The following is a 72089-nucleotide window of genomic DNA, read 5'->3' as shown; positions in this document are numbered from 1 at the left end:
AGATATAGAGTACAATTTATCAAAGCTTTTAGGTCAGAATGGTGGTATAAAAAGTTTTAAATTCTGTGCTTAAATTTAGCGACTTTTTAGAGTTCTCACTTTGTTGGGGATGGGTTGGGAAAGGGGCGAGGCATCCCCAGCTCATCAAAAGCACAACGACCGGCAGTGCTCGCTGCTCCACAAATACTATCCACGTTTGTGACTCAGTAAAAGATGAGGCACAAAATAGTATGCCACTATTCAGATGCCCTTGATTCAATTTCAATAAGAGGTGTGTGCCTCTTAATAATTCAGGAGCGCCGGACTCCAGCATACCTCCTTCTCTAGACTCACAAAACCTCTAGTCTTGATAAATGTATGCCATAGACTTTCCATCCAGTCTATATTACACTTCTACAAAAGAAAAATCTAAAACTTGTATCAGGCTAGAAACTACATATCAGAGGGTCTGGAAATGAAAGAAAGAAATGAAGATTGCTGGCTGAAACATAGTTCAGTTTTATTAATGAAAAGTAACCATTAATGTGTAAAAACAGGGGTGTTTTTTTTTACTACTTGTCAATGGTGCTCATAGCCTTTATAGCCTTGTGTGTATGGCAACCTATTAGACTGCACAATTGAGCCATAGACACTCTGCGTGATTTGGTTTGAAGCCTTTGAATTTCTACAGAAAAGAATACTTCCATAATATGGCATCTGGATGAATGTCGTATATTAGTTTAAAAACATATAGGGGTATTATATTAGGGCCATGTAGATTTTTGACTGTCATATTATGGCACTGTAGAACTCTTTTTTTGCATGAGCCTTAAGGCCGCTTTACACGTATCAATTTATCGTGCGTTCGCATGTGCGATCGCACCCGCCCCCATCGTTTGTGCGATATGGGCATTTTGTTGCCCGTGTCGCACAAACTCGGTAACCCCCGTCACACGCACTTACTTCCCGAATGACCTCGCTGTGGGCGGCGAACATCCTCTTCCTGAAGGGGAAGGGACATTCGGCGTCACAGCGACGTCACACAGCGGCCGCCCAATAGAAGTGGAGGGGCGGAGATGAGCGGGACGTAAACATCACGCCCACCTCCTTCCTTCCGCATTGCCGGCGGCCGCAGGTAAGCTGCAGTTCATCGTTCCCGGGGTGTCACACGGAGCGATGTGTGCTGCATCGGGAACGATGAACAACCGGAGCACAGAAGGACGTTCGATTTTTTTGAAAATGAGCGACGTGTCAACGAGCAACGATAAGGTGAGTATTTTTGCTCGTTCACAGTCGCTCAGTTGTGTTACACGCTACGATATGTCAAACGAGGCTGGATGTGCGTCACAAATGACATGACCCCGACGACATATCGTTAGATATATCGTAGCGTGTAAAGCAGCCTTTACATTACATTTTTATTGCTGTCAGTAAATAATTGACAATATGCTCACACAGTCAGAGAGCACAAAGTCAAACACTTACGTATTATGCAGTCATTATTATTATCATTTATTACAACTATTATTATTATTATTATTAATATTATTACTTCCAATTTCTTAAAATATGTCATAAGTAAATGTCTATTTTCACTTCATCTTCATATACAAAAATCCTCTAAATCATGTAGTAATATACTGTGAGCGTAAAAAGAAAAAAAAAATGTTTAGGTCTGACCAAGAAGTCAAGTGGTGTCATATGGAGAAAATCATATTTCCTCGATTGCAAGTCCAAAGAGGGTTCTTGATATTGCTATCTACTCTTGAAGATTCAATTGCCAACTTTTCTGACATGCTGAGATTAATTTTCACATCATCAGAAGTTTCTCTAGGGAATTCACTATAATTTCATTTTTAGATTTTATATCCTCTGGCATTTTCATGCCACTTGTTCACCTTCAGAACATGGAAATATTTTGTGTGGGAAAAAGCTGTCAATGGCAAACATTTCTTTTTGCAAATAAACAGATTTTACATAATATCCTAATAGGTTTTTGTTAAATATGTCTCATCTGCAGAAATGCCAATGTAAATCTCTGTTATAGTCAAACCTTATCTAGCCTGGCAAACCTTTATTGTCTGTGAAACGTCATCCACCATGATAATTTATTACATTTTACACATTGGTCGATTGGGACTTCCTAGCATTCATTAGTCACACTATATAGACTGATCAAATGTTTGTTGGATTTAACAGAAGATCCATTTAAGTTGGTAAAATTAAATGAACATGTGTATGAATGAGATGGGAATGGACTCTAAATATATAGACAGTGTGAATACATTTCTCCAATGCATATGTCAAAGTAAAGAATAATTAATTAAAGGCTAATTACTGATTTGCAGTGACAAACCGCTCTGACAACATGATTAAGATGTGTCAAGTCAAGTGTCAAATTAAAAAGTGAACATTTTCAGCATTGATTAGACTGTATCTTCTGCATCAGAAATCCTGAACACAAAATTGTTTAGAACTAACATTCAAGCTGAGACTATTATACTCTTTTAAGGATATGCCAGGAAAGTTTTTTGTGAAACCCATGGAAAAACACCTGATTCGATGAAAGCTTGGTGTTTTTGCAAATGTTCAACCTTTATGCAACTTTTCCTGTACTTGTATATTGATTACTTAGTTGCACACATTTTCTACAACACTGTAAAATTGATATGCACTGTCATTCTTGAAAGGGAAAAGTATGTATATTTGATTATTTAATGTGGATTGTTAGTGCTGTATCTGCCATAAACACAAAGAAGATAAGTACCATAGTGTTAAGGTGGATTGAGGCCCAGCACTCAATAGCAGCCACTTAGATTAACATTAGCTGTACAATCCGTGTGTTGTTATCTCCCCCTAGTGGTTGCTTTATACAACCAGAATTAAATCATTTATTAAATAAAAAATGCAGAATTTCCCTGCACTGACACATATTATTAAGTTATTCAACATGTAATTCTGAAACTCAAAACAAATGCACAAACAGCACAATTATTAGGATGTAATCAGTTTGCTGGAGCTTACTGTGTACAGTACAGCTTATTCTGAGATTTGAGTCGCTATTTATTTCTATGCATGCCCCAAGCCATGGCAATATGATGCTGCCTCACAGTAATGCAGCATAGAGATCATTTCATGTCACCAAGACTTGGTAGCGGCTGCCATTTTGCTGAATCTGAATGGAAACAAATTACAAAAAAATCTGTATTTTGGTGATTGTGGATTTGTGTCAAATTCAAGTAGAATTCAATTCTATTCTATTGTAGTTGCTCATCTCTAATGGCAGGGGCAATCTAAATATTGTAAATGGAATTTTTTAATGTGATAACACCATTGTATGGTGCACTAAAATATAATTGTGCACATGTGCCAAAAATTAAAAAGAATTTGAGTGTAATGCTACAGTCAACCATACCCTCTAAGTCTAAAGGCCCCTTTACACACTACGACATCGCTAAAGCGATGTCGTTGGGGTCACGGAATTTGTGACGCACATCCAGACGCATTAGCGATGTTGTTGCATGTGACACCTATGAGCGATTTTGAATCGTCGCAAAAACAGGCAAAATCGCTAATTGGTGACATGCCCCCCTATTCCCAATTATCGTTGCTGCTGCAGGAACGATGTTGTTCGTCGTTCCTGCGGCAGCACACATCGCTATGTGTGACACTGCAGGAACGAGGAACCTCACCTTACCTGCGGCCGCCGGTAATGAGGAAGGAAGGAGGTGGGAGGGATGTTCGTCCCGCTCATCTCCGCACCTCCGCTTTGATTGGGTGGCCACTTAGTGACGTTGCTGTGACGCCGAACGAACCGCTCCTTAGAAAGGAGGCGGTTCGCCGGTTACAGTAACATTACTAGTAAGTAGTGTGATGGGTCTGCGTGATTTTGTGCGCCACAGGCAGCGATTTGTCCGTGTCGCACAAACAATGAGGGCTGGTACGCACACTAGCAATCTCGCTAGTGAGATCGCAGCGTTAAAGCGGCCTTAAGACACGTGTGCATTATATGTAACACAATGTCAATGTGAATTGTGTCACTTTTATATGGTAAGTGTATTGTCCTTTTTATACACAGATAGCATTTTAAAGGTGCATATACACTGCATGGATATCATAAGCAATTATTCCTTTGTAATTATTGAGAGGTCAAAACAGGCTGCCAATCACAGAATGAGGGATCAAAACACTGTTCCACTGGCAGCTATTCCTGGTATGGTGAATGTGTTTTGACCAATAAGATGTGTCCCTTCTGCTGTTTCCCTTCCAATCTTATTGTGTTGAAGCATAGCATTTCTACCAACATCCTCTTCTACGTCTATTTTGCATCCTTTCGTAAGTGAGAGCCGTTATCTCGGGATAGACAGAAGTGCAGTTTGCTGGAAGGAATAGAAAATGAAGCTTTTCCTTTATAAAAGTGTGCCTATAACAGGTATGTTTAAAAGATCATCTTTATCCAAATGTATCAAATATTAATAATTCAGAAATTAGAGTGATAGCTAGAAGATACAAATTACAAATGTTTCCACCCTGAAGCAAAATTTGTTAAGCACTGCAGCTTCTCATGTTAAAATGTCAATATATTATTGTAACAGACTAGAAAAACTATTTATACATATAATTGCCTTATTCTGTCTGTCTGTCTGTCTGTCTTGCTCCAAAATTGTGTCCTTACCGTGACATGTCCTTACGGTGACAAACAGCGGATTGGCCGCTGGCCTCGCCATGGCCCCGCCCCCCTGCAGGGATTGGCCGCTCGCCTCGCCTCGGGTCCGCCCCCCGCACGGATTGGCCGCTCTTCTCGCCTTGGCTCCGCCCCCCACATGGATTGGCCGCTCGCCCAGGTTCTGCCCCCCACACGGAATGGCTTCTCGCCCTGAGGTGAGCGCATCAAGGTCCTGCAGCGGCGGAACACACACACACGCACACACATAAGAACAGACACACACACACACACACACATCAGATCACACTCACTCTCACACACACCTCACACACACATCAGATCACATCCACGTCCTGCAGCGGCGGAACACACACACACACGCACACACATAAAAACAGACACACACACACACACACATCAGATCACACTCACTCTCACACACACCTCACACACATCAGATCGCATCCACGTCCTGCAGCGGCGGAACACACACACACACGCACACACATAAGAACAGACACACACACACACACATCAGATCACACTCACTCTCACACACACCTCACACACACATCAGATAGCATCCACATACTCACAACATCCCGTGATATCGCTTGCTTCTCGGCGGCGATACTGTGCAGTGATCTTCCAGAACCTGCCGGAGGATCACATGGCCGGAAGCATGTGGTATCTCCGGATGTTGTGATTGTGTCAGCGCGTATGTGCGATATCGTCAGTGTGTGTGTAAGTGTATGCGATCGGATGTGTGTGTGTGCGTGTGTGAGTGTATGCGATCGGATGTGTGTGTGTGTGTGTGAGTGTATGCAATCGGATGTGTGTGAGTGTGTGTGTGTGAGTGTATGCGATCGGATGTGTGTGAGTGTGTGTGTGAGTGTATGCGATCGGATGTGTGTGAGTGTGTGTGTGTGAGTGTATGTGATCGGATCTGTGAGTGTCGGCAGAGGAGCATGGCGTGCAGCACAGCTGCTGGGACCGCCCACCAGTGGGCACAGGAAGAAGTGGGGTGTGTGTGTGAGTGTATGCGATCAGACTGTGACTGTGGAGCACGATGGGGAGTGCGCAGCATGGGGGATGGAGCACGATTGGGTGTGTGCAGCATGGGGGATGGAGCACGATGGGGGGTGCGCAGCATGGGGGATGGAGCACGATGGGGAGTGTGCAGCATGGGTGATGGAGCACGTTTGGGAGTGCGCAGCATGGGGGATGGAGCACGATGGGGAGTGTGCAGCATGGGCGATGGAGCATGATGGGGGATGGAGCACGATGGTGGGTGCGCAGCATGGGGGATAGAGCACGATGGTGGGTGCGCAGCATGGGGGATAGAGCACGATGGGGAGTGCGCAGCATGGGGGATGGAGCATGATGGGGAGTGCGCAGCATGGGGGATGGAGCATGATGGGGGGTGCACACCTCCCCCCAAAACACACACACACACACTGCCACACACGCACTGCACAACACACCACACACACACTGGGAACCACAAACACTGCCCTACACAGACACCCACACACACAACGCCGCACACACACAACACCCAACACACAAACATTGCGGCACACACAAATATACGCACATACCGCGCAACACACACACTTCACAAAACATACCTCCCCCCAAAACAAACACACACACACCCACACAAACCGCGCAACACACATACACAACGATACAGACACACAGCGCTCCAAAAATAACGACACACAACGCAACACACAAACAACACCGCTCTCACCCCCCGCCACACCCAGACAACACCCAGAACATGTACAGCCCCTACACAAACACTTGGTAACTACACACAACAACATCTATATATATATATATATATATATATATATATATATATATATATATATATATAACAAAAATCATACATTAACTACACAATACGTAAATTCTAGAATACCCGATGCATAGAATCGGGCCACCTTCTAGTGTGATATAATCTCTTACTGCTAAACTGAGTTGCATGGTGTCCCGCTGGTAATCATTTGTTATTAGCTATATTTTTTTGTTGTGAGTTTAGCAGTTGCAGAGGATTATGATTTACTGGACTTCATTTGGATAAATAAATAAAATATGTTTGATATTTTTCATCTGGAGGGCAAGTAAAAAAGAGCAGACCTTTACCATAATATCATTTTCTGAGCCTGGCTACTCAATGAATGATGAGCGGTGAGTCAGTATGTACATGAGAGGACTGATACAGCTCACCAGTCCAACATAATGAGAGTGCAGTGCACGGAGAACCCGGGCCGGTGATCAGGTGAATAATCAAGACAGAGAATTAAAAAATTCCAGCATCCACAAAAATAAAATTAAAAACATAGCTTTAATAGTGTCCATTAAAAACAGCAATACATATGAATTAAAGCATATGTAGACAAAAGGGATCCATTTACGCATTTCAGGCAACAGAAACCTTGCCTTTAATCATGATTAAGGGCAAAGTTTTTATTGCCTGAAACGCATAGAAAGATCCCTTTTGTCTATAGATGCTTTAATCCATATGTATTGGTGACTCAGTATATCATTACATTTTGTTCTAAGAACGGGTTTTGGACATTTTTATTCATGCCTGCTCCTTCTGAATTAATTTTGAATAGTCCTTAGAATTGTTGTTATGTTTGACTAAAGTCAGTAAACCCTCAACAGATTGCAATTCACATTGTAACCATTAGGTGACCACATAGATAACTATAGCATAAATATCTAATGATAAAGTGTAGTAAAATTGTGTTTTTTTAAGCTGTTCAATTTACCCCACACATCTCAGAAGACGTTAAGCAAAGAGGAAGAGTAGGAAGGACATATCTGTTTTATTCTCCTAAACTTATCTCGGCTTTTTTTTGTGGTTAAATTTTATAAAAAATTACAAACGATAATGTTTGATAGTTAAACTGGGAGATAAAATGGACAATATAGCAATACCTAAGCAGACTACTTACAGGTCACTATGTTTGCCTACTGAGTTACAGAACTAGATACAATACTATACATCCAAGAAGATTGTAAGGAAGAAATTATAACTTACAACTAACAGTTAAAAATATTAGGCTCCATACTACTTTTAATATACATACAACCCCTTTTATTCCACTTTTTTCAGATTACAGTATGTTGTTTAGGGCTAGTTGGAAATATCTGCCAAAGAGAGTATGATCTAGGCTTATACAAGTAAAACTAGTTGTTAATCTTAGCCTATTGATGTAAATTAAAACATATTCAAATGTGTCCAATATGGGTTTAATATTTTTAATTGTTATTGCAATTTTAGGCCTTAGTATCTATCTGGAAAATAGCATAGTAATAGCACAAAAAATGATTAGTCTCTCACCTAAATCTGCCAAAAACATCTGTGGTTGGAATTTTCATAAACAAAAATGATCCAAATGCAAGAAACATGACAAATGTTTTTTTTTTTTTTTTTTTTTTTTTATTTTTACATTTGAGAGTCTCATTAATCTAAATGAAAAGAAAAACAAGATTGCATGCATAGGCCACTAGTTAGCATAAGGTTACATTACTCCTTGCTGAATCCTACATAATTTGTTTAGTAGGAAAGCTGCATTCTACACAATAAAGTCCCATTATTTCAAAACTTGGAACACTGAGATTTAAAGCTCTCAACTATTACAGGGTAAACAGGGTTAAGGCCGGAGTGACACCAACTGGAGAAGTTCCTTTGCTCAGTGGGTTCATCCAACAATAAACTCTAATATAAGAAATAGACAGTTACAGCTGTTGGCAATTCAAAGCTGTTATTTCAGATTATGAGTGTATTTTAAGCATAACAAACCAGCCAGATTCTGAGACTATGTTCCTCTTATGTCATAGGGCATTTAAGCTGAAAACTGCTTTAAGGAAGACAAATCAACAAAGTGCTATCTAGACAATAAAATGGTTACTTGTGTAAAATAAATGAAAATAAGCCTGTGCTTAATTTTTCACATGCTTCTTCTGTATACTGGTCTAGTTTTTGCTAAATAAATACTGTGAATAGTGACATGATCAAATTATGTACCATAATTTTCGGACCATAGGACACACCCTGGTTTTAGAGGAGGAAAATAAAATTTTAAGCAAAAAATGTGGTCATGACACACTGTTATGGGGCGAGGATCTGCTCCTGACACTGTTATGGGGTAATGTCCCCAAATTCTCTACTAAGGTACCCTATCCTGGTAGTGATCCTCCTGCCTTGTATATGATCCCCATCCTTGTATATATGTACCCCATCCTGGTAATGATCCTCCTGCCTTGTATATGATCCCCATCCTTGTATATATGTCCCCCATCCTGGTAATGATCCTCCTGCCTTGTATATGATCCCCGTCCTTGTATATATGTCCCCCATCCTGGTAATGATCCTCCTGCCTTGTATATGATCCCCATCATTGTATATATGTCCCTAATCCTGGTATAGCCCCCATCTTTATAAATGCCCACATCATGCTATATACCCTCATCCTGCTATATACCCCCATCCTGCTAAATACCCCATCCTGCTAAATACCCCCATCCTGCTATATACCCACATCCTGCTCATAATATACCCCCATCCTAATATATAAACCATCCTGCTCATAATATACCCCATCCTGCTCATACTATACCCCCATCTTGATAAATACCCCCATCCTGGTATATGTCCTCATCCTGCTATATACCCCATCCTGCTATATGGCCTGTATCCTATGGCACAGAAAAAAATAAACGTTTATACTCACCTTTACTCACTCCCTGCAGCATCGATCATCTTCCTCTCTGAGTCAGTAGCAGCGCCGCTGACCTGTGTGGAGATGTTCTCCTGCAGCATTGTGATGTCCTCCTGTCTGCCAGCTCGCTGATGTGTGTGGAGACTAGCGGTGCACACAGGGATGACGTCATTCCTGTGCTCACCGTTCTCTACCCAGATCAGCTGGCTGGAGACAGGAGGACATTGCAATGCTGCAGGGTAACGGTGAGTATTTACTGTACTTATTCACTGCCCCCCGCACTGATGATGATGCATGGGGGGCAGTGAATATAGCCACAAATGATCACTCCAGGCTGTAGTTGCCAGGGGTGATCATTCGGGCCGGCTTTTTACTATGCGCGCACCCCCAGCCATCATCCCTCCCACCTGTCATCGCCGGCTTCAGCGCTTAGAGATGATGGGCGGGAGGATGGGCATGCATATGAAATGCTCGTGCCGCTAATGACCTGCTCCATCTCATTCCCTGCAGCCCTACATTCAGACTATAAGACGCAACCCCCATTTCCCCCCAACATTTGGGGGAAAAAGAGTGTGTCTTGTAGTCCGAAAAATATAGTAATTTGATACAATTTTTAAAGACCTTTTAAGGACCAGTTGTTTTTTTTTAATTAAGTCTTGATACATTAAACCAAAGAATACCAAAAAGTTTCCTCAATTTCTCTAATAACTGTACATATATACAAGGTGGGCCATAAGTATGGATACACTCTGATAAAATGGAAGTGTTTGCTGATATCACCTTACCGTTTGTGGCATATTAGTACATGGGAGGGGCTAAACATTTGAGGCCGGGTGACGCCCATGGTGGCCTTCTGCAAAGGCACCATTTTGAATTCAACTTTAATTTTTTCCATGGGAAAGGGGTCATGTGTCACATCAAACACATATAGAATTGCACAAGAAAAACAATGGTGTGCTCATTTTTAATGTAGCTTTATTCAATAACAAGTTATTGACATGCTTCTGACATGGAACAATGACGGTAACCCACTAAAGGATGTGCTCAAAGTGCTGCCCATTGTGTTCAATTGTCAATGCGATTCTCTTCTCCCCCTCTTGACACACTGCAGATCCAGGATCCAGGATGTGGGGCCCCTTAAACAATGGATACAGGAGGCCTGTGGTAGCATTTCTTCTGTGGTATTGCTCTCGGTGTGTCATAGACTATATTTAGATGAGAAAACTTAATGCCGTGCTTTGAAGTTACTCTCCAAAAACCTGCCTCCATTAAAGTCAACAGAGCTGGGAACTACAGGTCATTAATAGCAGCTGTGATTGGTTGCTATAAGAACGAAGGACATTCATAGTATAAGAGGCTTATGTGTGAGGTAATATGATTTCTGTGGAGAGATGGACACAGACAGAGACAGACATAGGCACAGACAGAAATAGACAGAGACAGACATGGAGACAGACATAGACACAGACAGAGACAGACACAGACAGAGACAGACAGAGAAAGAGACAGATACTAACAGGAAAAGAGACAGACAGAGACAGACAGGGAAAGAGACAAACAGGGAAAGAGACAGACAGAGGCAGACAGAGGCAGACAGGGAAAGAGACAGATAGGGAAAGATACAGACAGACATATAGACAGAGAAAGTGACAGACAGAGAGAGATACAGACAAAGAGACAGACAGGGAAAGAGAAAGACAGACAAAAAGACAGACAGAGAGATAGAGAAATAGACAGACAGGGAAAGCGACAGACAGACACAGACAGACAGAGAGACAAAGAGAGACAGCCAGAGACACAGAGACCGAGACAGACACACAGATGAGCAGACAGTCAGAGACAGACCGGGAAAGAGACAGACAGAGAGACAGACAGACAGATAGAGACAGACAAAAAAATACAGAGAGAGTCAGGGAAAGAGACAGACAGAGACAGACTCTCAGATAGACAGATAGATAAAGATAGACAGAGACAGAGATACAGAGACAGACAGGCAAAGAGACAGACAGAGAGACAGAAAGACAGATAGAGACAGACAGACAGAGAGATAGAGAAAGAGAGACAGAAAGACACAGACTGGAAGACAGGGAGAGACACAGAGAGACAGTTACTATCCCGGGAAATGCCTGGTATTACAGCTAGTATATAATATATATATATATGTATATATATATATATATATATATATATGTATATATATATATATATATATATATATATATATATATATATACTGTATATATACTGTATATATATGATAAAAGAAAGCTAGAATGACATAGATCTGTAATAGATGGGTGTTATGAAATAGTAGCATTTAAATATAGAAGATTTGTCCTTTCCTCAATCAACACTATTGAAACTGAATATTTTGAACATGTTAGCATTGAAAGTTTAGAGTTGTACAGGGACATCAATGCACTCTGTGCATGTAATGCCTCTTTGCTTATTTAGTTAATGATCTTCTGTAGGAGAAAGGATCACAAAAGGTGGAGTAGAGACCATAAAATAGGTTTCAGAACCTAATGTGCTTATATAGAAATGGATGGCAGGGCATGGTTCCTTTTTAATAAAAATCTATAGCTTAACCCCATCACAACCTTGTACGTATGTATACGTCCTAGGTTGTGACTCCTCGATTACCACTCTGGCAGCAAGTCCACGGTAATCAACGCACATGTCTGCTGACTTGATCAGGCACCTGTGGATCAGAGATCTATCCACACCTGCTTACCACTTAGTTTGCACTGTCAAAATCTGAAAGCCTGATTTAAATGGCCATGAAGGGGTGCGCGTCGTCGCCTGCTGCCATCGATGGTCCCATGACATGATCACAGGGTGCCATGGTGCTTCCAAGGTAGCACGAGGTCAGCTGATAACCTCCGACGCTACAATTATGTATTTCCTGTGAGAGCCGACAAAGCGCCAGCACTCACAGGAACAGTACAATTTCACTAATCAGAGTGATGCCGTAGCAGCGCTCGGCTCAGAATAACACTAGAAGTCCCAGAAATTTCGAGATCCCCCCTGAAGTCCCAAATTAAGTCATAAAGTCTCCTAGTGGGACTAGTAAAATCAATAAAAAAGTTAAAAAAAAGGTTTTAAAAAATATAAAATTAAAAAACCTAAAAGTTCAAATCACCCCCTTTCGCCCCATTGAAAATAAAACAATAAAAAATACACAGATATGTGGTATCAACGCATTCAGAAATGTCTATCTGTCAAAATATAAAATCAACTAATCTGATTGATACACGGCATAGGGATAAAAAAATTCCAAACACCAAAATTAAGGTTTTGGTGACCGCAACATTGCATTAAAACGCAATAACAGGCGATCAAAAAGTCACATCTATGCAAAAATGGTATAATTAAAAACGCCAGCTGAAGAGGCAAAACAATAAGCCATCACTGAGCCCCAGATCCAGAAAAATGAGAACGTTATGGGTCTTGGTAAATGGCGACAAATGCACTATTCTTTTTTTGCACAAATTTGAGAATTTCTTTTTTTACCCCTTAGATAAAAGCAAAGGTATACATGTTTGTCATCTACAAACTTGTACCTATGTGAGGCATCATACTGATATGTCAGCTTTACCAAATAATGAACGTGGTAAATAAAAGACCCCAAAAACAATCGTGCAATGAATTTTTTTTGCAATTTCACCTCACTTGGAATTTTTTTCACATTTTTCAGTAAACTGATTGGTAAAACTAATGGTTTCATTCAAAAGTACAACTCGTCTAGCAAAAAACAAACTCTCATTTGGCAATATTGACAGAAAATTTAAAAAGGTATGACTCTTGGAAGAAGGGAGGAAAAAACAAAATCGAAAAATGAAAAAGGGTGGGTGAAATGGTAAATGCTGTCTTGTGACTCTACACGAAATGCCGGTAAAGGTATTCAGAATCTGCCCTCAAAGAACACATAGATGTCATGAGTTATGTTACACAGGCAGTCTGACAAATCAATAACATTTGTCTATATGAAAAATTTTCTAGGCAAGGTTATACAGTTACCTTGAAGGCAGATTTGAAAACGATTGCTGCAGACACTGTAATAGACTGTGGCAAACACTGTTCATAAACAAATGTATTTTAGTTTTTACAAAATATTATAATTTTACCAGTGCTATAACTGACCAAACTATTACTCCCTTTACTAATGCACAACGGTACCCATGCCACTGCTTCTTGGTTCCCTGGGTCAGTGCTCACCAGGATCTAACACATTGATGTGTTGACACGACATGTGACTGTAACAATCAATCACTATCCACAGCAGACATAACTGAGGTCACCGCTGCAGATATTTCTATACCTTCCACATGATTTACTATAGCTGCTTACATGTTATGTACCTTGAAAAAAGATATCTTTCTAGAAAGAGAAACAAATCAGCACATATCCAAGTTGGGTATGAGTGTATGCCATAGACACCAAAAAATGGTCACAAAATATGTTTCTGGAATTAGGTATAATCATGGGAATATATCTTTCTATCTTATGAAATTCAAGATCATTAAAGATGAATTTTCAACAATGATAAGAGCAAAGACATACATACGAAAAATACACATAACACCATATTTTTATGTATGGGAAAATATTTAAAGGGAGTGTCCACTTGATGCTAGAAACAGCATTATGCACTACATAATTATATTTAGAGATATGAGCAGAAAAGCTCTGATTTCTCCATGATGCGATTAAGCATTTTAGTGTGGTCTTCTCCATAGACTGCTTTGTCCTCCTGTCCTAAACATAGCCTCATAGAGTGACATGTAATAAGACATATTCATCAGCAGCTGAAATAAAAAAACACTACATATGCACTATTTGCCCATACATAGTGATTTTAATGCAGGGTGTAAATTAATTTGTCTAGTTACAATAGTTGCCAAACATCAGCAGCCATGTTCAGTGCAGGAACACTGCGGTCCAAGGAGAACAGTATGATAATAGTGAGATGGTTCTCCAGTGAAATAGATAAGCACTGATCTGCTAATAACCATATATTAGTAAGTGACACATAAATGACCAATCCCTGGCCAAACCCTTTATTCATGAAAATTGTAAGCATATTTAATGCTGATAGCGGTGGCCTGAAGAACTGGTTTGAATATTTTAAGATAGTATCTCCTTAATTTGTTTCTTTCTCTGAAATGTGAAATGTCCCCTTTGCTATTTCCCCAACAATTGGTCTTTGACATTGAATACTAATTAAAAAATGTGACTTTCACATATACCAGAGGTAATCATGTGCCAGCCTGCATGCGATTGTATCTATCCTAGAGATTTTATAACCTGTCTCTTTAATGCTCAATTTTACAGGCTGATTATCATTTAGCTTCAGACAGCTTGGCATGTTTAAAGAATTTGTTTTAGTACTGCTTAACTTGACAAACAGAGAGATTCACTTGATAGCATGTCTTTAAATTGAACAGTTAGACGAAATAAAAAAAAAAGATACAATGTATAGAAGATAGCAGAATTTAGTAACATGAAAGAGACAGGCCAAGCTGGGATTTAAGCCCATTCTAGGTTTCAGAAAAGTAGGAATTTCTGTTGTGCTTAAATGCGGGTCAAGCGCTTGAGGTGCCCAATACAAATTAAGTATCAGAATGTGCCCCACCACTAATCTTCCCAGTTACTGAAACATATAAGGGGTTTTCCAAGTGTAACAAGATGTCATCATCCAAGATCTTGGAAATATAACCATGAAATATATTCCCTAGTGCTAATGAGTAGGATGTATGACATCAAAATGCTGAGTATGTCATGACATTGTGATGCTCAAGTGTCATGGATATCAGAGGCTTACTTAAGCATAGTGAAAATGGCACAAGATGATATAGTCCCTGTGTTTGATACGGGCTCACATGCTAAGCCTGCATCTTCCCCAGTAATTAAAGGATGATTTAGCCATCAAGTGCCTCTAACAGCCATGTGTGAATCTAAGATGTTAAAAAGTTAAATGCTGCTGTCAATCACTGACAGTGGCATTAAAAGGGAGCCTGTCAGGTACAATATGCATTCAGAACCACGATCAGTTCTGGGTGCATATTGCCTATCCCTGCTTAACTGTCCCTGTATCTAGTAGCATAGATAAAGAGATCTTTAGAAAAAGTATGCTAATGAGGCCAGGGACTAGTCACAAGAGCATTACTTCCCTTTGCTAGTCGGTCCCCTTAACATGTTGGCACACTCCTGTGGGAAACTGCTCCATGCTTCCTCTTCTGCTATGCTGCTGGTTCATCTGCCTGAACACCTCCTCTTCATTGGAACTGCAAACGTCAATATCACGGCATTCGCTCCAGATGTCAAGCACCTCATTATCATCCCTTTCATTTTCTCCCATCCAGTTTTCAGCCCTGCTCTCCTTTCAAGTCTGCACACTGACAAAAGCTGTAGCAGTTGGCACCTGGGCTGCATCATCCTCTGTACTGTGATGCAGTTATTCACAGACCGCATCCACCAGCTCTCCCATAGACTCATCCTCCAAGACAACAAATGGTTAGGCATTGGGGGACTCTGTCTCATCCACCTTTGGGGCAGGGCAATGTAAATGGACCACGGGACTCCAACCAGCAAAGTCATCAAAAAGCATAAGTGACTGCTGCATGACTTGTGGCTCACGCTGCTTGGCTGATTTTGAATGGGTTGAGTTAGAAGGAAGATGACCATGGAACTTAGGAGACAACGCTGAGCTTTCAGGTGTTTACAGTGGGAAGACAATGCAAAGGAACTGGAGACACTGGTAGCCAAATAATCTAAAATCGCTTGAACATGTTCTGGCCTCATTATTAGTGCAGCAGTTCTCAGTCCTAAGTAATGACAAAGACATTTCAGAGGTGGACAGTGTTTCAGTTTGGAGCGTAGCAGCCACACATCTGTTATATCCTCACCTTGAAGCAGCTACAGCACCAGGAGCACCACCATAACAACGTCCCCTTTTACAGGTTCTCCTCATTCTTTGTACACAGACAAGTTTACATTAAAACTCAGCCTGTATACAGAGAATAGTTATAACAAAGTCTGTATGCATTTGTGTTTAACTGCTTCGCTTTGCCACATTCTCTCCATTTGATTTCAGTAGTGTTTTCGAAAGATTAAATTGTCACTACTCCCATAGATGAACTCCCAGAAGGGTGTAATTTTCATAATTTGGTCACTTGAAAAAGGTTTCTGTTGTTCTTGCACTTTGGACTCTGCAAGTGAAGTCCGCAATCTGTGCTACGAAAATCTGTGCTCCAAAAATCAAATGGCATTTATTCCCTCCTGAGCCCAGTATTGCCACAGAAGAAATTGTGCAACATATTATGGAGCCGCCCACTGATCCCCAAGATAAATTAATTGAAGGTGCAGTTTGTAAAAGGGGTTCATTTGTATGGGATTTCTGCTGTTCTGGCACCTCAGGGGCTCTGATAATGTAACATGACACCACCAAACAATTTTATCTAAATCTGAACTCAAATACTGTGCTCCTTTCGTTCCTCACTTTGTACTGAGCTTCAAAAGTAGCTTTCAATTACATAGGCATACTCATAAGAAATTGAACAACAAATTATTATGGTCCATTATTTTCTTTTACTCTAGTAAAAATGTAAGATTTGGGGATAAAGCAACATTTTTGTGGTTAAAAATATGTTTTTCATTTTCATGGCACAACGTTACAAAATATTGTGAAGCACCTCCGGATTCTAGATGCTCACCAAACATCTAGAATAATTCCTTGAGGGGCCTTGTTTCCAAAATGCGGTCACTTGTCGGGAATCCAATGTTTAGGCACATCAGGAGCTCTCCAAACATGACATGGCATCTGCTAACAATTCCAGACAATTTTGAGTTCAAAAAGTCAAATGACGATCCTTCCCCCCTTCTGAGCTCTGCTGTGCACCCAGGTGTATAGATGTACTCAGAAGAAATTGGTCAACAATTTGTATGGTGCATTCTCCCCTATTAATATTGTGAAATGAAAGATTTGGGGTTAAAGCAACATTTTTGTGATAAAATGTATTTTTTTATTTTCACAGCTAAATGTTATAAAATTCTGTGAAGAACATTGGGGTTCAAGGTGCTCACAAAATTAAATGAATTATTTGAAGGGTCTAGTTTCCAAAATGGGATCACTTGCTTGAAGACTGAAATGATTAGGCTTATCAAGGGCTGTCCCATAAAAGGTATCACAACTACAAGATTATAATTTTGTTTCTCTCACTGAGAGCAATCAATCAAGGGCTCTCCAAATACAATAAGGCGTCTTATATCTATTCCAGACAATTTTGCACTCCAAATGGCACTCCTTCCTTTCTGAGCCCTACTGTGCACCCAAACAGTAGATTTTCACCACACATGGGGTATCTATGTGCTAAGGAGAAATTGGACAACACATTTTATGGTGAATTTTCTCTTGTTACCCTTTGGGGCTAAAAAACATTTTTATGGGAAAAAAGAAAATGTTCTGTTTTTCCTTCAACATTGCTTTAGTTCCTGTGAATCACATTAAGGGTGAATAAACTTATTGGGTGTGATTTTGTGTAGCTTGAAGGGTGAAGTTTTTAAAATCGTTTCACTTTTGGGTATTTTCTGTCCCTTAGGCCTCTCTTAATCACTTCAAATGTTATGTGGTCCATAAAAAAATAATGTAAATTTTGTTGGAAAAATTGCTGATAAACTTTGAACACTTCCAACTTCCTAACAAAAAAAAGTAATTATCAAGAATTGTGCTAGTGTAAACTAGCCATGAGGGAAATGTTATTTATTAACTATTTTGTGTGACATAACCCTCTGGTTTAAGTGTATAAATTTACCACTATCCTGAATTACAATATGTCATGAAAACAATCTCAGAATCACTGGGATCCGTTGTATCATTCCTGGGTTTTTACATCATAAACTGATACTGGTCAGAATTTAAAAAATTGACCTTGGCATGAGGCTGAAAACAAGCTTGGGGTAAAGGGGTTACTCCTGGAGGAATAGGAAGCAATATCTTTGATAAGATATATTACAAAGTTGCTTATTAAATGAAGATATAATATTACATTAGAGGAAAATGTATCCGCATGTGAGTTAAAAATCCCCAAAACCTCATTCTATCATTTTAAAACAATGTTCATGGCAAATTTTATTAAAAACTGTTCATTAATTTGACACGTTTCTGATATTCAAGCCATGCATGTTAAGATGTGAGTAACCATTTCTTGTAAATACACGGTGAGGCATTTTACAAAACCAAACCTTTTCCATTTATTATTACATTATTGAGATAGGAGATGACATTTACTACTGATAACATTCTATTCAGACCGGAGGGGAGAGAAGGAGGAAGGAGTATAGGCAGAACTCCTCCCACCCCCTCACCATGCCATCTACATAGGATCCTATGCTATTAAAACTGACATCTCCTATTTCAATAATGTTAAAATCTGTCTTCACTGAATACAGATTTTACTTGTGAACTGAAAATTTTGAAAATGAAATGTCAGGTCTGGTGGAAAAAGAAGCATATTTTTCTGGTAAGATATATTAGAAAGTTGATGGCTATCACTGTTTCTTTTTTATTCTCAAGATAAAAGGGAGATTCTAGAGATTTCAATTTTAAAATAATGAATTTGTCAGATGATACTTAAATACTACAGGTATAGCACTATCCTTGGCTGCAATTCTGTATAGTAAAAAAAAAAAGTTCAAATCACAGAAAGGAAAACAGAATTTTTAAAATATTCTAATACGTTTTATCCAATGACTTATGGGTTTAAATAGCAATATAACACTCAAAGATCTAAATAGATCAAACAATCTGGATACAAATGTGTTCCCTTAAGAAGAGCATCAAGAGAGCTTAAATATTTTTTTTACAGTTTTCAGATATGCTTTAGAAACAAGCATATGCTGCAAAAAAATGAAAAAATATGGTGAATTAATACATGTAATGATTACTGAGTGCCTGTGTAATTGCCTTTTTCAAATGGTTTTCTGATCTGTATGATAACTTTTTTTTTGAGCATTAAGAAATTTGAGACATTGGTAAAGAATTGTCACCAGATGGATATGTTAATTAGATAATGGTACTAAAAAGATAAACAATACAAATCTTTCTCCCCTTAACACAGTAAAAATTGAAAACCATGTTGATCTTTATTAGGATGTGCTCACGTTTGCACATAAAATGAACGAGTAACACCAGATAATAAAATTGGATTGCACTTAGACCCATATTATTCAATTAGTCATTGTTGATCTGCAACTTTCTCTCAACTGTAATTGGCATGGGGGAAAAAAATTGCAGCTAATTCAAGTTTATGGGTGCAAGAAAGAAAATGGAAGGCACACAGACCAGACATGTGCTGGCCGATTTTTATCGATACAATACAATTCTGTAGCCTAGAACACTGTAAATGGTAGTGTAATGATTGTGGAATAGTGATGAGTGAACACATGGATATTCGTGTTCAGCGAACCAACACGGGAAAAAAAAAAACGGGATCGGATAACGAATTTGATGGTGAACATAGCCCTGAACAAGAAACGCCATACAAGTCAATGAGGAGCAAACGTTTGGGCTTTAAAATGGTTTTAGTATGGGCTAGGGGGTTGCAAAAGGAACCTGAATGGCAGTAGGAGTATGACCATTGCCCTGCAAACAAATGTGGATGCCAAATGATGAAGCCACCACATTTGCAAAACGTACATCGAGGCTCTCCCCTCTCTTCCTGTTGGTCGCATTGTGCATATGTTTGGATGACCATGACTATAGCTATTTAACCATTTATTATAATATATATGCTTGCCCGAATCTTTTTGCTCCACTAATTCTATCTATTATGTGCCGCTTTCCTTAGGTTGGATTTTGATCAGTTCTGCAGACTGGGTATAGGTCTTGTCATTATTACTATATACATTGCATGTTTATTAATTCCATCCATTTTTGCACATACCTAGCCTGCACACTGGATAATTTCTGCCTAGGGTTTGTGCTGACCACACACAGTTCCTAGAGAGCTTGTTTGTCTATTTTTGTGCCTTTTGTATTTACAGTTTTTTGCACCGTGTGATTATTTTTTTATTATTAAATATTTGTCATTAAATTTCATCATATTTGGTCATTGTTTGGTTCCCTATGAGGTTATTGCTCCTTTATTCTAAAATTTAGGGTTCCACTTTTTTGGTGTTAAATGTGGATCGGTAAATGAATTACAGGGCTTCTGTTCCCTTAGTAAATATGGTTACATAGCAAGTTAATGAAGAAACTAAAACTTTTTACAGTTACCCCAAAGAGAGGGATTTCAGAGATTCTCCACAGACCAACAATTTATAAAAGAGCTCTTACTGAGACTGTATTCTCAGTTCCCCATACAATCAAGACTGCCAGACTTCCCCCACATAGCAATAAGTTTAACCAATTTCCTCTTTATAGCTTGTATTCCCAGTTTACCCACACAGTCAAGATTGCCAGTGTAAACTGTGGTCACAACCAAACCTCTATACACCTTTGCCACAAACAACAAAGTTTGCCAGACTTCCCCTACAGAGCAAGAAGTTTTTTCCAAATTTGCCCTATTCAGTTAGTATTCCAAGTTCTCCACAGAGCAAGTCCACCACGGACCATTAAATTGTAAAAAGGCCTCTAAACACACTAATTACCAGGTTAACTCTCATAGCCAAGATTGCCTGAGATCAACCACACAGCACCCAATGTTTAGAAAGCCCCCTAAACAGTCTGTTTACCCAGTTGACCCTCACGGCTCTCATTACCCGAGATACAGCACCCAATTAAAACAGAAATGGGCCACAGTACCCTATCCAACAGAGTACTCAAAAACCAGAAGTGACAGGTAACTGACTTTTTGAAGTTCACACTGCTTTACACGCTTTCATGGGGGTGACTTTGACAAAAGATGGCATGCTGTACACACACTGTTTTGTTTGTTTGATTTCAAGAGCCCACCTATGCGGCTCAGTGCGTATTCCGTGAATCCAAAGCATTTATTTTGAAAAAAATATTGGTCAAAGCAGGCAGCTCTGTCTGAATACGACAGCTTTGAATAATGGACTAACACTCTGTTTCCATTTTTGGGTTTGGTGGTACTGTGGCCATGAGGAAGGAGTTACTTGGCTATGCTTCAGTGATTGAATTAACCATGGTACCTTGACATTGTAGCGAACATTCAACAGGACAGCCACCCAGTAATCAGCACTGGTAACAAAACAATTATAAAATGCAGATTACAAAATGATCTGGATAAGATGTCGAAATGGGCAGACAGTTGGCAAATAAGATTTAATGTTGATAAATGTAAACTGACACACCTTGGACTATAGCTATAGAGTATAATCCTATAGCTGCATATACATTAAATGGAAGTAAACTCGGGACTACAGAACAGGAGAAGGACTTGGGTATTCTCATTACAAATAAGCTGAGCAGCAGCACTCAATGTCAAGCAGCAACTGCAAAAGCAAACAAGATTTTTGGGTGTGTGAAAAGAGAGATTAGATCCCGTGATCCCAACGTATTGTTACCCTTCTATAAATTACTTGTAAGGCCACATCTGGAATATGGGAACCAATTTTAGGCTCCACATTTTCAAAGGGATATTCAGAAGTTAGTCAGTTCAAAGGCGGGCAACTAGAATATTGCAAGGAATGGAATTTCTTTGCATATAATCAGAAATTGAAAAAGGTCGATTTAATTAGCTTAGAAAAAAGATGTTTCAGACAAGATCTCATTTATATGTATAAACATGTGAGGTCAAAACAAAGGACTGGAACATGGTGTATTCCTTCCAAAGACAATACTAATGACCAGGGGGTACTTACTGTAAATGGAAGAAAGGCAATTCCAGCAACTAAATAGGAATTTAGAATATAGGATCCAGTTTTGGACTCCACATTTTAAAAAGGACATTCAGAAATTAGAGTCAGTTGAAAAGTGGGCAGCTAGATTATTGCAAGGAATGGAAGGCCTCCCATATGATGACAGGTTGAATAAGTTGGATTTGTTTAGCTTAGAAAAAAGACGTCTTATGTATATAAATACATGTGGGGTCAATATAAAGGACTGGCACATGACTTATTACTTCCAAAGACAATACTAAGGACCAGGGGGCACTCACTGCGAGAGGAAGAAAGTCAATTGCAGCAGTCAAATAGGAAAGGGTTCTTTACAGTTAGAGTAGTCAGATTGTAGAATCCCCTACCACAAGAGGTAGTAATGGCAGATACTATAACAGCTTTTAAAAAAGGGCTGGATGATTTCCTCAGTACTTACAACATTGTTGGTTACAAATGATTAAGGGACAAAATATATAATTGGTGCAGGAAGATTGAACTAGATAGACCTACAGTAGGTCTTTTTTCAACCTATGTAACTTTGTAAAAGTCAGGGGAACTTGGTGGTCACTTGGTAGTCACTACAGCAAGAATTTTCTCATTTTAGCCATGCTGCCCAGAGGCAACAACAAGCTGTCATCAGTTGGAGGTGTATTGCGGTTTAAAATTTACAGATTCCCCCCTCCAGAAAACAAATTTTTAAAAGGCCCTTAAACAGCATCTTTACCCGGTTGACCCTCACAGCCAAGCTTGCCCGAGGTCCAACACTCTTTTACAATACTGTAATATAGATGGTTTTCCGGGCTCCACAACACTGTGCCTGCTGCAGCGCAGATACAGGATTGTGACAGATAAAGCCTGCAATACCTGGTGCACAGTGACTAATTTTTTTTCTTTTCTATTCTTTTAAACTATTTTCACAGAACCGGCTGCAGACTGTTAACAAGTAGAAGTTTGTTAAAAACAAAGGCCACATACCCTTTTAAGAATTGGTGAGAGGTCATTTTTACCAAGAATTAAGGGGACAGACCCTGGTATGAAGTGACGAGAGGTAATTTTTATCAAAAATTAAGGCCACATACCCTGGTGAGAAGTGACGAGAGTGAGTTTCTAACAAAAATTAAGGCAAATGAGTTTAAGAATGGACTGCTGTTGTTTACCCCTGGCTATGCTGAAGTTGGTGGTTCAGGTCTTACTCTGAAAAGATAAGAAGGACGTGGAGGAGGTGAAGAAAGAGGAGTAGGAGGAGGAAGCAACACTGACCAACACATGTTCAGTGATCCGAGGTGGTGGTAAGACATGCGCTTAAAGGCCAGCAGCCTTATGCCCAGCTACCACTACTTTTACCCAGTGTGAAGCTACAGAGATATACCGTCCTTGCTCGTGCTTGCTGTTCTAAGTATCTGTAGCTACGTAGGTCTTTCCACTTATGGTGTTGCGAAGTGAACAAAGGATTTGTTCTTCTACTCTGTTTTTGTCTACATTGAGATAATTAATTACACCACCTGTAAGCTGATTTTTTCAGATTCTCAAAGCTGTGGGATGTAATGCAGTATAAGGTTGCAAAGCTATTGGTGTATCAAGGCATGCTGTGAAAAACTCTGTATTTGGCAAGATTGAGCTAATAGACTACACTGCCTGAATACTGTTTGTCAACACTATACAAAGCTATGGAATGTAATGAAGTATAAGGTTCCAGAGCTATTAGCACAGCAAGGCACGCTGTGAAGAACTCTGTTTTTGGCTAGATTGAGCTAATTGATTGCACCGCCTGTGCAAAGTTTTGTACTGATACACAAAGCTGCAGGATTTAACGCAGTATAAGGTTGCAGAGCTATTGGCACAGCAAGGCACGCTGGGGAAAAACTTCTGGTTTTGGTTAAATTGAGCTTTTAGATTATACCACCTCTACGCTGTTTGGTAACGCTACACAAAGCTGTGGAATGTAGGGCAGTAGAAAGTTACAGAGATGTTAGCACAGCAAGGCACACAGTGAAATACTCTGTTTTGTCTAGATTGAGCTAATAGATTATACCACCTGTATGCTGTTTTGTACCGCTACGCAAAGCTGCGAGTTGTAATGCAGTATAAGGTTGCAGAATTATTCGCACAGCAAGGCACACTGTGAATAACTCTGTTTTTCGCTAGATTGAGCTCATAGAATGTAATGTAATGTATTCTAAGTATAACTACAACTGTTCTGTGAAGGCCTCAGAAGTTTGTTTGACAAAATTATGGATCAGTATGAAATCAGTATGAATTATAGAGCAGTATGAAAACTAAAGGGGGTGTTACGCGCAGCGATATCGCTAGCGGTATCGCTGGTGAAAGCACCCGCCCCTGTCGTTTGTGCGTCATGGGCAAATCAGAGCCCGTGGCACACAAAATCGTTTGGAGCCGTCACACGGACTTACCTGCTTAGCGACATCGCTTTGGCCAGTGAACCGCCTCCTTTCTAAGGGGCCGGGTCGAATGGCGTCACAGCGGCGTCACTAAGCGGCCGCCCAATAGAAGCGGAGGGGTGGAGATGAGCGGGACGTTCCTTCTGCATTGCCGGTGGCCGCAGGTGAGCTGCAGTTTGTCATTCCCGAGGTGTTACACGTAGCGATGTGTGCTGCCTCGGGAACGACGAACAACCTGCGTCCTGCAACAATCAATGATTTTTTAAAAAGGAACGACGTGTCAACGATGGATGATAAGGTGAGTATTTTCCATCGTTAACGGTTGTTCCTTGCTGTCACACGCAACGACGTCGCTAACGATGCCGGATGTGCATCACGGAATCCATGACCCCAGCGATATATCGTTAGATCCGTCGTTGCGTGTATCGGGGCATTAAGAAACTAACCAGCAGATCAGTGATAAAGTTATGGAGAAGAGTTTATTCTTACGCAGGATCAGGTTAAAAATTAAAATAATAAATCAAGCAAAAAAAAAGTCCCGAGTGAAGGAAACAGAAAGCGGTTCATGCTAAAACTATATATATTTTATTGATTAAAAAAATGAAGATAAAAAACGGAGATAAGGCTATGTGCGCACGTTGCGCAATTACATGCAGTTACGCTGCGCTTTGTAGCGCAGCGTAACTGCATGCGTCCTGCATCCCCTGCATAATCTATGGAGATTACGTGGCGTCTTAGAGCGCAGCGCTTCGGCTGCTGCCCGAAGCGCGCGTTCTAAGAAGTTACATGTCACTTCTTCCGTGCGCTTTGCCTGCAGCCCCTGCTCTGTCTATGGGAGGAGCTGCAGGCAGAGCGCATGGAATCGGCTTTTTTTTTTTTTCACTACGGACATTTTCTGCAGTGATTCGAAGCGCACGTGTGCTCTTCAGGTCGCTGCAGAAATTTCTGCAGTGACTGTACGCAACGTGCGCACATAGCCTAATACTCCTGAGAGGGACCCAATAGATTACCCAGATGTTTACATAAAAGTACTACAGAGAGGGATACAGGGAACAATAAATACAAAAATTCATAGATTATAAATAGTGATGAGCGAGTACTAAAAAGTTCGGGTGCTCGAGGCTCGGGCCGAGCATCCCAAGATACTCGTGTACTCGGCCCGAGCACCGAGCCCAATGTTATCCTATGGGAGACCCGAGTATTTTTGTGAAATGACCCCCGGCAGCATGTAAAAACCCTAAAAATGGCACAAAAGTCTCAGAAGAGTGCTCAAATGACATGGCAACAGCATGGGGAAGACCCCTTGAAGCATATATCACTCAAAAGTCACAGCTGTGAACAATTTTGTCCGCGTTTTACGCCATTTTTACGGACTCACCAGAAAACCTTCCAAAATGACACCAAAATGAATTTTCATGGTGGAAATGTTAAGGGCACATACCCAATAGTGAGATAGAGCTGGTGTATGTTACTTTTTGAGATTAATACATGAAAGATTTTACGTAAAACATTGTGTGGCACTCCGATGTCCAAAACGCACGTTTTGTGCTTTTTACTAACGATGTCGGTCATTTTTTTTTTCATTCTATCTCCCGTCGGTCGGTCTCGCTCTGTCTGTCTCTCTCTGTCTTGTCTGTCCCCCTCTCACAGTCTGTCGGTCATTCTCCCCGCTCTCTCCTACTTACCGTTCCCCGATCACTGCTGCGGCGCTGCACGGCTGTTCACTAAACTCCGGCGGCTTTTCCTCTTTTGAAAAAGCCGGCCGCTCATTAAACAATCTCGTAATCCCTGTTTTCCTGCTTTTCGGCGCCTATGATGGTTGCAGTGAGACACGCCCCCCACGCTGAGTGACAGGTGTCTCACTGCACCCAAACACAGCAGCCGGTGTGTGTGTGTATACTGTGCAGTGAAATAAATAATTAAATTAAAAAAAACGGCGTGCGGTCCCCCCAATTTTAATACCAGCCAGATAAAGCCATACGGCTGAAGGCTGGTATTCTCAGGATGGGGAGCTCCACGTTATGGGGAGCCCCCCACCCTAACAATATCAGTCAGCAGCCGCCCAGAATTGCCGCATACATTATATGCGACAGATCTGGGACTGTACCCGGCTCTTCCCGATTTACCCTAGTGCGTTGGCAAATCGGGGTAATAAGGAGTTAATGGCAGCCCATAGCTGCCACTAAATCCTAGATTAATCATGTCAGGCATCTCCCCGAGATTCCTTCCATGATTTATCTGTAAATTACAGTTAAAAAACACACACCCGAAAAATCCTTTATTAGAAATAATTAGGTTAATCGCGGCACCGCTGGATCCAGCGGTGGCCGTGAGTTACCTGACTGACAGCAGCTGATCGCTATACTCACCTCATTAGCTGCGTGGAGCTGACTGGAGCGGCGGTGAGTAGCGCGATCAGCTGAGCTGTCACTGAGGTTACCCGCGGCCACCGCTGCATCCACCGCTGCATCCAGGTAACCTCAGTGACAGCTCAGCTGATCGCTATACTCACCTCATTAGCTGCGTGGAGGTGACCGGAGCGGCGGTGTATTCTGCAGCTCCTGTCACCTGCATGTAGCAGACCTGGAAGCGACGCTGGAGGACCGTGGATTACGCCGGACAAGGAGGGTTTGTCGGGGTTAATAAATTGGTGATGAGGGACTTTGTTAGTGTTTTTTATTTCTAATAAAGGATTTTTCGGGTGTGTGTTTTTTAACTGTAATTTACAGATTAATCATGGAAGGAATCTCGGGGAGACGCCTGACATGATTAATCTAGGATTTAGTGGCAGCTATGGGCTGCCATTAACTCCTTATTACCCCGATTTGCCAACGCACTAGGGTAAATCGGGAATAGCCGGGTACAGTCCCAGATCTGTCGCATATAATGTATGCGGCAATTCTGGGCGGCTGCTGACTGATATTGTTAGGGTGGGGGGCTCCCCATAACGTGGAGCTCCCCATCCTGAGAATACCAGCCTTCAGCCGTATGGCTTTATCTGGCTGGTATTAAAATTGGGGGGGACCGCACGCCGTTTTTTTTTAATTATTTATTTATTTATTTTACTGCACAGTATAGACACGCCCACCGGCTGCTGTGATTGGGTGCAGTGAGACACCTGTCACTCAGCGTGGGGGCGTGTCTCACTGCAACCAATTATAGGCGCCTGTGGGTGGGGATAGCAGGGAATATGAGATGGCTGTGTGCAGAGCACAGCGCGCCCGCCGGTATAAAGGCTCGGTCACGCTGTGCTGGCCGGCCAATCACTGCAATTCCACAACTAACAGGGCTGTGGCATTGCAGTGGTCTGCCAGCCAATCCCTGCATGAGGGCTGGCTCTCAAAAGAGCGCCAACATGCAAGGATGAAGACCACGAGTACAGCACGAGTATTGAAAAAGAATCGGTACCCGCCGAGTAGCCCGAGTACAGTGATACTCGTGCGAGTACCGAGTAGTAACAAGCATACTCGCTCATCACTAATTATAAACATTGTGGAAAGAGGAAAAAACGGCACTCACCAAATCGTTGCTGTGCAGGTTGCAGCTTTATTTCAAGCGCAGAGGTTACATGTGCGGTGGGGGCTGGTGGGGAGGGAGAGGGCGCCGGACACGTCAGACGACGGCCGTTTCGCACTTACACAGTGCTTCAGCTGGTCTGAGTAGGTATGACATCAGATCCTTTTTATCCACATACCACATGTGGCTGATGTCAAAACAATTAAAAATGTTAAAAACAATAATATATGCCCAAATCTTACTGGACACGCAACATAATAGCAAAGATTTACACATATATGAAACAAACAAATGTGCACTGAATCAACCCAAGAATACACTAAGATCATTCCTTTCATTTAACCCTAGAGGGCCTGTAGCATTGAACTTCAAAATAAATTCAGATTCCCTCCTAAGCAATAATTTATGGGAGTCACCTCCTCTAGGTGGGGGTTCTATCAACTCAATCCCTGCAAAGGACAGAACACTCTGATCGGAATTATGACATTCATTTATATGGTTAATTAACCTTGTCGCTCCTAATCCGCTCACAATAGAGTTCCTATGCTCTCTGAACCTTACAAAAAGCTGCCGTATAGTTTTACCTATGTAAAAATATTTACACGGACAAAAAACTACATAAACGACCATTTTGGTCTTGCAAGTAATCAGGTGTTTTACTACATGTAAATGGCCACCAATCTCAAGAGTTCTACCGATTATATGGAATCTGCAAAAAGAGCAGTTACCACATCGGTAGTTGCCAACAGGGCCACTATGCTTTTTTTCACCTTCTTGCTTGAAAAAGACCCACGTAATAAAAATCTTATGAAAAAAGGTGAACAAAAGCATTTAAATCGCTTTGTATTCAATTTTAAGTATGGCCCTATGTGTTACGGGGGGCTGTCTGATAACCTAAAGGAGTATCAGACAGTCAGGGTCCACCGTGCAAAGACTCTGCTGCAGACTATGGCAGAGTGCAATACCTCTGTTAACTCACAGAAGGATATAATAAGTAAGTAAAGCAATTCCTCCCTTACTTGGAGGGTGTGTGGAATGATCTCTGTTAATAATCACAGAGACAAAGGCAATGTGTGCGAAATGGCACCTACCTAGATCCGCTCTTCTAGTGGTGCAAAAGAGACGAACAGCAGCGTAAGCCGCACAAAGCTCCTACCTGCGTTCGCTCCACTAGTGTGCGAGGACACGAACCACTAGATATGGCACCTGCCTAGGTCCGCTCTTCTAGTGGTGCAAAAGAGACGAATAGCAGCGTAAGCCGCACAAAGCTCCTACCTCTGTTCGCTCCCCTAGTGTGCGAGGATACGAACAACTGCCAGACGCAGTATAAGGAACGTTACCCTAGCGGCAACGTCCACCTACGAGTCGAACCACAAGGCCCAGCCAGACCATGTGCCTCAGGCACCTGCCTATGTCCGCTCCCCTAAGAGGTAAGGATACGGACAGCAGCCGAAGCTGTAAGGTATAAGAACGCTACCCTGCCGGTAGTGCTCACCTAGCATAGACAGAGGAATGCCTAGAGGAACGCGCACAGAGCGTCTACTCTTATGCATGAACCAAGAGGACTGAGCGCCATGCGGCGTGTGTCAGGGTCTTATATAGACTCTGTGCCTCATCCAAGATGGAGGACACCAGAGCCAATCCGCTGCCAGAACGACAGGAGTGACGTCATGCTGGCCTATCACCGAGCAAGGCATCACAAGCACATGACCAGCGACCAATCGGCATAGAAGGTGTCAGAGACATGTGACCTCGTGTCAGCGATGATGTCACCCGCACATGTGCAATGGCTCCAAGATAGGACTTAGTCTCCGGTGCTCGCACATGTGCAGTAGCAAGAAATCTGGACTTAGTCTCTAGCGCTCGCACATGTGCAGTAGCAAGAAATCTGGACTTAGTCTCCAGCGCTCGCACATGTGCAGTAGTAAGAAATCTGGACTTAGTCTCCAGTGCTCGCAGCAACCGTAACACTATGGACCATGAGATAAAATCGGTCATAAATAAAAACTGGCATATAATCGAGGGGGTAACTGAACTTAGGAGCCACAAGGTTAATTAACCATATAAATGAATGTCATAATTCCGATCAGAGTGTTCTGTCCTTTGCAGGGATTGAGTTGATAGAACCCCCACCTAGAGGAGGTGACTCCCATAAATTATTGCTTAGGAGGGAATCTGAATTTATTATGAAGTTCAATGCTACAGGCCCTCTAGGGTTAAATGAAAGGAATGATCTTAGTGTATTCTTGGGTTGATTCAGTGCACATTTGTTTGTTTCATATATGTGTAAATCTTTGCTATTATGTTGCGTGTCCAGTAAGATTTGGGCATATATTATTGTTTTTAACATTTTTAATTGTTTTGACATCAGCCACATGTGGTATGTGGATAAAAAGGATCTGATGTCATACCTACTCAGACCAGCTGAAGCACTGTGTAAGTGCGAAACGGCCGTCGTCTGACGTGTCCGGCGTCCTCTCCCTCCCCACCAGCCCCCACCGGACATGTAACCTCTGCGCTTGAAATAAAGCTGCAACCTGCACAGCAACGATTTGGTGAGTGCCGTTTTTTCCTCTTTCCACATTGGATATAACCTGAACTTTATGCATATGTGCACCCCGGATCAGCTGTGATTCAGCCTGCATGCTTGGATTCACAAAAAGTCCATGGTTGTTGCTGAGTAGTGCCCTGCCCTCCTCTCATCTACCTTGCTAATTATAAACATATAAGAGTATGAAAAAAAGTGCGGCTAGTGCAAACACTATTCGAACACATAAATTAGTACCTCAAGATAAGCTGTCAGAGGAATCATAAAGTGCACCATAGCAAAAGATAATAATGCCCTGCATCAACACTACAGAATACTGATAAACTACATAATTAAACAAACCCAAAGGCAAATAAAGTGCTATAACTACCAGAATGGTGGCTGTAAACTGTCTGGGTCTGGGTGAACAGGTCCCTCTACCCCAACGCCTTTTCAACTTAGCTTCTTCCGGGGCCAAAATTATGGATCACAGAGAAGTATGAAAGCTAAGAAATTCATCAACAGATAAGTAATAAAATTGTGGAGAAGAGTAAAGCAGGATCAGTTTACAAATTAAAATAGCCCAAGCTCAAAATATCTCGTGGAGCACTGTTGAATCATCCAAAAATGGAAGGAGTATGGCACAAGTACATGGCACTACCTCACACCTACCAGGACATGGCCATACACCTATAATGACATGCCAAGCAAGGAGAGCACTAATTGTAGCAACAGCTCAGAGGCATATGGTCACTCTGGAGGAGCTGCAGAAATCCACCATTCAGTTGGGATAATCTGTTCACAGGACAACTATTTGTCATGTACTCCATTATGAAAGAGTGGTAAGAAGAAAGACATTTTTGAAAGCATTGTATAGAAATTTTCATCTGCAGTTTGTAACTTGCCATGTAAGTGACACAGCTAGCATGTGGAATAAGGTGCTCTGGTCTGATGAGACAAAAGTAGAACTTTTTGAGTTAAATGCAAAATGCTTTGTGTGATGGAAAAAGGACACTGCACATCACTCTGAAAACACCACCTCCACTGTAAAACATGGTGGTGGCAGCATCATGCTTTGGAGATGCTTTTCTTCAGCAAGGACAGTGAAGCTGGTCTGAGCTGATAGGAAGATGGATGTAGTTACATTTTGAGCAATCCTGGAGGAAAAACTGTTGGAGGCTGCAAAAGACTTAAGTGGGCTTTACACGCTACGATATTTCTAGCAATTGCTAGCGACATCGTACGCAAAAGCACCCACCCCCGTCGTGCATGCGATATCATGTGATCGCTGCCGTAGCAAACATTATCGCTATGGCAGCGTCACACCTTACCTGGTCGTCGGCGTCGTTGTGACTGCCGAACAATCCCTCCCTCAAGGGAGAGGTGCGTTCGGCGTCACGGCAACGCCACCGTGACGTCACTAAGCGGCCGGCAAATCAAAGCAGAGTGGCGAAGATGAGTGGGATGAACATCCCGCCCACCTCCTTCCTTCCTCATTGCAGGTGGGACACAGGTAAGGTGAGGTTCCTAGCTCCTGCGGTGTCACACATAGCGATGTGTGCTGCCGCAGGAACGAGGAACAACATCTATAAACAACCATTAACAATTTTTGGTTTTAGAACGACCTCTCCATGGTGAACGATTTTCACCACTTAGGAGGACGTTTAAGGTTGCTGGTAAGTGTTACACGCTGCGATACCGTTAATGACGCCGGACGTGCGTCACTAACGGCGTGACCCCGACGATAAAACATTAACGATATCGTAGAATGTAAAGCCCTCTTTACTGTCAAAGCGACGATGGAATGGTTGAGATCAACATATACTGATATGTTTGAGTGGCCCAGACATAAATCTCATTGAGAATCTGTGTCAAGACTTGAAAATTTCTGTTTCAGAAGTTCTCCATCCAATATCACTGACCTAAAGACATTTTGCAAAGAAGAATACGGAAAAATGTAAGCCTCTTGATGTGCAAAGCTGATAAAGATGTACCCCAAAAGACTTGCAGAAGTAACTGTAGAAAAAAGAGGTCCTACAAAGTTTTGACCCCGGGGATGAGGGGGCTGAATACAAGTGCACATCACAACTTACAGATTTATATTTTTAAAATATTTAATAAATTATGTATAATTTCCTTTATACTTCATAATACTTGTTTCTTTGTATTGTTATATTACATATATTACATAAAATAGATTTAAATGTGTGGGTGTAACATGAAAAAATGTTGAAAAGTTGATGGGGTATAAATACTTTTCAAGACACTGTATACATGAATAGAAGATACATATACCATGTAACCCTCTAATGCTATTTGATGTATATACTGTACACTGTGTGCAGAATTATTAGGCAACTTAGTATTTTGATCACATGATACTTTTGTCCTACTTCAAGGTGTATAGGCTTGAGAGCTAACTACCAATTAAGTAAATCAGGTGATGTGCATCTCTGTAATGAGAAGGGGTGTGGTATAATGACATCAACACCCTATATAAGGTGTGCTTAATTGTTAGGCAACTTCCTTTCCTTTGGCAAAATGGGTCAGAAAAGAGATTTGACGGGCTCTGAAAAGTCCGAAATTGGGAGATGTCTTGCAGAGGGATGCAGCAGTCTTGAAATTGCCAAACCTTTTAAGCGTGATCACCGAACAATCAAGCATTTCATGGCAAAGAGCCAACAGGGTCGCAAGAAGCATGTTGGGCAAAAAAGGCGCAAAATAACTGCCCATGAATTGAGGAAAATCAAGCATGAAGCTGCCAAGATGCCATTTGCCACCAGTTTGGCCATATTTTAGAGCTGCAACGTTACTGGAGTATCAAAAAGCACAAGGTGGGGCATTCTCAGGGACATGGCAAAGGTAAGGAAGGCTGAAAAACGACCACCTTTGAACAAGAAACATAAGATAAAATGTCAAGACTGGGTCAAGAAATATCTTAAAACTGATTTTTCAAAGTTTTTATGGACTGATGAAATGAGAATGACTCTTGATGGGCCAAATGGATGGGCCAGAGGCTGGATCAGTAAAGGACAGAGAGCTCTACTCCGACTCAGACACCAACAAGGTAGAGGTGGGGTACTGGTATGGGCTGGTATAATCAAAAATGAACTCGTGGGACCTATTTGGGGTGGGGATAGAGTGAAGCTCAATTCCCATACCTACTGCCAGTTTCTGGAAGACAACTTCTTCAAGCAGTGGTACAGGAAGAAGTCGGTATCGTTCAAGAAAAACATGATTTTCATGCAGGACAATGCTCCATCACACGCATCCAACTACTCCACAGCGTGGCTGGACAGTAAAGGTCTAAAAGCTGAAAAAATAATGACATGGGTCCCTTGTTCACCTGATCTGAACCCCATAGAGAACCTGTGGTCCCTCATAAAATGTGAAATCTACAGGAAGGGAAAACAGTACACCTCTCGGAACAGTGTCTGGGAGGCTGTGGTAGCTGCTGCCTGCAATGTTGATCGTAAACAGATTAAGCAACTGACAGAATCTATGGATGGTAGGCTGTTGAGTGTCATCATAAAGAAAGGTGGCTATATTGGTCACTAATTTTTTTTGGGTTTTGTTTTTGCATGTCGGAAATGTTTATTTCTAAATTTTGTGCAGTTATATTGGTTTACCTGGTGAAAAAAAACAAGTGAGATGGGAATATATTTGGTTTTTATTAAGTTGCCTAATAATTCTGCTCAGTAATAGTTACCTGCACAAACAGATATCCTCCTAAGATAGCCAAATCTAAAAAAAACACTCCAACTTCCAAAAATATTAAGCTTTGATATTTAGAGTCTTTTGTGTTGATTGGGAACATAGTTCTTGATCAATAATAAAAAAAATCCTCTAAAATACAACTTGCCTAATAATTCTGCACACGGTGTATTCATTAAGAGACCTTGTCACTTTGTGCTCCTTTACTGTTATACTTCTATTCTGCTGATTGCATGGCATAGTGTCTGTACTGGCGCTATTGACTGCAAGAAGCCAACTGATATTCATAGTTGGGCTCAGACTTGGACTGAGTTGCTAGGCAATTGGTAATTCCTCCAGGGGCCCCCTGAGGCGGAAGTTGTCTCTGCCCAATTACATAAGCTGCACAGTGCACGGGTGGTACTATATATCTCGAAGTAGGCAGATAGCACTGTAGTAGCAGAGGAGGGAGGAGGCTCTGCCCACCTGTACCCATCAGCTGCACAGCAGGAATATTCAGCTACAGATTTGTCTGTTTCCTCTGCTGTGCTTAGCTCTCACTTGGGAATCAGGTTTACAAGTCCTTCAGTTCCTGCAGCTCCTTCTTCATACCGTGCAGCTACAACACAGCACCCACAGATCAAAAGTCAGCCCAGATATGAGAGAGGGGCTGCACTGCAGAAAAATGAAGAAGGACGAAAGGCAGGCTCAGTTCTCTACTACGTACATCCCTATGCTTCCAGGGCATCTTCCACAATATGCAATGTTCATCTGGAGAGAAGGCTGATCTGTGTGTGCGCAGGTATTGCAGAATATGTATATGTATTCTGAGTGTATTTTTGTATCCTATAATGTGTATATGTATATATGTGTGGACATTTCTAATGTTCTTGCATTTACTAGTGAAAAACGAAACTTACCATTAATTGTAGTGTAAGAATGCTGGCTCTGCTTCATCAGGTCCACATGCCCCCGCTATCTGGCTAACAGGTATAAATTGCAAAAAAGAAGAAAGATGTAGGATAATAGAGGACTGTAAAACAATTATTTATTCAGTAAAAAAAAACCATGATGGCTTAGGCATAAACATTCTAACGCATTTCGACCATGTTGCTCTTAATCATAGATTATGATGAAGAGCATATCTATGACTTAGAGCCACATTCTCGAAATGCGGAAGAATGTTTATGCCTAAGCCATCATGTATTTTTAATTATTTTCACTGAATAAGTAATTGTTTTTGAGTCCTCTGTTGCCCTACAACTTTCTTTATTTTTGCTAGTATTTACAGTATGATTGTGTAGAAGACTGAGAAGGGCTCAGTGTAGTGGAGATATAATTTAACATGTGAACATATGATATTGGGATTTTTGGAATATGGGTGTATTTTTAAGTATTTCCCCATGTGTGTCCTATATCCTTGCATCCACTTGCTTAAAGGTATTGTCTAAAAAGATTAACTCCACCCTAACCTATGATGTAACAGTACATCACATATCTGTTGCCTGTGTACCTGAGCCCAAAGGATAATTGGGAAATAGCATCTATAATTAGAGATGAGCGAACCGGTCCCGGTTCGGCTCGAGGTCGGTTTGCCGAACGGAGGTCCCGTTCGAGTTCGGCTCGTCGAACGTTCGACGAACCGAACTCGAACTGCATAGGAAACAATGGCAGGCAATCACAAACACATAAAAACACCTAGAAAACACCTTCAAAGGTGTCCAAAACGTGACAAACAACTCACAACACAACACAAACACATGGGAAAGTGACAAGGACATATACTCATGCGAAAACAAAACAGCTGGACAAGGAAAAAGAGGAGGACACACATATATAGGCATGGCACGCCCTTCTAAAATCATGTAAAACACCGCAAGGTGACTCCAAGCGTAGTCTCCCTTTTTTTCCAAAAATTGTGCCCCACACACACCCACCCATTCAGTGGCAGCACTTGTGCCCTAGTTGTACACTTCACAGCTAGATTTGCATCAAGCACATTCCAAAATACGCCATTCTTATCCGTCCCCAGGATGACACCGGGGTAGGTAGCAAAGTCTTTCCTGATCCCAGCTCTGTTCATCTTGGCTTCTTTTAAAAACACATCAAGCAAGGGTTACTCCAAGTGGAGCCTCCCTTTTTTCCAAAAATTGTGCCCCACACACACCCACCCATTCAGTGGCAGCACTTGTGCCCTAGTTGTACACTTCACAGCTAGATTTGCATCAAGCACATTCCAAAATACGCCATTCTTATCCATCCCCAGGATGACACCGGGGTAGGTAGCAAAGTCTTTCCTGATCCCAGCTCTGTTCATCTTGGCTTCTTTTAAAAACACATCAAGCAAGGGTTACTCCAAGCGGAGCCTCCCTTTTTTCCAAAAATTGTGCCCCACACACACCCACCCATTCAGTGGCAGCACTTGTGCCCTAGTTGTACACTTCACAGCTAGATTTGCATCAAGCACATTCCAAAATACGCCATTCTTATCCGTCCCCAGGATGACACCGGTATAGGTAGCAAAGTCTTTCCTGATCCCAGCTCTGTTCATCTTGGCTTCTTTTAAAAACACATCAAGCAAGGGTTACTCCAAGCGGAGCCTCCCTTTTTTCCAAAAATTGTGCCCCACACCCACCCACCCATTCAGTGGCAGCACTTGTGCCCTAGTTGTACACTTCACAGCTAGATTTGCATCAAGCACATTCCAAAATACGCCATTCTTATCCGTCCCCAGGATGACACCGGGGTAGGTAGCAAAGTCTTTCCTGATCCCAGCTCTGTTCATCTTGGCTTCTTTTAAAAACACATCAAGCAAGGGTTACTCCAAGCGGAGCCTCCCTTTTTTCCAAAAATTGTGCCCCACACACACCCACCCATTCAGTGGCAGCACTTGTGCCCTAGTTGTACACTTCACAGCTAGATTTGCATCAAGCACATTCCAAAATACGCCATTCTTATCCGTCCCCAGGATGACACCGGGGTAGGTAGCAAAGTCTTTCCTGATCCCAGCTCTGTTCATCTTGGCTTCTTTTAAAAACACATCAAGCAAGGGTTACTCCAAGCGGAGCCTCCCTTTTTTCCAAAAATTGTGCCCCACACACACCCACCCATTCAGTGGCAGCACTTGTGCCCTAGTTGTACACTTCACAGCTAGATTTGCATCAAGCACATTCCAAAATACGCCATTCTTATCCGTCCCCAGGATGACACCGGGGTAGGTAGCAAAGTCTTTCCTGATCCCAGCTCTGTTCATCTTGGCTCCTTTTAAAAACAATGTAAGCAAGGGTTACTCCAAGCGGAGTCTCCCTTTTTTCAAAAAATTGGGCCACACAGACACCCCATCAGTGGCAGCACTTGTGCCCTAGTTGCAAACAGGATGTTTTGATTTGCATCAAGCACATTCAAAAATACGCCATAATTAACCGTCCCCAGCATGACACCGGGGTAGGTAGATAAAGTCTTTGCTGAACCTTGACTTGTTCATCTTGGCTCCTTTTAAAAACAATGTAAGCAAGGGTTACTCCAAGCGGAGCCTCCCTTTTTTCCAAAAATTGTGCCCCACACACACCCACCCATTCAGTGGCAGCACTTGTGCCCTAGTTGTACACTTCACAGCTAGATTTGCATCAAGCACATTCCAAATCCACAAGCATTTACTCTCCCCAGGATGACACAGGGGTTGTAAATTCCTTCTGGATCCATGACTTGTTTATTTTGATGAACGTCAGTCTGTCCACATTGTCACTGGACAGACGCGTGCGCTTATCTGTCAGCACACACCCAGCAGCACTGAAGACACGTTCAGAGACAACGCTGGCAGCTGGACACGACAAAATCTCCAAGGCGTAACTGGATAGCTCTGGCCATTTTTCTAGATTTGAAGCCCAAAATGAGCAAGGCTCCATTTGCAAAGTCATGGCATCGATGTTCATTTGTAGATACTCCTGTATCATCCTCTCCAGCCGTTGACTATGTGTCAGACTTGTTGTCTCTGGTGGCCTTGCAAAGGAGGGTCTAAAAAAATTATGAAAAGATTCCATAAAATTGCTGTTACCAGCACCAGATACGGTCCTACTGGTACGTGTAGACTGTTGAAGATGACGAGACCGTCCCATGTTTGTCAAGTTACAACTGGGAGATTCACTCCCTGCACCTGCATGGTTGTTTGGTGGAAAAACGGATCTAAGATCGAGTAACAGCTTCTGCTGATACTCCTGCATACGTGCGTCCCTTTCTATGGCTGGAATTATGTCACAAAATTTGGACTTGTACCGGGGATCTACTAGTGTGGCAAGCCAGTAGTCATCATCACTTCTAATTTTGACAATACGAGGGTCATGTTGGAGGTAGTGCAACAAGAAGGCACTCATGTGTCTTGCGCAGCCATGCGGACCAAGTCCACGCTGTGTTTGTGGCATAGAGGTGCTAACCGTTCTTTCTTCCTCTGACATCTCCCCCCAACCTCTTTCAACTGAAATTTGACCAAGGTCTCCCTCATCTGCTGAGTCTTCCATGTCCATGGACAGTTCGTCCTCCATTTCTTCATGTCCTCCTGCACCTTCCTCAACATCTCGCCTGCTACCATGCACCCTTGTTGATCCCTGTCCCCCATGGTCCCATGCCTGGCGCCTTGGTGATGATGAACGTCTGGACCTTGGTGATGTTGTTGTGTCTTGCGCATATGAATCCTCCTGTAGTTCATCCCCTTCCTGTTGTCCCACCCCCTGACTCCGAATAGTGTTTAGCTTGTGCTCCAGCATGTAAATGACTGGAATCGTCATGCTGATAATGGCATTGTCAGCGCTAAACATATTCGTCGCCATGTCGAAACTGTGCAGAAGGGTGCATAGGTCCTTGATCTGAGACCACTCCATCAGGGTGATCTGCCCCACCTCTGCATCTCGTTGGCCCAGGCTATACGTCATGACGTATTGCACCAGGGCACGGCGGTGCTGCCACAGTCGCTGTAACATGTGGAGAGTTGAATTCCAGCGTGTCGCCACATCGCATTTTAGGCAATGAACCGGCAGGCCGAAAGACTTCTGGAGCGATGCAAGTCGCTCAGCTGCGGCGCTTGAACGGCGGAAGTGAGCAGACAGTTTTCGTGCCCTGTTCAGAAGGCCATCTAGGCCGGGATAGTGTGTTAAAAATTGCTGCACGACAAGGTTCAACACGTGAGCCATACAAGGCACGTGTGTCACCTTGCCCAGGCGAAGGGCCGCACCCAGGTTTGCAGCATTGTCGCACACGGCCTTACCAGGCTGCAGGTTCAGTGGAGACAACCATTTATTAAACTCGGACCGCAGAGCTGACCACAACTCCTCAGCTGTGTGACTCTTATTCCCAAGACATGTCAAGCTAAAGACCGCCTGATGCCGTTGCGCTCTGCTGCCAGCATAGTAATGAGGGGTGCGTGATTCCTTCTGCGCAGTGAGAATGCTGGTGGCCTGACCAGGCAGGCTTGGGGCGGAGGTGGAGGACCCAGATGAGGTGGAGGATGCAGAAGCAGTGGCGGAACTTGGACAGACAGAGGATTGACACACAAGTCGTGGGGACGGCAAGACTTGTGCAGCTGACCCTTCACCATCTATCACCATAGTTACCCAGTGCCCAGTGAGCGACATGTAACGTCCCTGTCCATGCTTACTGGTCCAAGTATCGGTGGTGAAATGCACCCGTTCACACACAGAGTTTCTCAATGAAGCGGTGATGTTGTGTGCGACATGCTGGTGTAGCGCGGGCACACCTTTCTTAGAGAAGTAGTGGCGACTAGGCATCTGGTACTGGGGCACAGCGACAGACATAAGGTCTCTAAAATCCTGTGTGTCCACAAGGCGGAAAGGCAGAATTTCGGTAGCCAACAGCTTACAGAGGGATAGAGTCAACCTCTTAGCTTTGTCATGGGTCGCAGGAAGTGGCCTTTTATTTGACCACATCTGAGGGACAGAGATCTGGCTGCTGTGTGTAGACGGTGTTGAGTAGGGTGTCCCTGGAAAAATGCAGGTTTGTGAGGAAAGTGCAGGCGGAGACATGATGTTGCCTTCATCCAACGTTGGTGCTATCGATGTCTGAGAGAGCTGTACACACTCACTTGTTTCCCCTTCCAAACCAACTGACGACCTACTAAGCAAACTGCCTGTTGCGGTTACAGTGGTGGAAGTTGTGGGTGGAAAAACAGGTGTGACAGCTGTCCCCACAGTCCTAGAAGATGACGAGCGCGCGGATGCACTGGAAGGGGCAGGCGGCGGATGGTTCGCTCCGCTAGGCCGCATTGCAGCACGGTGAGCTTCCCACCGGGCCATATGATATTTATTCATGTGACGATTCATGGAAGAAGTTGTCAAACTGCTGAGGTTTTGACCTCTACTAAGAGAACCATGACAAATTTTACAGATCACATAATTTGGGCGATCTTTTTCTATGTCAAAAAAGGACCAGGCTAGGCAAGGCTTAGAGGCCATGCGACCTGTTGATCCACCCCGAATAATGCTCAGAGGCAGAGTGGTGGCTGAGGATGCAGTTGTAGACGTGCTACCAGTACTCCGACTCTGTCCAGGAAGGCGCAAGGTAACTTCGTCATCAGTTGCATCCTCCTCCACCACCTCTGTTGACCTCCTCGAGTGCCTGACTGTGGGTTGACAGTAGGTGGGATCTAGAACTTCATCATCAATTGTTGTGTTTGCACTCCCCTCCCCCTCAGACCGAGCCTCTTCTTGCCCTGACCGAATATTTAAGTTGTCATCCCAATCGGGTATCTGCGTCTCATCTTCATCAGTATGTTCCTCATTGTCTATAACCACAGGTGTTACAGTTTGTGACAAAGGGTCAACATTATGCTCAGAAACTTGTTCCTCACGGCCTGAATCAGAGTCACAAAGGTTCTGGGCATCACTGCAGACCATTTCCTTTTCTGTACTCACTGTAGCTTGGGAGCAGACCTCTGATTCCCAGGCTATAGTGTGACTGAACAGCTCTGCAGACTCAGCCATCTCAGTTCCACCATACTGTGCAGGGCTGATGGAGACTTCAGAGCTGGGAGAAAGCAAGTTTGATTGGGATGACAACTCAGAGGACTGGTGTTTTTTGGATGCGGTACTTGAAGTGGCTGAGAGGGCACTTGTTGGACCACTTGAGATCCATTCAAGCATTTTCCTTTTTTGGCCATCATCTACCTTTGTTCCTGTTGTTCGTGTCCGTAAAAAAGGGAGCACATCGGATTGTCCATGGTAAGTAGTAGACATCTTACTTTTGCTGGTAGATGGTCTATCTTCAGCAGATGATAATGGAGCTTTGCCACCTTCCCCACGGACAAAACCTTTTTTGCCTTTTCCACCACGCCTCTTCCCCTTTCCACCAGCATCTGTCATTTTGCCACTCATGTTGATTGCGACGAGATTGTGCACTGAAAATGTGGTAGTAAAAATTGAGAGGTGGTGTAGATTGCAGTGGTGGTCTAGCTTTATTAACAGCAGAATAATAAAGAATAAATATCCCTGACAATGCAACTACGGCCCTTAAACTGGCAGCAAAAATTGCTAGTATAATGGCTTAGTTATAATGAGTTGGAGTGTGCAATGCAGGCAGAGGTGCTGCAAATGTCTTTGCACTAGTGGGACTAGACAAATGTCCAATAGCCACGTTTAGGATGCCACTAGGTACACTGAGTGTTTGCTAGTATAATGGCTTAGTTATAATGAGTTGGAGTGTGCTATGCAGGCAGAGGTGCTGCAAATGTCTTTGCACTAGTGGGACTAGACAAATGTCCAATAGCCACGTTTAGGATGCCACTAGGTACACTGAGTGTTTTCTAGTATAATGGCTTAGTTATAATGAGTTGGAGTGTGCAATGCAGGCAGAGGTGCTGCAAATGTCTTTGCACTAGTGGGACTAGACAAATGTCCAATAGCCACGTTTAGGATGCCACTAGGTACACTGAGTGTTTGCTAGTATAATGACTTAGTTATAATGAGTTGGAGTGTGCAATGCAGGCAGAGGTGCTGCAAATGTCTTTGCACTAGTGGGACTAGACAAATGTCCAATAGCCACGTTTAGGATGCCACTAGGTACACTGAGTGTTTGCTGGTATAATGGCTTAGTTATAATGAGTTGGAGTGTGCAATGCAGGCAGAGGTGCTGCAAATGTCTTTGCACTAGTGGGACTATAGCAAAGTCCAATTGCCACGTTTAGGATGCCACTAGGTACACTGAGTGTTTGCTAGTATAATGGCTTAGTTATAATGAGTTGGAGTGTGCAATGCAGGCAGAGGTGCTGCAAATGTCTTTGCACTAGTGGGACTAGACAAATGTCCAATAGCCACGTTTAGGATGCCACTAGGTACACTGAGTGTTTGCTAGTATAATGGCTTAGTTATAATGAGTTGGAGTGTGCAATGCAGGCAGAGGTGCTGCAAATGTCTTTGCACTAGTGGGACTATAGCAAAGTCCAATTGCCACGTTTAGGATGCCACTAGGTACACTGAGTGTTTGCTAGTATAATGGCTTAGTTATAATGAGTTGGAGTGTGCAATGCAGGCAGAGGTGCTGCAAATGTCTTTGCACTAGTGGGACTAGACAAATGTCTAATAGCCACGTTTAGGATGCCACTAGGTACACTGAGTGTTTGCTAGTATAATGGCTTAGTTATAATGAGTTGGAGTGTGCAATGCAGGCAAAGGTGCTGCAAATGTCTTTGCACTAGTGGGACTAGACAAATGTCCAATAACCACGTTTAGGATGCCACTAGGTACACTGAGTGTTTGCTAGTATAATGGCTTAGTTATAATGAGTTGGAGTGTGCAATGCAGGCAGAGGTGCTGCAAATGTCTTTGCACTAGTGGGACTAGACAAATGTCCAATAGCCACGTTTAGGATGCCACTAGGTACACTGAGTGTTTGCTAGTATAATGGCTTAGTTATAATGAGTTGGAGTGTGCAATGCAGGCAGAGGTGCTGCAAATGTCTTTGCACTAGTGGGACTATAGCAAAGTCCAATTGCCACGTTTAGGATGCCACTAGGTACACTGAGTGTTTGCTAGTATAATGGCTTAGTTATAATGAGTTGGAGTGTGCAATGCAGGCAGAGGTGCTGCAAATGTCTTTGCACTAGTGGGACTAGACAAATGTCCAATAGCCACGTTTAGGATGCCACTAGGTACACTGAGTGTTTGCTAGTATAATGGCTTAGTTATAATGAGTTGGAGTGTGCAATGCAGGCAGAGGTGCTGCAAATGTCTTTGCACTAGTGGGACTAGACAAATGTCCAATAGCCACGTTTAGGATGCCACTAGGTACACTGAGTGTTTGCTAGTATAATGGCTTAGTTATAATGAGTTGGAGTGTGCAATGCAGGCAGAGGTGCTGCAAATGTCTTTGCACTAGTGGGACTATAGCAAAGTCCAATTGCCACGTTTAGGATGCCACTAGGTACACTGAGAGTTTGCTAGTATAATGGCTTAGTTATAATGAGTTGGAGTGTGCAATGCAGGCAGAGGTGCTGCAAATGTCTTTGCACTAGTGGGACTAGACAAATGTCCAATAGCCACGTTTAGGATGCCACTAGGTACACTCAGTGTTTGCTAGTATAATGGCTTAGTTATAATGAGTTGGAGTGTGCAATGCAGGCAGAGGTGCTGCAAATGTCTTTGCACTAGTGGAACTAGACAAATGTCCAATAGCCACGTTTAGGATGCCACTAGGTACACTGAGTGTTTGCTAGTATAATGGCTTAGTTATAATGAGTTGGAGTGTGCAATGCAGGCAGAGGTGCTGCAAATGTCTTTGCACTAGTGGGACTAGACAAATGTCCAATAGCCACGTTTTAGGATGCCACTAGGTACACTGAGTGTTTGCTAGTATAATGGCTTAGTTATAATGAGTTGGAGTGTGCAATGCAGGCAGAGGTGCTGCAAATGTCTTTGCACTAGTGGGACTAGACAAATGTCCAATAGCCACGTTTAGGATGCCACTAGGTACACTGAGTGTTTGCTAGTATAATGGCTTAGTTATAATGAGTTGGAGTGTGCAATGCAGGCAGAGGTGCTGCAAATGTCTTTGCACTAGTGGGACTAGACAAATGTCCAATAGCCACGTTTAGGATGCCACTAGGTACACTGAGTGTTTGCTAGTATAATGGCTTAGTTATAATGAGTTGGAGTGTGCAATGCAGGCAGAGGTGCTGCAAATGTCTTTGCACTAGTGGGACTATAGCAAAGTCCAATTGCCACGTTTAGGATGCCACTAGGTACACTGAGTGTTTGCTAGTATAATGGCTTAGTTATAATGAGTTGGAGTGTGCAGAGGACAGGAGGGTACAGTGCCAGGATTGTGGGGCTCTGGGTAGAGGAAAGGAAGCCTGCCTTTCTATTCCCTCCTAATAGGGAAATGCAGGGAGGAAATCCCTGACCTTTGCTACACAGACGCTGTCGCTGTTTTCAGGACCTGTCACCTATGGCTCTGACCCTGCTGGTTTGAGCCCTTAAAAGGACTGATAGAAAGTGCTCTCCCTAAGCTGTCCAGCGGTGTGTATGGAGCGCATACAGCTGTATCAGCGATAGGACAAAGGACGGAGATGCGACAGTGATGTCTGACACCAAAGACGCAGAAGAGATAATGGCGTCCTGGAGGAAAATGTCCGGTTTTATAATGCAGGGACATGTGACATGGACATCCTATCACACATGCCGTTGCTTCTCTGGCTAAAAGTCCACTTAGCTGTGTGTGTGTCTGGGATTGGCTGACATGCTGGCCCGCCCCACAAGACGCGCACGCTTAGGGAAGGAAGACAAGGAAAAAAAAAAAAAAATGGCGCTGTTCACGCACACTATACACTGAAATGTCATAATAGTGTGAGTCACAGAGTGACTTACACTATTACAGCGGAAAGCCAGCTAGGAATTAGCTGTTTTTTTGCTGCTAGAACCGTTCTCGAACGTTTCTAGAACTATCGATCTTTTGCAAAAAGCTCGAGTTCTAGTTCGATCTAGAACAGGCCCCAAAATCACTCGAGCCTAGAACTGGAGAACCTCGAACCGCGAACCGCGCTCAACTCTAGCTATAATACATAGCCAGCATCTTCCTGTTACAACAGCTGGAGCTTTCATCAATTGCTGCTCTTTAAAAGTGAACCTGTCATGTAAAATAATGCTATTAATCTGCAGATACGGGATTAGTCTGCAGGCTAATAGCATTCTGACCCTGAGTGCTGCCTCACTTATAGACCCCACTGTTGGGAGGAAATTCACTTTATTCCCCCGACAGTGTTTGGGGTCCAGTTATAGAGGTAGCAGCAGTGCAGTTTCAGTCACCACTCAATGTATAGAGAATGGTGACTGTAACCACGCCCTCTGCATGTAATGCACTGAAAAATGGGAAAAATATTCAAAGTGCATTGAAATTGCAAAAAATAGTTCAAATGCACAATTTATTTTTAGTTTTTTTATTTACCACGTTCACTATATGATAAAAATGACCTGGCATTTGATTCTCCAGGTCAGTATAATTGTGTAGACACCAAACATGTACAGTTTTTTTTTATTTAAGTGGTAATAAAAATTATGGAATGTGTAAAAAAAATGAATCTTTTTTGCTTGTGTCGCCATTTGTGTCAAAAAATGCTTTTAAAAATATGACAAAGTAAAAAGAATAAAAATTAAAATCACCCTTTTTTTGCCCCATTAAAAACAAAGCAATTGAGAAATTTAAAAAAACTCATATTTGTTATTGCTGCATTTGTAAAAGTCCAATTAATCATAACATAACCTAAATTCATTTGATTGGTAAACGGCATAACAAGAAAAAAAATTGAGATGCCAGTATTACATTTTTTTCTAGCCTCAACAACATGACAAGAAAATGATATAAGAGGCAATCACAATATTGTATCTACTCTAACAAGGTATCACTAAATTCTTCAGCTCAGGGGCGCAAAAAATAAGAGCTCACACCGCTCCATATCCCAAAAATGGGAAACTTTGAGGATTATTTTTAGTTATTAATTTGGTAAATGAGGAAATGTGGGGAAGACTTTATTCAAATTAAGCATTTTTTTCCTTTGTATTTTTTTTACTTCACACATGCCTGGTTAATAATGGGAGTGTCTGATAGACGCCTATCCTTTACTAACCTCTGCGGTTCATTCCAGTTGTCAATTCACAGCTGACATCAACCCCACAAGTATTACCGCAAGAGCCACCACACCAGTGCAATTGGGCAGAGCTGGGCAAAGGACCAGAATTGGCACATCCAAAGGATGTGCCCCTTCTGGGTTGGCTGCATGCTGCTACTTTTAAGTTGGGAAGGACAAATAACCATAAATCTGCCCAGGCTGATAATACCAGTCCCCAGCTGTCTCCTTTACCTTGGTTGGTAATTAAACATAGGAGAGACCCAATGAAATTTTTAAAAACTATTTAAATAAATAATTTAAATAGATTGTGCGGCGCAGCATCAGACTGAGGGTTACGGCAGGTTGCAGGCTTGTCGGAAGAGGTGGGTCTTCAGGTTCCTTTTGAAGCTTGTCAAGGTAGGCGAGAGTCTGATGTGTTGAGGCAGAGCATTCCAGAGTATGGGGGCGGCACGGGAGAAATCTTGGATGCGATGGTGGGAAGAGGAGATGAGAGGGGAGTAGAGAAGGAGATCTTGTGAGGATCGAAGGTTACATGCAGGTAAGTACCGGGATACTAGGTCACAGATGTAGGGAGGAGACAGGTTGTGGATGGCTTTGTATGTCATCGTTAGTGTTTTGAACTGGAGTCGTTAGGCAATGGAAAGCCAGAGAAGGGATTGGCAGAGAGGAGAGGTCGGGGAGTAGCAGGGGGACAGGTAGATTATCCTGGCAGTATAGTTTAGAATAGATTGTAGGGGTGCAAGACTGTTAGAAGGGAGGACACAGAGCAGAAGGTTGCAATAATCCAGGTGGGAGATAATAAGGGCATGTACTAGGGTTTTTGCAGCTTCTTGGGAAAGGAATGTACGGATCAGGGAAATATTTTTGAGTTGGAGGCGGCAGGAGGTGAAGAGGGCTTGGATGTGTGGCTTGAAAGAGAGATCAGAGTCTAGGATTACTCCCAGGCAGCGAACACGTGGTACTGGGGAAAGTGAGCAGTCATTGACATTGATGGATATGTCAGGTGGGGGGGTTAAGTGAGGAGGAGGAAAGACAATGATTTCTGTTTTTTCCATGTTCAGTTTTAGGAATCAAGCAGAGAAAAAGGATGAAATAGCAGACAGACATTGTGGGATTCTGGTTAGTAGGGAGGTGATGTAAGGTCCAGAGAGGTAGATCTGCATATCATCAGCATAGAGATGATACTGAAAGCCGTGGGACTCTATGAGCTGTCCCAAGCCGAAGGTGTAAATGGAGAACAGCAGGGGTCCAAGAACTGAACCTTGGGGGACCCCGACAGATAGGGGGCGAGATGAGGAAGTGGTGTGAGAGTGGGAGACGTTGAAAGTTCAGTTGGTTAAGTATGAGGCGATCCAAGATAACGCCAAGTTTGTGATGCCCAGAGATGAGAGAATTTGTAGTAGAAGGCAGTGGTCTACTGTGTCAAAGGCAGAGGACACGTCCAGGAGGAGGACAGAGTAGTGTCGCTTGGATTTTGCGGTTAGTAGGTCGTTAGTGACTTTGGTCATGGCAGTTTTAGTGGAATGATGGGGTCGGATGCCAGATTGTAACCAGTCAAAGAGAGAGCAGGAAGAGAGGTGTGAGGACAGTTTAAGATGGACATGCTGTTCCAGTAGTTTTGAGGCATAGGGGAGAAGTGATATGGGGCGATAGTTTGACACAGAGGAAGGGTCAAGGGAGGGGTTTTGAGGATTGGTGTGATTGAGACATGTTTAAAGCATGAAGGGAATACACCAGTTGTTAGTGATAGGTTGAAAAGATGGGTTAGGGTGGGGAGGAAGACTATGGAGAGATTGGGGATGAGGTGGGATGGGAGTGGATCAAGCAGGCAGGTTGTGAGATGTGATCTTGAGAGTAGAGTGGAAAGATGATCTTCTGTCATGGTGGGGAAGCTGGATTTGGAGGAAGAGGGCTGAGTAGTTCTGAGGAGTGGTGTAGTGATTGTGGGCCAAAGCTTGCTCTGATGTTGTCAATCTTCTGCTTGAAGAAAGAGGCAAAGTCTTCAGCTGAGATGAGAGGAGATGGAGGTGGTGCTGGGGGACGGAGGAGAGAGTTAAAAGTGTTGAATAGCTGTTTAGGGTTGTGGGATAGAGAGGATATGAGAGATGAGAAGTAGGTTTGTTTTGCAGCAGTGAGTGCAGACTTGAAAGTGGTGAGAGCTTGTTTGTATGTAACGAAGTGCTCAGTGGAATGAGACCTCTTCAATCTGGGCTCAGAAATTCTGGAAGCCCGTCTCAATTCTTTAGTCTGACTCGTGTGCCAGGGTTGCCTGTTGATTGTGCGGGTTTTGGTGGGTGTGAGGGGGGCAGCTGATTCGAGAGCTGCAGAGATGGTGGTGTTGTATAAAGTGGCAGCAGCATCTGCATCATGTGAAGAAGCATATTCTGCAAGAGGGAAAAGAGACTGAGAAAGGGAGTGTAAGTCAAGGTGATTGAGATTTCTGCGGGGGTGTGAACGTTTGTGGTGGGGGGGTTGTGTACTTGGAGAAGAGAGGGAAGAGAATGTGAGTAGGTTGTGGTCAAACAGGGGGAGAGGCGAGTTAAAGAGGTTAGATAGAGAACAGAGACGAGGGAAGATGAGGTCCAATGTGTGGCCATCTTTGTGAGTAGCTGCAGAGAACCATTGAGTGAGGCCGAAGGAGGAAGCAAGTGTTAGAAGTTTAGAGACAGATGAATGAGAAGTGTCAATGGGGATGTTAAAGTCACCCATAATGATGGTGGGAATGTTTGTGGAAAGGAAATGTAGGAGCCAGGTGGTCAAATGGTCAAAAAAGTCAGTGGCTGGCCCTGGGGGGCGATAAATGACAGCCAGTTGGAGGTTGGAAGTAGAGTAGATACGTACGGTGTGCACCTTAAAAGAGGGGAGAGTAACTGAGGGTGATAGTGGAATTGGTGTAAAGGAGCATTGGTCGGACAGGAGCAAACCAACTTCTCCAGCATGCTTGTTACTGGGGCGGGGGGTGTTAGAGAATTGGAGACCACCATAAGAAAGTGCAGCAAGAGAAAGCAGTGTCAAAGGGGGTGAGCCAGGTTTCTGTGATGGCTAGGAAGGAAAGTTTATTAGTGATGAAAAGATCATGGATGTAGGAAAGCTTATTGCAGGCAGAGCGAGCGTTCCATAGAGCTCCTGTTAGTGGGACTGGGGGAGCCGGGGCTGGGTGAATTGGTATAAGGTTAGAAGAGTTGTGGAAATTAGTGTTACAGACTGGATGGCAGTTAGATGTGACAATGGGGATGTGGTGAGGAGGACCAGGATTTGGAGAGATATCCCCATCGGTGAGGAGAAGCAGAGAGAGTGTTAGTAGGTGAGAGCAGGAGAGGCCATGATACAGGGTGTAAAGTGGAGGAACAGATCTGAGGAGAGGGTGAGATGGGTGGGGAGCATGGAGGGAGAGATGAATAGCTCATTACTGGTTGTTGGGATTAGAGGGGAAAGTAGAAAGTGAAGTATTATAGGGGTGAAAGTAAAAACACACACAAACATTGTTTATTGTGACTGTTGTGAGATGCCGAGGGGAGAAGTACTAGAGAACAGGTATGTTTCCCCTCGGTTCATTTCATATGTCTCCACGTACTGACTGTGGAGTGGTCGGCCCATGCAAATGGGCTGGGAAAGGCTGGGAACATTATATCTGGCTCAGCAATAAGGTAGTCACTGAAGCCTGTTTAATTCAGTGTAATTTTGGGCTCGGTTTTTCCTGGAGCAATCAGTAGGAATGGCAGTGGGACTGGTTGCTCCCTTCTCCACATTCAATCCAGGTTTTGATCCCTCACTGGATCAGCTGAAATAATCAGGAGGCATTCAGTGAAAAAGAACCTGCTGAGGATAGCAGGACAGGCTCATGGCTCCTGGGGCTGAGACTTTATACCTCCACTGGCTGTGCTGAGGAACCCAAACAGTAAGAGAATACTGTTTTGTTTGTTACATAGGTTTATTTTGTAGTTAGCATTCTGTTGTTAGTTAGTGGCCAGACGGCCTTAGACGTTTATTTTCCTGTTTTTGCATGTGTAACACTGAGTGATAAGTGTACACAATAAACACGGCAGTGGCCTTACCTGTGTGGAACCTGCCAGTCTGCCGCTGTCATCTGTGAATCCATAGCCACTCGCTTGGACCAAAGCAAAGATCACAGCTGAGCTATATCCCCTGTCTCACACTGTGTATGCAGTTACCTTCCTGTCCCTTCCAGCCCAATTCTGGCCTAATTCATTTTCTGCACACTTATAGATCCACACTTAGTGATCCACACGCTGACAGTGTCTAGGCCGACAGTGTGGTTATGAAAAATAATTTATTGTTTAAAAAAGCGTGTAGGCATTTTCACCATAAAGAACAGCCAACTGAGTTACTGTGTTGCACTGCAATCATAGGGATACACAATTAGGTCCCATTGAAGAACTTCTAAGTATTTTCTAAAATGTAACAAAGCAATGTTTGTAAGTGTTAAAATGATAAAAAAAAAAAAAAACCTTCCCAACTTACCAGTTTTCTTAAAAAAAAAAAAAAGTTTTTTATGGGTAAAAAAATAAATATCTCCAAAAAGGAAATATATTTGGTATTGCTGCGCTCATAGAAACCTGTACTGAAAAACTATATCATTATACAGTCATATGAAAAAGTTTGGGCACCCCTATTAATGTTAACCTTTTTTCTTTATATCAATTTGGGTTTTTGCAACAGCTATTTCAGTTTCATATATCTAATAACTGATGGACTGAGTAATATTTCTGGATTGAAATGAGGTTTATTGTACTAACAGAAAATGTGCAATCCGCATTTAAACAAAATTTGACTGGTGCAAAAGTATGGGCACCCTTATCAATTTCTTGATTTGAACACTCCTAACTACTTTTTACTGACTTACTAAAGCACTAAATTGGTTTTGTAACCTCATTGAGCTTTGAACTTCATTGGCAGGTGTATCCAATCATGAGGAAAGGTAGTTAAGGTGGCCAGTGCAAGTAGTTCTTCTATTTGAATCTCCTATGAAGAGTGGCATCATGGGCTCCTCAAAACAACTCTCAAATGATCTGAAAACAAAGATTATTCAACATAGTTGTTCAGGGGAAGGATACAAAAAGTTGTCTCAGAGATTTAAACTGTCAGTTTCCACATAGTAAGGAAATGGAAGAACACGGGTACAGTTCTTGTTAAGCCCAGAAGTGGCAGGCCAAGAAAAATCTCAGAAAGGCAGAGAAGAAGAATGGTGAGAACAGTGAAGGACAATCCACAGACCACCTCCAAAAACCTGCAGCTTCATCTTGCTGCAGATGGTGTCAATGTGCATCAGTCAACAATACAGCGCACATTGCGCAAGGAGAAGCTGTATGGGAGAGTGATGCGAAAGAAGCCGTTTCTGCAAGCATGCCACAAACAGAGTCGCCTGAGGTATGCAAATGTCGCGGGCGGAGGAGGGGACGCTGCGCTCTCCCTCTGCTCGGGTCCGGCTGCCGCTGCGGCCTCTGCTGCTCGGTGGCTCGAGCGATGTGCCGGATCCCGGGGACTCAGGCGGTGCTCCTCGCCCGTGAGTGAAAAGGGGATTGGTTTTGGGGATTTATTGTCCGTGACGCCACCCACGGTTGTGGTGATTGTGTGGACACCACCGCTGCTCTGTATGGGGATCCCGGGAGCGGTGACAGGGAACAGCTTTGTTGGTTTTTCTCCCCTCCGTGGGTAGGGGATTGATTGTCCCGGGGCCCAGTGATGGGGTAGGGATGGATGGCAGGCCGGGTGCGGGGCCTGGTGAGGTGCAGGGTCGCGGGGGCAACGCTGTGCCGTACGGCACGGTGGTACTCACTCAGGCTGAGACGTTGACACAGTTCTCGGTAAAACACACGGCTGGAAAGACGGTTCCCACGGACGGCTGCTGTTGCTTTTCCCCGGTAGTTAACGGTGACTGTCTCGTTCCCTGCACCTAGTACTTCTGTTGGTTGCGATGGGTTCCCACCGGTAACCCGCTCCCCGACTTGGATATGGGCCGGAGGAGCCCCTCTTTGCCCGAAGGCGCTGGCCCTGAGAAACTGGTGCCTTGGCGGTGGCGGTGTCTCTCCTTCACGGTTGGACTGTTGCCTTCAATCGGGACTTAGTTGTTTGGAGACCCGGAGGTCCCCTTCACTGATGGATTTGGCAAATTCACGGCGACTCCAAGCCTTGCCGGGATCCGAAAGGCCCCTGCCAATGGTGCTGGCTTCTCCTTGTGTACCGGTCCAGTACCGCCGGGCCACCACCCGTCCACAGTCCTCACGGCAACTCCGATCAGCCTCCACTGCAGACGGTCACCGCCGTCTGCTAACCTTGCTGTCTCGGTCCGGGGCACACACCCGGACTCACTTCAGGCTGCTCTTTTACCACTTTCCTAGCTTCACTCTACCTCCTTTCACTTCCTCCTCCAAAACTTAACTGCCAGTTTTCCTGCCTCCAGGACTGTGAACTCCTTGGTGGGCGGAGACCAACCGCCTGGCTCCACCCCCTGGTGTGGACATCAGCCCCTGGAGGAAGGCAACAAGGATTTCTGGTTTAGCTTAGGTGTACCTAACCGGGGTGTAGGGTGTGGTGAAGTCATTACCTGTGACCCCTGGCTGGTCCAGGGCGTCACATTCCCTCTTAGCAAAATGCAGACCGTCCGCGGGCTGCCCGTCCAACACCGGTTTTATTTTTCTGAAAAAGATAAAAAACGGTAATACATACAAGTAGAAGAACATCATCCCACAACGGGAGGCACTTTGCTTAAACGTTACGGTAACATTTCAAACGGTTGCTGCTGCCGCTCTCTCCCACCCAAGTAACCTGGCCCTGATGCTGCCCCTAAGAAACAGGCAGCCCCCCTTGACCCCAGTCCTGAACCAAGTCACCCGAGCGGGATCTGTCCTTCCCCTCCAGAGGGTAGCCACCGTTCCGGTGGTGGCTGGGCCCCAGCCTGCTCCACTGCGGGCCCTCCCTCCCACCTGCCTCTCCGGCGGCGGTAACGGTTAGCTGCAACAAAACATTTTTATTTACATGCCACTTAACGTTTGTGGTTGCCCTGCAAGTTCTTGGGCCTGTTCATAGAAGTTTCTATGCAAAACTGTAGACGGTCCCCACGGGGACAACAATGCCGGCAACGGCCGGTTCCAAATCACGGTTGTTGACAATCAGATGAGACTTCGGTGATCATTTTCATTTTCTCATAACTCTCAGAACTTTTAAACACATACAGGTGGTCCCAACGGGGACTGCGCAACGGTACTCCGCTGCCCTTACTCTGATTCTTCAGCTGAGGCGGATCCATCTTCCGCCACCAGCATATCAAACATGAACTGACATGCCTGCTGTGACAGGGGTGCCCGGTATCCATTTCCACCAGTGCGCGGGGTGTAGAAAACCACTGGGTCTCCTTCATAGGACGCTCACTTGCCCCCTCTAACTCAGCAGTGGGCCCGGGGCCAGAGTCATCATCAATTAGTCCTGCGTCAGGCGGGTTGCCGCCAGCTGCCGCAGCCTCCTGGCCTCCAGCATCCAGCACATCAGATCCTTCTGCACTAGCACGGGCCAGCAGGTCAGGCGAGTTTACACTGAGGTGCCCCATAAGTAACGGCAAGGATGATGCATAGGTCGAGACTAGGCCGGGCCCCTCAGCCGCAGCGGCCGGTCCTAGTAGGACATAGGGACGTGGGTCACCAGTCGGCTCTGTTACATCCGTTCCCCTCCCGTACATCGGGGCAATTGCAATCAGCATCTCCACATCGTTGGTCCACTGCTCCATCATCCGGAAGATCTGATCCTGTTGACGTTGGTGGAACGCAATCACCCGGGCCTTCATCCATGCCACGGTCCCGGGCTCGGGGTCTGGCGCAACCACTGCCGGGAATTCTGGCACATTTTTATTAAGGGGCCGTGGTCCTAGCGGTTCCCCCGGGAGTGTTTCAGGGACGTCCTGAGCGTCTGCAGCCGGTTGGTCCGCCGGGGCGGATTGGCAGGGTATCGCTACCGGTTGGGCAGGTAGCGGGCCTAGTGGCGGGGCGGCAGCAGCTAACACGGGTAGCGGGGAGAGAGGCAGGGTGAGCGGATGCAGGCCGGGCTCCTCAGCCTCAGCGGCCGATCCCTCAGGAATACAGGGGCGTGGGTCTCTTACCCGCTCCTCCAAATCCTCTTCCACCTCGCGTCTCCGCATAGCAGCCACTACGTCCGCCATGTCGGTCTCCCACTCCTCTAAGAGGAGCTGCATATGGGCTTGCAGACGGTTATTCAACGGGGCAGTCCGGTCTCTCAGCCACATCGCCGTGCCGGGTGCGGGAGCGTCCTCGTTGGCGGTCGGGCTGTTCATCTTCACAATCGAGCCTTCCAGGAACCCAGTATTGCTGCAGAGTCCTGGCGTCTCTGCTTTTATAGCCGCGGATACATGCACTCAGTCGCCATTTCGTCCCCCTTAGCTTCTTTCCGGCCCCCCTCTATCGGGGCGGGGTTTTGGCCTTTGCGCCTCCACTACTCGAGAAGACGCTCGAGCGGGAACTTTTCGCGCCAAAGATGGCGGCTTCTGAAATTTTTCGGCCGGACACCTCCGGCGGTAACAAGGTGCACCTCTACCCAGCGGCAGAGCGGTAAGATCCTGTTCGTGACGCCAAGTTGTCGCGGGCGGAGGAGGGGACACTGCGCTCTCCCACTGCTCGGGTCCAGCTGCCGCTGCTGCTGTGGCCTCTGCTGCTCGGTGGCTCGAGCGATGGGCCGGATCCCGAGGACTCGAGCGGCGCTCCTCGCCCGTGAGTGAAAAGGGGATTGGTTTTGGGGATTTATTGTCCGTGATGCCACCCACGGTTGTGGTGATTGTGTGGACACCACCGCTGCTCTGTATGGGGATCCCGGGAGCGGTGACAGGGAGCCGCAAAGTTGTTAGTTCTCCCCTCCATGGGTAGGGGGTGGTTGTCCCGGGGCCCAGCGATGAGGTGTAGGATGAGGGATGGCGGGGCCGGTGCAGGGCTTGGTGAGGTGTAGGGTCGCGGGGGCAGCGCTGTGCCTCACGGCACGGTGGTACTCACTCAGCCTGAGACGTTGACACAGTTCTCGGTAAAACACACGGCTGGAAAGACGGTTCCAACGGACGGCTGCTGTTGCTTTTCCCCGGTAGTTAACGGTGACTGTCTCTTTTCCTGCACCTAGTACTTCTGTTGGTTGCGATGGGTTCCCACCGGTAACCCGCTCCCCGACTTGGATATGGGCCTGAGGAGCCCCTCTTTGCCCGCAGGCGCTGGCCCTGAGAAACTGGTGCCTTAGCGGTGGCGGTATCTCTCCTTCACGGTTGGACTGTTGCCTTCAATCGGGACTTAGTTGTTTGGAGACCCGGAGGTCCCCTTCACTGACGGATTTGGCAAATTCACGGCGACTCCAAGCCTTGCCGGGATCCGAAAGGCCCCTGCCAATGGTGCTGGCTTCTCCTTGTGTACCGGTCCGGTACCGCCGGGCCACCACCCGTCCACGGTCCTCACGGCAACTCCGATCAGCCTCCACTGCAGACGGTCACCGCCGTCTGCTAACCTTGCTGTCTCGGTCCGGGGCACACACCCGGACTCACTTCAGGCTGCTCTTTTACCACTTTCCTAGCTTCACTCTATCTCCTTTCCCTTCCTCCTCCAAAACTTAACTGCCAGTTTTCCTGCCTCCAGGACTGTGAACTCCTTGGTGGGCGGAGACCAACCGCCTGGCTCCACCCCCTGGTGTGGACATCAGCCCCTGGAGGAAGGCAACAAGGATTTCTGGTTTAGCTTAGGTGTACCTAACCGGGGTGTAGGGTGTGGTGATGTCATTACCTGTGACCCCTGGCTGGTCCAGGGCGTCACACAAAAGCACATTTGGACAAGCCAGTTACATTTTGGAAGAAGGTCCTGTGGACTGATGAAGCATAAATTGAGTTGTTTGGTCATACAAAAAGGCGTTATGCATGGAGGCAAAAAACCATGGCATTCCAAGAAAAGCACTTGCTACCCACAGTAAAATTTGGTGGAGGTTCCATCATGCTTTGGGGCTGTGTGGCCAATGCCGGCACCGGGAATCTTGTTAAAGTTGAGGGTCGCATGGATTAAACTCAGTATCAGCAGATTCTTGACAATAATGGGCAAGAATCAGTGACGAAGTTGAAGTTACGCAGGGGATGGATATTTCAGCAAGACAATGATCTAAAACACCCCTCTAAATCTACTCAGGCATTCATGCAGAGGAACAATTACAATGTTCTGGAATGGCCATCCCAGTCCCCAGACCTGAATATCATTGAACATCTGTGGGATGATTTGAAGCGTGCTGTCCATGCTCGGCGACCATCAAACTTAACTGAACTGGAATTGTTTTGTAAACAGGAATGGTCAAATATACCTTCATCCAGGATCCAGGAACTCATTAAAAGCTACAGGAAACGACTAGAGGCTGTTATTTTTGCAAAAGGAGGATCTACAAAATATTAATGCCACTTTTATGTTGAGGTGCCCATACTTTTGCACCGGTCAAATTTTGTTTCAATGCGGATTGCACATTTTCTGTTAGTACAATAAACCTTATTTCAATCCAGAAATATTACTCAGTCCATCAGTTATTAGATATATGAAACTGAAATAGGTGTTGCAAAAACCCAAATTGTTATAAAGAAAAAAGGTTAACATTAATAGGGGTGCCCAAAGTTTTTCATATGACTGTATATTCTACACACTTTGCCACAACCCCCCACCCAAAAAATGGCACTAAAATAACTTTTTTGTTCATCTCATCGTACAAAAAAATGAAATAGAGTTGTCCAAAAGTCTTGTGCATCTTGAAATTGTACTAATAAAATTAACAGCATGTTATGCATAAAATTAGCCTGGTCGGTGAATTGAATTGGTCAGTGGCTGACCCCCAATTTGCCAAAAATCTCAAAATTTTTATAAGTACAGTTTGGAATTTTTAGTGTTGAAGTGCACATTTAGTGCTGGCTTTTTGTTTTTTCTTCATTGAATTGGTCGGTGGCTGACCCCCACCCTGCTATGCACCCCAATTTGGGATGTATTCCACCTGTCTAGATTTTGGCGGTTGGTGACTGTTCACATTCTGTCATCAGGCCTTGTCCACAGGCTATTTACTTCATGCAGCATTTGCTCTGACCTGTCCCGCCCACGGCCATGACTCAGTCATGGGTACGAGATTGAAATACACCAGGTGAGTGCTGCTAAGAGCAGTTCTACTATTCATATGTGAGGCCCATATGGCACATTTTATAAAAATATTTTAGTGTAGGACTGCCTCAAATGAGATTTGCCGTGACGTGGCGAGGCAGCTCAAGAAATTGCAATTTTTTGCCAAAAATCTCAAAATTTTTATAAGTACAGTTTGGAATTTTTAGTGCTGAAGTGCACATTTAGTGCTGGCTTTTTGTTTTTTCTTCATAAAATTAGCCTCTGTAGATTTATGGTAAGCCAAAAAATTAAAAGGTTATGGCTGTCAGGACCTGATGCAAAAAATGGGCATCATCTTTTTTGTATTATCACATTCTATAAAACCAATTCATTATTTAATGGCATGGGAAATGCCGCAAGCAAAACGTTAAATACACAGGCAAAATTGTGGGCTTTATTCATCTAGCCCCTTAATGAATGGAATATAAAAAAATGATTATTAAGTCAAATGTACTCAAAATAGTAGCAGTAAAAAATATCTTGTAAAAAAAAAAACCTCAACAAAAAATAAAATAGTCTCGGGTCTTGGAATAATGTAATCAAAACTAAGTTAATTTTCTTTAAAAGTAGAAAAACATAAAATACATAAATTTAGGATTATCATTATCATATTGATCTTCAAAATAAATTTATCATATTAATTGAACTGAAAAATGAAAAATCCTGAAATGCTATCTCCTGTGTTCATTTTCCATCAAAGAGGTAAGAAAATTAGTTAAAAAAGTCTTATGTACTGGAAAATAGGAACACTGAAAATTAGCTCCATTATCAGAAAAGTTTAAAACAAATGGCTTTAAATGGCTGATAAAAAGAAAACAATAATTTGTTTTTAAACAGTATACTTATTGTGCAAAAGTCATAATACTTAAATAATACTATATACGTTTGGTATCACTATGTGGTATCACTATGGTATCACAGAGAAAAAAAATCTATATGCAGTGAATGAATTGCAAAAATTTAAAGAAAAAAAATAACAAAATTAATGTTTTTAACTATTTACCCCACAAAGAGTTTCAAACAAATAAGTTCTTCTTCACGCACATGGGTGTGGACCCACTGCGCAACAGACCAGCCGTTCCCTGGAAGGGCGTGACTAAGTGCCTATCGGGTGTTCACCAGAACCTCTGATAGTGAGGTTGGACTTGGCTGCTGGGAGACACCAGGTACCACTTCAGGGCAGTCCCTGATATTAAAAAACCAAAGATGAAAATAATATAAAACCCTGCTGTAACTAATTAAAAGCCTAATGCATATAAATAAACATAAGGTACTTAGTAAACACTGTTTTTGTAGTCTCTTGTACTCAGTACAAATAGGGTGGGGCCCCCTTCTTAGTGAGCTGGGCATTTCATCTAGTGCTTCCAATGGTTGTGTGTCCAGTTGGGACCCAGCCTCTCTCTTCCCTTATTCAGATTGATGTATGTTGACATGGTGAGGTTTTAATATTAGAGAGTGTATGTACTGTCCCGATTGGGTACCCTTGTCACGGTGGGATGGCTTTACGCTTTTATGATCAAAAACAGTGTTTACTAATTTCTCTATGTTTTTTTCATATGCATTATGCTTTTAATTAGTTACAGCAGGGTATATGTTTACATTATTTTCATTTTTGTTTTTTTATGTCTTATGGACAATAGTGAACATGAGCTTACAAGCTGCATGAACACCAACTCCTACTCTGGCTCACTTTTTTATTTTGTTTTGCAGTCCCTGATATTGCACCAGCTGAGACCTGTAGTCAGGGACGCAGGTACGGAGGTCACGGTAACTGGCAGGACTGGATCAGGATCACAGACAAGATGGTTTCAAGTACTGGTTCAGACTCGAAGGCTGGTTCTGACCAAAATGACAGGTTCAGGTTCAGGCTTACTGGACAGATTCAGGTTCAGACTGACAGGACACATATGGGTTCAGACAAGCAGGGCAAGTAAGGGTTCAGGGTGGGCACAGCTTATGGAATTCCGGTTCAGGATGCAGGCACTGGATACAGGCTGACATGCGGAGTGGATCTAACACGCCAGGCAACTTGTTGCTCAGGCACTTCCCTAAGTGGAAGGATGCCTTAATTATGTAGTGCCGTTCAGCCACAGGCTGGAGGTACTTCCAAATTAAGCGTGTTGCCCCTTTAAGAGATGGAGAGCAGGCATTCCCCCTAAGCACATTTCCGGGAGATCTGCACATCAGGGAGTGCCACACTGAATGGAAGTGAGTGCATCAGCGTCCCTGCCTGGAAGGAAAAGAGGGACAACGCAGGGATGCCGATGCTGAAGTTTTAATAATATACAGTATGTACCCCAAAATGATTGCAAATTGACAAATGCAAATGATTCCAGAAAAAAGAATCCCTTACAGAGTGATGTTGAGGAAAAAATATAACTATTATGGTAAAAGGTATAGCTAATAGTTTAGCGCAAAAGGGGTGGGCTGGCTATTATTACAGCAGTCCTGGCAGTAGTAGTACTGCACTTTAGATGACATAATTGACAGGGAGTAGCTAGCCTGCAGAGAGTAGGACACTGGCACTGACTAAGCAGAATTGTGTAAGAGACAAACATCTGATAGTCTTGCAGCCAAGTCACATGGCCTGTTTAATAATTCCCATCATCTGTAGGTGAATGAAATTCAGCACTGATCTATGCATTATTCATTTAGACCAGGGGTGGGGAACCTCCGGCCCGCGGGCTGTATGCGGCCCGTGGCGACTTTTTATGCGGCCCCCGGGCACATTCCCGGGGACCGCTGTGCTCTGGCGGCAGCCGTGCTTTTCCCGGCTGCTTGCCCTTTAAATCCCACTGCCTGATGACCTGAGGGTAGATGCTAGAATGTATGGGCTCTATCCAGATTCTGATTTCGAGGACCTGACTGCAGCCCATACATTCTAGGCTTAACCCCGGCTTGTGCTAGTGTGCTCTGGTGGGCGGGGTAAGCAGCACGCTGCGATAAAGTCACAGAATAGCTGCAGCAGATTACCGGCCTCTCGAACCTGTACTGTGCTGTGCGTGTGACTCCTCCCCCACCCCAGTACTGTGAGTATTCAACCCATCGCTGCCCCCCCTCCGCTCAGTGCTGTGTACCCCCTTGTGCAGTGTGCTGCCACCCAGTGATCTGTCCGTGCTGCCACCCAGTGCTCTTTCCATGCTGCCACCCAGTGCTCTGTCCGTGCTGCCACCCAGTGCTCTTTCCGTGCTGCCACCCAGTGCTCTGTCCGTGCTGCCACCCAGTGCTCTGTCTGTGCTGCCACCCAGTGCTCTGTCCGTGCTGCCACCCAGTGCTCTGTCCGTGCTGCCACCCAGTGCTCTGTCTGTGCTGCCGTCTAGTGTTGTACTTGACCCCAGTCATGTCTGTGCCACCGCCAGGGCTATCCATGCCCCCCTAGTGATGTATATGCCCCAACCCCTCCTGTGACGTATACGCCCAAGCCTCTCCTGTGACGTATATGCCCCAGCCCCTCCTGTGATGTGTGCTCCCAGTGTCTCCCGTAATTTATGCGCCCCAACGTCTCCTGTGATGTATATGCCCCCAGCATCTCCATACCGAGACAAACCTGGAAAAGCAGCTGTGAGAACCAAGATGATCAATATCTCCGAACATCACAGCCGCACCAAAGAGAAGCAGCTCCTGCCACCACAGTAGGGGTGAGTTAATTAATAAAAATGACCAAAATATAGCAGGGTAGTTTTCAAGTTGATAATTTTGTGCGGCCCCCAAAGGTTAGTAGGAAATTCCAAATGGCCCCCGGCAGTAAAAAGGTTCCCCACCCCTGATTTAGACAAACGTAAGGATTTTCATGCTTGTGGCTAGAGATAAGCGAGCCTCTAGAGGCTCGAATTCGGTTTGGTTCGTCGAATGGAGGCCGCGTTCGAGTTTGGTTCGGCGAGCCGTTCGACGAACCTCTCGAGCCCCATTGAAACCAATGGCAGGCAAACACAAACACATAAAAGCACATTATAAATGTACACATACAGTTAATAAGCATTGCCATAACACTTACCTGTCCCCGCGACACGTCCTGCACTCTGTCTCCCGCCGATTTTCCTTCCGATAATCGCTGTGTCCTCCCGGTAACCAGCACTGATGATAGGACCTATCGTGACGTCAAAATAGCATGTGACCTGTCACGTGTCTATTATCTAATTGGTTACAGACTGGTCACATGGCTAGACGTCATGCTAGGTCTTGTCAGTGCATCTCTCCAGTACGCAGTGATCGTTTGTGCGTCCCCGTGTATCGGCGAGATGCTCTGGCACACGGTCGGCTTCCCCGTTCTGCTTCCCCGTTCCGTTATTCACTGGCTGCCACAGCCGGTCAATAACGGAGATCACCATTGCTATAGCAACGCACCTGTCAGCGGTGACATCACCGCTTACAGCCCGCAGCCTCAGCTCACTCACGGAGTGAAAGGACTGCACGGGGAGCAGCAGCGTCTTCCTCCCATGCAGCACTGCTGATGTAGCAGAGCTGCATGGGTTGAAGGAGAAAGAAGACAAAAGACCATGGATCATGGAGGGCTGACAGGGAGTAATAAACCTGGAGTCTCTAAGTGTGTCTGTGTATTTATTTCTATTAAAGTATTTTTTCTCTGTGTGGTGTCTTTTTTTTAACCCTTTATTGAAGATTCTTCATGGCCAGGTCAAACTTTCCTGACATTAAGAATCTCTGGTTTAATACTAGCTAGTAAAACAAAGCTAGTAATAACTCATTATTACCCAGCAAGCCACCCGTCACCAGGGCAGCTGGAAGGGTTGGATACAGCGCCAGATGATGGCGCTTCTATGAAAGCGCCATTTTCTGGGGCGGCTGCGAACTGCAATTCGCAGCAGAGGGGCCCAGAAAGCTCAGGCCAACCTGTGCTGCGGATTCCAATCCCCAGCTGCCTAGTTGTACCTGGCTGGACACAAAAATGGGGCGAAGCTCATGTTGATTTTTTTTTTTAATTATTTCATGAATTTTTTTTTTTAAGAAAAAAGGTTAACATCAATAGGGGTGCCCAAACTTTTTCATATGGCTGTATATATATATATATATATATATATATATATATATACACACACACAGTGGGTACAGAAAGTATTCAGACCCCTTTAAATTTTTCACTCTTTGTTTCATTGCAGCCATTTGGTAAATTTAAAAAAGTTCATTTGTTTTCTCATTAATGTACACTCTGCACCCCATCTTGACAGAAAAAAAACAGAAATGAAGACATTTTTGCTATTTTATTAAACAAAAAAACTGACACATCAAATGGTCATAAACATTCAGACCCTTTGCTCGGACACTCATATTTAAGTCACATGCTGTCCATTTCCTTGTGATTCTCCTTGAGATGGTTCTACTTCTTCATTGGAGTCCAGCTGTGTTTAATTAAACTGATGGGACTTGATTTGGAAAGGCACACACCTGTCTCTATAAGACCTCACAGTTCACAGTGCATGTCTGACCAAATGAGAATCATGAGGTCAAAGGAACTGCCCAAGGAGTTCAGAGACAGAATTGTAGCAGGGCATAGATCTGGCCAAGGTTACAAAAGAGTTTCTGCAGTAACCAAGGTTTCTAAGAGCACAATGGCCTCCATAATCCTTAAATGGAAGAAGTTTTGGACTACCAGAACTCTTCCTAGACCTGGCCATCGAGCCAAAATGAGCAATTGTGGGAGAAGAGCCTTGCTTTGAGAGGTAAAGAAGAACCCCAAGATCATTGTGGCTGAGATCCAGAGATGCAGTAGGGAGATGAGAGAAAGTTCAATAGGGTCAACTATCACTGGAGCCCGCCACCAGTTGGGCCTTTATGGAAGAGTGGCCCAATGGAAGCCTCTCCTCAGTGCAAGATATATGCAAGCTCGGATAGAGTTTGACAAAAAAAACATGAAGAACTCCCAGACTATGAGAAATAGGATTCTCTGGTCTGATGAGCTTAAGATAGAACTTTTTGGTGATAATTCTAAGTGGTATGTGTGGGGAAAACCAGGCACTGTTCATCACCTGCCCAATACAATCCTAACAGTGAAACATGATGGTGGCAGTATCATGCTATGGGGGTATTTTTCAGCTGCAGGGCTAGGATGACTGCAATTGAAGGAAAAATAAATGCGGCCAAGTATAGAGATATCCTGAAACTATTCCAGAGTGCTCTGGACCTCAGACTTGGCTGAAGGCTCACCTTCCAATAAGAAAATGACCCTAAGCACACAGCTCAAATAACAAAGTAGTGGCTTCAGAACAACTCTGTGACCATTCTTGACTGGCCCAGCCAGAGCCCTGACATAAACCCAATTGAGCATCTCTGGAGAGACCTGAAAGGGGCTGTCCACCAACGTTCACCATCTAACTTGATGGAACTGGAGAGGATTTGCAAGGAAGAATGTCAGAGGATCCCCAAATCCAGGTGTGATAAACGTGTTGCATCATTCCCAAGAAGACTCATGGCTGTACTAGCTCAAAAGGGTGCTTATACTCAATACTGAGCAAAAGGTCTGAATACTTATAACCATGTGATATTTCAGTTTTTCTTGTTTAATAAATTTGCAAAAATTTCTAAATTTCTGTTTTTTTCTGTCAAGATGGGGTTCAGAGTGTACAGTAATGAGAAAAAAAATGAACTTTTTTAAATTTACCAAATGGCTGCAATGAAAAAAAAAGTGAAACATTTAAAGGGGTCTGAAGACTTTCCGTACCCACTGTATGCACTAGAGATCAAAATTAGAGAACACTGTATGATCACTTGCTTTGTTCAGAAATAATGTAATCTACATTGATCAACATTTGAAGGTTTTTTGTAACAGGTACACCATGTAATATAACAGTGTTTTACAAAAGATCCAAAGTTTATCAAGATAAAAATCTTATTTTTCCCAAAACGTGATGATCATAATTAGAGAACAGCAATGACTGTAGCACACAGAAAGACATAACTACATTTTCTTAATGTTGCAACAGTCATCAATCAGTAGGTACTATACTGACACTTTGATCAAACTATGTCATTAGCATACTTGACCCAATTCTCTCGCCATCTGCACCTGTTCTTAGAGGGAGAGGAAGAAGCAGATCACTCTACTTTGCAACTCTATATCCAGGATAAGAAATAGCAATATTATAGTAATCCACTGGATCTCAATGGATCATTCTATATTACTGGATTCAAGTCGTCTAATATATTTTCTTTCTATTTTTCTTGACAGATTATCCTAAGATTATGTTCAGTTAAAGTGATCATATATTGGCAGCATAATGTGAATTATTATAGTCTCAATAACAAGGCCAGGTTATTGTGCATGTATTACTGTATTTCTTACACTCTTCTCTAGGATACAGTGGTCACAAATAATACCAAACATAAGTACCACTTTCTCTTTTTGTAAAGCAAAACACCGAGCAGGTGCCAAAGAGAAAAACAGTTATCTGTAAATCCAACATTGTGCGAGTTAATATGCAAACGCTCTCTCAGTTTCTTAACAAAACAAAAAAAATTACATCCTTTTCATTCCGAACACCAAGGAAACAGGTAGAATATATATTTTACAGAATGTGTGTCAATTTATAAGTGGTTAGTCACCTTGATTGTAGCTTGCTCTAACAATATGACCTAATGCAAACATGTGTGGTGTACAGTATCTATGTTGTACAGAGCTGGTGACAGGTTATTTCTAAAAGTCAATGGGACTTTTCTATTCTTTTCTATAAAAATCTAACAGAATGAAAATGTTGCATGCTGCAGTTCATATCTGCAAGGCACTCTTTTTTAGAGCCACTGAAGAATATTTTCAATGCCATCCAACAAAGCATCTTTCAGCTGAATAGTATAAAGCAACAGGGAACTCCAGTTGATGCCATACAAACTCCTGCGCATGGCTCTTAGGTGAAGACGTTGGAAGCAGAGCATAAAATGAAACTTCATTAAATAAGAAGTTAAGAGGAAGGCAACATAAACAAAGTGAACTGTAGGATACTCCACAAATGATCCTCCTAATTCTGGACAGTAATAAAACTGATACATGATGTACTGTAGATGATTTTGCAGCTTTCACAGAGGTTATTTCCAAATAAAATCTATGTATAATTTTTATATGCTACCTCTAAAAAGTAAAATTGTCATTATTGAAGAAGGCATCTTTGTGGTTTTAAAAGCTGACTTGTGACAACACCTATGTATAACATTTATGTTTCTTCAATAAAATGGTCACAAATGGCAAAAAGCAGAAAATCCTGGATGATAAATATAGTTAAGATAAAAAGGAAGCATGCAGCATTAACTACAGACACCACTAGAAGCAAACAACAAAAATGGGTTTGTGGACAAAATGCATCTATGAAATGGAAGAGAGTAATATTGGAATGGATTGAGGCTAAAAAGAATTGTCTTTTACTTAGTATGGTCTATATTTTAGGAAGTATTTTAGGATTTTTATATCAGCTAATATTACAATAACTGAAAGAAGTTACAAATATTTTTTTGCATTTAAGTAAACCTTGGAGAGATATACATTTTATTGGTACAGTTGAAGGATTGCTAAAAAATAAATCTAATATCCACTGCTATTTCCTATCCCTACCCATAGGATAAAGGAAAGTTGCTGACTGCAAGAGGTCCATCTGCTTGAACTTCCAATAATCCAAAGGTCATTGTTCTAGTATCCTGAGATCGGGGCTCTGCATTAATATCCTGAAAAGAACACAGATGCACATACTCAGCCTCCATTCATTGTCTGTAAAACTATTGAACATATCCTTGGCTTTTTCTGGTAGTCCCATTGATAAGAATTGAGTGGATGCCAAGCAAGCCTGAACAGTGTTTTCATATGTTGAACATATACAAGTTTACTGATGTACAATATGTGTGACGGCTAAGTGACAATGAGGAATATCTGGCCATTTGTGTGGGGGTGAACTATTCTTAATTATGCCAGACATATTGATCTTTTGTTCAGTGAGTCAAAGGACATGGGCTATTAATTATGTCCAGTTCTCTTTTTGTATGCTACTTTGTGGAATGACTGCTGAATGCGGATTGCATCAACTCCCTGGATTGTACTAGTCTGCATCATTTGGAGAAAAAATGAATTAGCAAAAAGTAAACAGCCATGATTATCTCCCCAAATCCTATGGAGCACAATGCCCTGTAATGGGAGCTAAACAACATAAAATGAGGGCATGCTTCTGTAGTGGGTGGGCCTACCCCCTACTAGTCTAGCATAGATAACCCGGCACTGTTGTTATTAAAAATGTTTTACTATTGTTATATGATGTGTTAGGGCACCCCCTAGTGGCCGGGTGGGACGGCTGTTGCCACCGGGGAGGAGGAGTCGGCCGGATATCTAGGCAAGGTCTGAATGTGTGTGAGAGAGAGAGGATCCGGGTCAGCGGAGAGTGAGCATCTGCAGCGGCAAGTGCGATTGTGTGAGCGGACCATCAAGGGACACCGGAGATCAGGAGGTGGACGTAACATCAGAGCCTATTCTGCCGGTGTGGGTCCGGTGTATGCTTGGCTGAAGAGTGGGAGCCCGGAGGAAGTAGAGTACTTTGGGCATATCCCCACCAGAGGGTGCGTTTGGGCAGGTTGTCCCCAGCTCCACTAATATTGCCGGAATCCGCTGACCGGAGTGTTTTATCTTTGTGAATAAATGTCGTTTTTATTGCATCTGGACTGTTGCCTGCAGCCTCTTTGTGCATCGGCCGATGAAGATACCGACACACACTCTTTCAACATTAAAGAAGTGATGAAGCCAGGGATGTGCCTTGAATACAGTGCTGCCACGACTACACAGCCAGAGGCCTCCCTGGCTGGTCACTTCAAGTGGCGTAGTCGGCAGGATCCGAGTCCCTTGCCGGAGAACCAGGAGTCTGAAGACCAAGTAGTGCCTGAAGCACGGAATTCGGACTATGAAAGAAGATTCCCAGTCCCATGGTGGGAGGAAGAAGTGCCCAAGGCGTTGGACCGGGCACAAGATGGCGGCAAGATGGCCGACGTCTGTGAAGAAACAGAAAAGGCGCGGAAAATTGGCGCCGAAAGAAGAGCCTGGGGCTGGCCGGTGCCGAAGAGAAAGCATGGAGTACTCCGCCCAAAGAGGGGAGGCGCCAGCTCCAGGGCACGGAAGAAGAAAAGGAAAAAGAAGTACCTCAGCGGAGGAGTCAAGATGATGCGTGAGGCTGGGGGTGGAGTCCGTTTAAGAGCGGGAAACGAAGACCCGCCTCCACTTCCTCCAGCCTCAGCGTCGACACCACCGCCATTAATAGCGATTCTGTCGGAAACCGAGATGGAGAACTTTGGGCAACCTGCGGAGTTGGCGACGACGATGGCCCTCATCAGCCTCGGTCGAGGCCGACCTCGGTTCGCCCCTGCTAGCGAGGCCGCGATAGCGGACCTTCCCATTGGACCGGGAGGTTCTACGAGGCCAGACAAAGTTTCCTGGAAGACCTCATGGGATGCTCAAACCGGGAGCACCATCACAGAGGTGAAGGCGACCTATGCTACCCCGCCCATGCCAAGCCGTCCGGGGGTTGCTGTTTTCCCATGGGACACCCCGCAGCTTAACGCCGCCGCCACACCCTTTGTTCCGGCGCCAGAGTCGGCCGAGGAGTTAGCCGGGCGTCTAGAGAAGGACCACCTGGGCTTCTTCTGGGACCCAGTCATCGTCTCACCGGAGGAGTCGCGCCCCAGTGTTCCGCCCCCGAAGCCTGACCCCGTCCAAGAACGGCTCCTGGCTGAGACTGTTGCCCGGGAAATGCTGTTCGGTTCCGGTGGCGAGAAGTTAGCCCAGCAGTTTGTGACCGGGGTGGTAGTCAAGTTTAATCAGCAAGAGGGATACGGCTTCATCCGAGAAGTAGAGACCGGGGATGATTATTTTTATAACCGGGTTCATCTCGACGTCGAAGGACTCCCTAAGCGACTTCACACCCTTTGGCCGGGCGAAAAAGTCACCTTCCTGCCGGATGCCGGTAGCCGCGGCCTGTTTGCCGTCTGCGTCTCCCGCATGCCGACCACCCGGGAAGCGGAGCAGTGGCAGGAGGAGATAGAGTGGGAGGAGCAGCAAGAGCGGCGCCGGAGCCATGCCAAACCGCTCCCGCCCGCGCCTCCTCAGCCCCAGCGCGTCCTGGCTGCTGCCCCGGAAGCAGTGATGGAACCGGCTCCTGATCCGGAGAAGTTCCCAGCCGTGGTAGCGGTGACCCAAAACGTGACTAATAAGCCGGTCATTATGCTGGATGCACCACCACCATCCCGGGCAGGAACACCGTCACCGCCAAGAGGAGCTGCAGCAGCTGTGCCGGAGGAACCGTCCTACGCCCCGGTGTCTTTCAGGCGAATCCGCCGCCAACCGGGACAAACTCTGGGGGCCTACATCCAGGCTCAAGCGGAAGAATGGAAGAGAGCCTGGCCCCCAGAGTAAGTTGTTGCCTCCAGCACTTGCCGAGACCGGTGTTGTACCAGACCGGCAGAAAGTTCCTCTGTTGTTGTAAAGTTTTACGGGCCTGTTGCCCCCAGCAAAGACCGGGAGCGCTCTTGAAGCCTCCGGGCACCTCCAGCGAAGACCGGGAGCGCTACTGAAGCCTCCGGGCACCCATCTAAGACCGGGAGCGCTGTTGAGCCTCCGGGCGCTATCCAGAGACCGGGAGCGCTGTTGCGCCATCAAGCGCCCCTCAAGACCGGGAGCACCGCTGAACTGGTGCCGCTGTTGAGGACTGAACCGAAAGGTTTTTATGTGTTTATGTTTTTATGTGTTTAAGAGCCTTGCCGGGAGGCTCGGAGTTTAAGAGGGGAGGCATGTAGTGGGTGGGCCTACCCCCTACTAGTCTAGCATAGATAACCCGGCACTGTTGTTATTAAAAATGTTTTACTATTGTTATATGATGTGTTAGGGCACCCCCTAGTGGCCGGGTGGGACGGCTGTTGCCACCGGGGAGGAGGAGTCGGCCGGATATCTAGGCAAGGTCTGAATGTGTGTGAGAGAGAGAGGATCCGGGTCAGCGGAGAGTGAGCATCTGCAGCGGCAAGTGCGATTGTGTGAGCGGACCATCAAGGGACACCGGAGATCAGGAGGTGGACGTAACCTCAGAGCCTATTCTGCCGGTGTGGGTCCGGTGTATGCTTGGCTGAAGAGTGGGAGCCCGGAGGAAGTAGAGTACTTTGGGCATATCCCCACCAGAGGGTGCGTTTGGGCAGGTTGTCCCCAGCTCCACTAATATTGCCGGAATCCGCTGACCGGAGTGTTTTATCTTTGTGAATAAATGTCGTTTTTATTGCATCTGGACTGTTGCCTGCAGCCTCTTTGTGCATCGGCCGATGAAGATACCGACACACACTCTTTCAACATTAAAGAAGTGATGAAGCCAGGGATGTGCCTTGAATACAGTGCTGCCACGACTACACAGCCAGAGGCCTCCCTGGCTGGTCACTTCACTTCTATCACCAGTGTGATTCTACAAGACTTCAGCCTAAGGACAATAATTCCAGCTGGTGGATTACAGAATTGCTCCATTATCCAAAACTGAGTCCACAAACTTGTTTGGAGAACCAGGGGTGGGGCTATTCGGTCACTTGGCCATGTATGTCATTGTGCTCAGTCAGCTTCCTGAGCTTGCCGCTATTTCCTTTCAGTTGGTGCCTGACAAAAGCGGGATGCTGCTGGCTGGGGTACTGGTGAAGCATGTCTCAAAGTATCTTAGGTTCTGACCTCTGGCAAGTTACTGGAAGGGTGAGACTCGTCACTTCACTATCTTGTGTCCTTGCTGGACTATACACTGGACTATACACTATGTTATGTTGTCTGTTAGGAACCCAATAAAGTCTTATCAGACTGTGGTACCCTCAGCCTGTGTTCTTCCCACGGGGAAAGAGTATAGATATTCATTGGGATGAGCCCTTGTCCGTGCGGTCTGTCTAAAGACAGCCAGGTCAGTGGACAAGAGTACCCCTGACGCTAGTGTCTTTACCGCAACTGTAGTCTAGAACTAAAAAAATCTTTACATTGTAATAGGAAGATGACAACTTATTCCAAAATAACACAGTACAGTGACCAGCTTTCCAGCGCAGTCGTGTATATATAACATATAGAGCAGAATTCAGACACATATCTGTTTCATTCAGAACCATTCTTGTGGTTTCAAAGCCCTGATCTCTGGATTGTTGAGAATCCCAGTGAGTTCCTCAATCAGTTTACAGATAAGAGATAATTTGTACTTTGGAGAGAAACCTTGCAAGTTGGTGTATATGTTTTTTTTAACAAACGTGTCCACAGTGCTTCAAAAACTTATATCAAGCGTCAGTATTAATGGTCAAATAACAAACTAGGAGCAACTATCACAAATGCAGATCTGAAGCTGATGGATCCCTGCATTTGGTTAGCTTCAGTGCCCCTGTGCTCCTCCGATGCTGCAGAGGTTAGGCTGCCTCCTTGCAGGATGCATGTGTGAATAGTTCATAACTACAGCATCATGTCCCTGATATGAACTGTCAATCTTTAGGAATGCGTTGTCGTGGAGGCAGAAGAGTATTGCACACCTGAAAAATGAAGTTTATACAACTTTAAGTGTGTGAAATTAATATACACCTTATGTAAGTAAACTGTGAGGATACTGCTAAAAATGTAGATATTTAATTTGTATTGTTATGTCAATGCCTGATATATTCAGTATCTAACAAAACAGTGAATACACCCCCCACTTTTAATGGGACAACCCAGAAGATATGATACTTTGATACAATGTAATGTAGTCAGTGTACAGCTTGTATAACAGTGTAAATTTGGTGTGTCCTCTAAATAATTCAATTATCAAATCTTTATTTTTATATAGCGCTAACATATTCCGCAGCGCTTTACATACATCAGGAACACTGTCCCCATTGGGGCTCACAATCTAAAGTCTCTATCTGTATGTTTTGGTTTTTTTTTGGAGTGTGGGAGGAAACCGGAGTACCCGGAGTAAACCCATGCAAACACGGGGAAAACATACAAACTCCTTGCAGATGGTGTCCTTGGTGGGATTTGAACCCAGGACCCCAGCGCTGCAAGACTGCAGTGCTAACCACTGAGCCACCATGCCGCCTAATTATGTGCATTATTGTCAAAATGACTGGCAATAAAAGTGAGCAGTGAAAGTGGCCAAGTTGTGCACAAAGTGTAAATATTTTGTTTGGCCACCATTATTTTCAAGTGCTCCCTTATCTCTTTTGGGCATGGAGTTTTCTAAAGCTTCACATGTTGCCACTAGAATTCTCTTTCACTCCTCCATGATGACAACACAGAGCTGGTGGATGATATACTTGTGCTTCTCCACCTTCCATTTGAGGATGCCCCACAGATGCTCAATAGCCTTTAGGGCGCTTTCACCCTCAGTTTCTCTAGCAAAGCAGTCTTTTAAGTGTGTTGCAATTGTTATCATGTTGCGATCGTTATCATAATCCCACAATGCCCCCTGAATTCGTACTTCAAACTA

Source organism: Anomaloglossus baeobatrachus, chromosome 4 (genome assembly GCF_048569485.1).
Source record: "Anomaloglossus baeobatrachus isolate aAnoBae1 chromosome 4, aAnoBae1.hap1, whole genome shotgun sequence".
Taxonomy (NCBI): Eukaryota; Metazoa; Chordata; class Amphibia; order Anura; family Aromobatidae; genus Anomaloglossus; species Anomaloglossus baeobatrachus.
This window is presented reverse-complemented; position numbering follows the sequence as displayed.